Consider the following 72,089-nt stretch of genomic DNA (forward strand, 5'->3'; position numbering starts at 1 on the left):
GGGTAGTTAATGTAATTCACTCAAAAGTGAACGAAAACGACATACGAGGGGAGACCCAGAAGGTAAAACACCTACAACACGTAAACCAGGTCGGACATAAAAGACCTCGGCCTGAAGAATGCCAGGGACCGACAATAGCTTTTACTGAAGCCGACCTAGAGATGGTCCAGCATCCACATAATGATTCCTTGGTAGTATCCCTCCAAATTGGGGAGTGCCAAGTGAAACGCATCCTGATTGATCAAGGGAGCTCTTGCGACATCATGTATGTTAGATGTTATAAGGAGCTGAGCCTTCATCCTGATGACTTGGAGCAATCCAATGGCCCGATGGTCGGCTTCAATGGAACGCCGACATGGCCACTAGGCGCAACAAGCTTGGAAGTGCAAGCCGGCACTAAGAAGGTCAGGACAGAATTCATGGTGATTGACACGCCTTCACCATACAACATCATCTTGGGAAGGCCATGGTTGCATGCAATGGGGGCAGTTCTCTCAACATTGCATCAACTACTGCGATTCCCAACAGAGCATGGGATAAAGGAAGTTAGAGACGATCAGCTACAGGCGAAGAGTTGCTTCATGGTAGCAATGAAATCTATCTGCAGCGTGCGAGAGCCAGAGAAGGCAGAAATTGAAGATGAGGACTTGGAAGTCCTAGAAGACGTCGGCAAAGAACCAGCCGAGAAGAGCGAAGAGGCGCTAAAGAAAATCCTCGTCCAGGATAGGGATGAAGAACGCTTCTTTCTTCTCGGCTCGGGCTTAGCCGAAAAAGAGGAAAAAGAGTTGGAGACTTTTCTAAGAGCAAATATTGAGGTGTTCGCTTGGACGCCTTACGAAATGCCTGGCATTGACCCCGAGGTCACTTGCCACAAACTGAATGTTGACAGGTCGGCCAAACCTGTAATTCAGCGAGCCAGAAGACCAACGTTGATACACGTCGAAGCAGTAGAAGAAGAAGTAAACAAACTTCTGGAGGCCAGGGCCATTAGAGAAGTACACTACCCAACATGGCTATCAAATACAGTGGTGGTAAAGAAGAAGAACGGAAAATGGAGGGTCTGTGTAAACTTTACCAGCCTCAACAAAGCCTGTCCCAAAGACAGCTTTCCCCTACCCAAAATTGACCAGCTAGTAGATGCCACTTCAGGGCATGGAAGAATGAGTTTTCTAGACGCCTACAGGGGGTACCACCAGATCGCCATGTACCCTCCAGACGAAGAAAAAATGGCATTCATCACCCCAAAAGGCCTGTACTGTTACAGGGTAATGCCTTTCGGGTTGAAAAACGCAGGAGGCTGGTAACCAAAATGTTCAAACACTTGATTGGGCAAATGGTAGACGTCTACATCGATGACATGGTCATGAAGACCAAGGAGCCTAAGGGTCATCTTGCCGACCTAAAAGAAGTCTTTGATATACTCAAAACATACCGGTTCTGACTCAACACATCGAAGTGCGCATTTGGAGTTGGATCAGGAAAGTTTCTGGGGTACCTGGTAACAAGAAAGGGCATTGAGGCCAGCCTAGATCAAATCAAGGCCATCCTAGAATTGAAGAACCCGACATCGGCAAAGCAGGTGCAGATGCTAACTGGAAGGGCCGCAGCCCTAAACAGGTTCATCAGCAGAAGCTCAGACAAATGTAAACCCTTCTTCAACCTGGTGAAGAAGGCCACGGACTTCCTATGGACTGAGGAATGTGAGGTCGCTTTGGCCGACCTAAAAAAGTATCTGACCACGGCTCCAGTCCTCTCAACACCTGAACCTGGAGAAGAATTGTTTTTGTATTTGGCAGTTTCAGAACACGCAGTAAGTGCAGTGCTAATCCGAGAGGAAAAAGGAGAGCAAAAGGCTGTTTATTATGTAAGAAAAATCCTGGCCGATGCAGAAATAAGGTACCTACCACTAGAGAAATTAATGCTGGCCTTAATAATGGCTTCAAAGAAGCTGAACCATTATTTTCAAGCGCACAAGATTATAGTGCTAACAGAGCACCCATTGAAGTCCTTGTTGCAACAAGGAGACTTAACTGGAAGAATAGCAAGATGGGCAGTGGCCTTGGGCCAGTACGACCTAGAGTTCAGGCCGAGAACAACAATTAAAGGCCAAGTTTTGGCTGACTTCGTGGCCGAATTCACGCCGGAATCCATCGAACATCGAGCTCCGTTGAGCCAAGATGAACGATGTCTAATCAAACAAGGAGAAGCCCAGCCAAAAGCAAAAGAACAAAGAAAGGAAAACCTCAGACCATGCAGCATTTACATCGGCGATTCTTTCGCCTGTTTATCGATGGGAGCTCAAACCGGCAAGAAGCGGGGGCAGGAGTAGTGTTAATATCTCCTGATGGGGAGATAATGGAATAGTCTATTCGATTAGGGTTCAAGGCCTCAAACAATGAGGCAGAATACGAAGCACTAATTGCAGGACTAAAGCTAGTAGTGGCAGCAGAAGCAGATGAGGTAATAATTTTTTGTGATTCACAACTTATAGTAAATCAAACAACAGGAGAGTTTGCAACCCGAGATGAAAGGATGTCGGCATACGCAAAGGAAGTCATCAGGCTGGCAGCCTTGTTTCGTAACTACCGACTTCTGCAAGTTAGCCGAGATGATAACAGCCACGTCGACGCGTTGGCTAACTTGGTAAGTTCAATACAAACTGGAAAAACAAAGACAATCATGATTGATTATTTGTCAAGCCCGAGCATAGAACAGCCGATCACAGAACAAGAAACAATGCGTGTGGACTTGGGACCAAGCTGGATGGATGCAATTATCGCATTCCTAAAAGAGGGAAAGCTGCCAAAAGATCATAAGGAAGCACACAAGGTCAGATTGTAGTCGGCAAGATTTAATCTGACAGCAGACGGACATCTCTACAGAAGGTCCTTCACTGGACCCCTTTTAAGGTGCGTACACCCTTCGCAAGTTGAAGATTTTCTATATGAAATCCATGAAGTGATCTATGGAAGCCACGCTGGGGGCAGATCACTAGCTCACAGGGCCATTACCCAGGGGTATTGGTGGCCCTACATGCAAAAAGATACAGAAGCCTATGTGAACAAGTGTGAACAATGCCAAAGGTTCGCACCTTTGATACACCAGCCAACTGCTGACCTGAACCTTGTATCCAGTCCATGGCCATTTGCCCAATGGGGCATGGATCTCATTGGGCAGTTATCCCAAGCAACTGGGCAAAGAAAGTACTTGCTGGTAGCAACAGATTACTTCACGAAGTTGATAGAAATAGAACCTCTTGCCAAAATTCGAGATGTGGATGTCAAAAACTTCATATGGAGAAACATCATCACTAGATTTGGCATTCCAAGAGCAATAGTCGCCGACAACGGAACGCAGTTTGACAGCAAACTCATCAAGAACTTCTGTGCGAAATTCAAGATAAAGAATTACTTTTCAACACCAAGTTTTCCACAAAGCAATGGGCAAGCAGAAGCATCCAACAAAATAATTTTGGATGGGATAAAGAAGAGACTGCAGGCAGCAAAAGGGAAGTGAGTAGACGAGTTGCCCAATGTACTATAGGCATATCGGACTACGCCGAGAAGATCAACTGGGGAAACCCCCTTTGCCATGGCTTATGGCACAGAAGCAGTCATCCCACTGGAGATCGACATCCCAGGGATCAGAACCTAGGGAGTAGAGAGTGGGACTAATGACATACTTCTAGCCTGAGATCTGGATCTCTTAGAAGAAAGAAGGGAGAAAGCTGCAATTCAGCTCGCAGCATACCAGCAGCAGCTTGCTAGAGCTTACAATAAGAAGGTCAATCCAAGGGATTTTCAAGTCGGCGACCTAGTTCTAAGAAAAGTTGTCGGCAATAAGAAGGATCCCAGAGAGGGCAAGCTTGGCCCAAACTGGGAAGGACCCTACAGAATTACTTCGGTATTGGGCAATGGAGCATACCGGCTTGAAGATAATGAGGGCAAAGCATTACCAAGACCCTGGAACACTTGTAATTTAAAATTTTTCTATCATTAGATGTTCCTTGTTATTTTTTACCGACGTCATCAATAAAATTTTAGCAGAATTCTCCAAAAATTTGTGAATTGATAAAAGATGCATATTGTTGTTTCTGAATAATGAGAACCCAAGTGGAACTCAGGTTCACACTGGGGGCAGAGAGAAGACAAAAATGCTTAACGCTTGTTGAAATTTGTAGCAATTTACAAGTTGAAGTTAAGCCGAGATAATTGTTTATCTTCACTTGTTGAAATTTGTAGCAATTTATAAGTTAAAGTTAAACCGAAGTAATGCTTAACGCTTGTTGAAATTTGTAGCAATTTACAAGTTGAAGTTAAGCCGAGAAAATTGTTTATCTTCACTTGTTGAAATTTGTAGCAATTTACAAGTTGAAGTTAAACCGAAGTAATGCTTAACGTTTGTTGAAATTTGTAGCAATTTACAAGTTGAAGTTAAGCCGAGATAATTGTTTATCTTCACTTGTTGAAATTTATAGCAATTTACAAGTTGAAGTTAAACCGAAGTAATGCTTAACGCTTGTTGAAATTTGTAGCAATTTACAAGTTGAAGTTAAGCCGAGATAATTGTTTATCTTCACATGTTGAAATTTATAGCAATTTACAAGTTGAAGATTAAACCGACATATATTATTTAACACTTGTTGAAATTTGTAACAATTTACAAGTTGAAGTTGAAATTAAACCAGTATATGTTTATCCTTGTTAAAATTTATAAGCAATTGGCAGGACAAGAACTTGCCGAGGTAGATCATCGGTTAGTATAGCCGAGGTATGTCACCCCGAGAAGGTTACACAAAGAAGGAAGAGTATACATATGCAGAATATTCTAAGTATAGAATCATGCAAAGACAAAAAAAAAAAAGAAAAAAAAAAGAAAAAAGAAAAAAAAAAGACAAGAGTGCAAGCACTTAGAGAAGAAATGTTATATTCATCCATGAAGAAAAGGGCACATCGACCATACAAAAAGCATACATTGTTCCAAAAGATAAAGAAGCAACAAAATACAAGTAAGCAAAAGAAGAACATAAAGCTAAGACTCACCTCCATCAGTTGGTTGAATTTGAAGATCAGTTGCTTGTTGAGAAGACATCCCAACAGCCTTATCCGCCGCTATCTCGGCATCAATTTCTTGTAGAGTTTCTTTAACACTCTTGTACACAGAGGAGACATCGGCAAGTGCATTCTCGGGAACAGCTTCTATGGGAACCTCATTACCTTCCTCATCCTGAGTCAAGTCTAGGACTTGCTCATTCTGAGGAGGGGACTTGGCCCCATCAGCATCCTTGGGTTTTCTCAAACCATGAAAGACCCTAAATGAAACATGAAGAGGGGGTCAAAATAAGACTGTTTTCAGTTCTGAAAAGAGCCCAAAAACAGAAGCACAATAGGCTACCAAATCATGCAAAAATGGAGCCAAAATAGAGATATAATGGCAAGTGATAAATGGAGGCCTCAAACAGTAATGATCCCTTCAACAATGTTGAAGAAGGGCTCAAAATAAGCAACTTTTCAGTTCATGACAGAGCTCAAAACAATTTATACACAGGCCAAAAATGTTACACAAGAAAATGGCATATAAGAGGGATAATGAAGTAAGTGCACCAAGGAGGCCTCAAACGACAAAAGTCCCTTAATGAAACATGAAATAGAGCTAAAAAAAAACTACTTTCAGTTATGGCCGGAGCTCAGATATACAAGAAAGAGAGGCTAAGAAATGTTGCAAAAAATGAGCTAGAAAGAGGGAAATGGTAACTCACCCTTGTAGACCAATCTTTGGCAACTTCTTGGACCAAATTTGCTGCCTCCTAGCCTCTGAGAAGACCTCCAAGCTGCTGGAAATGGAAGTGGTGGTGTGGTGCTAGGTGATGGTGTGTAAAAATGGTTAAGAACTTAAGGGGTTTTGAGGTTTAGAGTAGAGAGAGAGAGAAATTTAATGTGAGAGGCTTATACAAAAATCTATATCTCCTTCAAAACACAGCTGGGGGGCTGTTATATAGACACAAGAGGGTGGAAAAGAGGGGGAAAAAATGGGGGGAAAACAATTCAAGTTTCCCCCCAAAAAGGTCAAAAAGTGGTATATAAAGGCAAGTGGTAAATGCTGGACCCAAATGGCCGAGAGCCCTTCAACAAAGTTGAAGAGGGGCTCAAAACAAGACACTTTGTAGTTTATGACCAAGTCCGAAACAGCTCACAAGTAAGCCTAAAATACCGTGCAAAAATAGGCCTAAAAGAGCGTTAAAGAAGCAAGTGCTAGGAGGAGATCTCAAACAGCAAAAGGTCCTTAATCAAACATGAAAAGGACCTTAAAATATGGCTATCTCAAGTTCGGGTCGGGGCCCAAAAATGCAGAATGAAGGTTCGGGAGCCAAAATACGCAGTTCGAGGCCCCGAAAGTGGGCTGTTAGGCACCGGAAGTGGTGTCCGACCATGAAGTTGGTCTCTCGGACCACAGTGTCCCTCAAAAGGGAGAAAATAAGATGCATGCCAAAAATCGGGGCAAACGGAGGTGGTTAAGCGGTCCCGAACCGAGGTACACGGCCAACGGCTCCGAAAAATCGGAAACCGGACTCCAAACGGGCAAAATGGCCTATGACCACAAAACGTAGCCTACGGCCACTGAGAGATGATCTGCGAGACCTCTCCCTCCCTTCAGGAAGAGAAACAGAGAAAACCGAGCCTAGTTCGTAAACCGAGGCAAGGTATGAAAGAGCCCGGAAGTCCGGAGGCAAGGCTCGCAGCCGAGACTCTGAAACTTCTGAGCAATCACAATATGCAATATCATCGAGTGCTCAACTGGTGACGTCTGAGTCTCAAGGTCGGTCAAAAATGGGGTGTCTACAGTTGCCCCTCTTTGACAGAACTCGAAAGTCATAAGTGACGGGAGTGAATATCAAAGCCCAGAGATGACCCATTTTTGGCAAGGCCGAAGACTTAGACAAACATACAAAACAAACAGAGATGTGCCCGCAGGCAGGGGGACAAGATGCAAAATGATATGCAGAAATATTTTGAAGATTGGACTTATACGCTATGCGAAGCCGTTTTGATAATTGGATTTATACGCTACGCGAAGCCGGTTTTGAAAGTTGGACTTATACGCTACGCGAAGCCGAACATCACTCATGATCATGCAAAGAGAGCTGTAATGAAGCAATTATGCGAAATAAATGCAACATTTTAAGCGAATGCTAGGTAAGCAAGTAAACTCGAGCCAAACTACACTTCATGCAGAAAGGATGTAAGAAAATTATAGAATTCTCACTGCGAATACAGTGTGCATGTGTGATAGATACACAGAGCGAACATGTGATTGATACACAAAAAGGTGAGCACAAAGTGTGATAGATGCACTAAGTGAACAAGTATGATAGATACACAAAGCGGGAGTGTATGATTGATACACAGAGCGAACGCGTGTGATTGATACACAAAGTAGGCATAGTGTGAGCGTGTGTGATTGATACACAAAGTGGCAAAGCGAGTGTGTGATAGATACACAAAAGGTAAACACGAAATGTGATAGATGCACTTAGTGAACAGAGTGTGATTGATACACTAAAAGCGAACACAAAGTGTGATAGATGCACTATGTGGACAGAGTGTGATTGATACACTAAAAGCGAACACAAAGTGTGATAGATGCACTATGTGAACAGAGTGTGATTGATACACTAAAAGCAAACACAAAGTGTGATAGATGCACTATGTGAATAGAGTGTGATTGATACACTAAAAGCGAACACAAAGTGTGATAGATGCACTATGTGAATAGAGTTTGATTGATACACTAAAAGCGAACACAAAGTGTGATAAATGCACTATGTGAACAGAGTGTGATTGATACACTAAAAGTGAGCACAAAGTGTGATAGATGCACTATGTGAACAGAGTGTGATTGATACACTAAAAGTGAGCACAAAGTGTGATAGATACACTTAGTGAACAGAGTATGATTGATATACTGAAAATGAGCACAAAGTGTGATAGATGCACTATGTGAACAGAGTGTGATTGATACACTAAAAGTGAGCACAAAGTGTGATAGATGCACTTAGTGAACAGAGTATGATTGATATACTGAAAATGAACACAAAGTGTGATAGATGCACAATGTGAGCAGAGTATGATTGATATACTAAATGTGAAGTGAAGTGTGATTGATACACAAAATGAGAATGTATGTGATAGATACACAAAATGAAAGAAGTGTGATTGATACACTAAATGAAGAGAGTGTGATTGACACACTAAATAAATGAAGTGCAATTGATACACTAAGCGAACGAAGAAAGTGTGATAGATACACTAAGGGTGAATGAGGTGTGATTGATACACTAACTGAATGAAGTGTGATTGATACACTAAATGAGTGAAGTGTAATTAATACACTAAATGAATGATCTTAAACAGAACTTCTTTGAATGAACCGTACACACAATATCGTGCATTAATGGGAAAGAAACTTGATAGGTACAATGCAATACAATGCATGATGTTTAAGGAACGCAATAAACAAGCGTAACGGCGCTTTAGAAAGCACCTCATGGGGTGAGTGGCGATGAACCGCTCTATTCTGACGGGGATCTCCCCTCGTGCTCTTCGAACACTTACCTTCAACTCACAGTACAAAGGCTCTGAAATACTGACAAGGATTCTTCACGTAGAACACTTTGGATGCTGCCTTTCTTCCTGATCATATTCACAACTTTCCCTATTCTCCAACGGGGTGACAGACTAGGTTGATTCGGTATCCAGAATTGAGGTGCATACACGCTATCTCAACCTATGGGGCTTCCATACAGATTTCAAGCCGAGGACACGCCTCTGGGTATTTAAACCAGACTTTAGTCCCGGAAATCCTGAACCTTTACGTTCTAGGCATCAGCCATTCGAACTCTAGTTTCCACCGTCGCAGTTGGTCTCCTAGGAACTCATTGCGAACATAGCCAAGATGCCTCTGGCAGGGAATGGTACTCAGGGAGAGCACTTTTGATCGCCATTTTGGCTTGGAGCAGACTTGATCTTGAGCTTGAGGTAGAGGCATACTCATACTTCGGAGCTCTGGCAAGACTTGAAGAGGTACACACGGAATGTAGTCCTGGAACTTACTGAAGTTGAAACAAACTCAGATACCCGACATTTTCCTCTTTTGCTTTTGCTTTGCAGTCCGGAACCATATATAGCTTCAGATAGGTCCTGGTTCTACTGTTCTCACATGACCTGGGTTGAACCCTGCAGTTTTCGAAAGAACAAATTCCCTTTTGTACAAATGTAGAGAACGACACGGCACTCGGAGCACAAAACGATTTTATTTTTGAAATTGAGAGATGAGTTTTCGACCAAGTATTGAGCCTACGACTGAACACAGCAAAACGACTCAACAAGGAAATAAAAGGCACACAACCTAGACACATCGAGTAACACTCGAAACGACTCAAAACAAGAATCGAGATAAAACAAAAAGACACGACACTCAGACGTGCACAGGGAGCCTGTTTCACCGGGTAGTGTTTCCCACCCTTTCTCATTTGTGGTTCTCACATCACTCGGCCCTCAAGCTCTGTTTTTCTGAAAAAGCCCTCTTCTCACTTTTCCTCTCATCGCACATCTCTCTATTCTTTAATCTCTCATTTTTTCATCCCTCCCCTGGGTGGTTGATGGATAAACAGCAAATTGTGGGCTCGTGCCCCTAGCATTCTGCTAGATTCTCTTTCTTCTACTCACAGCTAGTGAATTCCTCCCACGGAAAGGTTGCGCTACAACTGGGTGTGTAGCAAATCTACAGCTAACATCAGTTGATGATGCTTTGTGGGGAGTTTGGACGTGATAAGATCTGTCCAGATGATGGAGTGGAATATCTTGCCCCATTCTAGTTCGTGCTTCGCACTTTGCTTGATACCTCGTTGCTTGGAGGATGTGAGAGCTTTCTGCTCTTTGTTGTGCCTTTTTCTGGCGAATACGGTGCCCTTTCGGACAAGTAGAGTGCCTTTCTTGGCAAGTATTTTGACAAAGGGGAAAAGACAGAACACCTGACTCAACTGTGCCCCTAGTTCATCATTTTGACCATTTTTTGTTTTTGCTTTCTACTAAAACAGTTTTGACCAACATGAGAGTTAGATTAACGCGCTTGTTCGATTTTCTGATTTAAAATCATGCAAGTTGAGCTATGAGCACTGAGAGTTTTCCTTTTTTGGGTCCAAGAAATGGTCCAGTTTTGAAAAATGGAGTACTTTTCGAGAAGATTAGTCAACCTCAGTAAAAATTCTCAAAAATTATTTTTGCAAACGACCACTGCTCAACGAGCACGGAACCTACTCTCGAGATGCACAACCTCGGATTCGAAGGAAAATTGCCCCTTGCTTGAGGGGAACTGCATGGCAACGGAAAGTTGCCCCTTGTTTAAACGGCACCACGACACGTTGAATGGCAACGGAAAGTTGCCCCTTGTTTGAACGACGCCACGGCGCATCGAATGGCAACGGAAAGTTGCCCCTTGTCTGAATGGCCCCGCAGCGCATCGAATGGCAACGAAAAGTTGCCCCTTGTTTGGATGGCACCGCAACGCATTGTAGGCAGTCCTCAGAGCGACGAACACAACCAAATCCTCAAATACAGAGAAGACAAAGATGACTAGAACCATCGCATGGACACAATCGAATTGTTTTACGACTGGACTTCAGAATGAAGTTGCCTACGTATCCCAAAGATGGGAATCAAGCCTTACGTAGTTCGGGGTTAAGGTACACTCGGGTATTTAACCTCTCCTTTTTGCGCTCTAACTTTTGCCAAGGCGCCCGTCACGGGTTTTCGACCTTGCGAGCTTCTTTTCATTTTCTTTTTTTCTTGATTTTTTTTTGTATCTTTTTTTTTTGTATCTTTTCATTCTCTTTTTTTTTTTGATTTTGTTTCTTCTCATCTTTTTTTTTTGCATTTTTTTGTATTTTTCTCTTGCTCTAACTTTTGCCTGGGTCGCCCTTTCGGGTTTTCGACCCAGCGAGCCTCTCAAAGGGTAAAAGTATAACAAGTCCATGCCAAATGGTTTTAGGATCTCGAAGCCATCCGTATCCAAGAGAGTGGCTGTTGTATCGATTTGCAGAAGGATCCATCTTCGGCTCTTCGAGCACATCGGACATTTTCCCCCCTAGTTCGAGGGGTGTTTCTGTTCTAGCTTCGCAAGCTTCTTCTGATGAGGTCTGATCTTCTTGATCTGACTTTGGTGCCTCTTGTTCGAGGGCTGTTTCAAATCTGGCCACACAGGCCTCATATCGCAGTTGGCCGTTGAACACTCTGAATCCAAGGTCAAGGTTTGAAGGCAAGGGCTCAAGTCTCAAGGCTGAGAGCGATCCTAAGCTGCACAATCTCAAGAGCGACTCCACACAGGTCTTCGCAGGACCGCGCAAAACATTTTGTTTTTGAAAGTTTTTAAGAAAGCGACAAATTGCTCGCGCTGAAGATAGTGTGAAACCAGTCTGGATCAAGCCAGGGTCCTTCTCAGTACTCATCGTTAACAAGCATGATTTCATTCATTAAGGGCTTGGCACGCCTCTCTTTCTCTCAATTGATTAAGTTTTGCAAAACCTGAGGAATTCCTTCCTCTTCGTTTTTATCACAATGTTTCGAAAAACTTAGGTCATTACAATGACTTCAAAGGCACAGAAATGGCAGGCGAAGAACACTGTCATTTCATTCAAACTTCTGGCACAACTGGCACACGGTAGAAGCAAACACAAGAGTGTGATAATCACTGCTGTTCCATTCAAATCTGTTGGCATAACTGGCTCCAAGGCAGAAACAGACTCAAAAGAAAGTAAAAAGACAAACACAAAACAAAATGGTGACGCCCGAGGTAACACCCCCCGGAATCACCAGACTCCTGCACAACAAGACTGACTCGATACAACAAGACAGACTCAACAGGACTGACTCGACACAACGAAACAGACTCAGCAGAACTAGCTCGATACAACGAGACAGACTCGACAGGACTGACCCGATACAACAAGACAGACTCAACAGGACTGACTCGATACAACAAGACAGACTCAATACCCAAGTCAGAAAGCAGAATAAACAGCATTCACAAATACTCAAAATAGTGCGTACCATCCATCACATCTGGAGTAAACTGAGCACCGCTAGCAAGTGGTTCATCCCCCGATCACATAACAACACAGGTCCAGAGTACCCGGGGGATATTAGACCCTTCTGATGCTATGGTTCCAAGACTACTTAGCAAAAGGGAAAACAAACAGCACCTCAGCTCAACTTCACCAAAACAGATACGAGTGTAGCAAGATGACTGTGCCCTCTACTGAATTCTGCCCCCAAAAGTCCGCCTGTAAACTGATACCCTCAGGTAAAACTGATTCCCAAATACTGATGCCCGCAGGCCTGATGCCCAAACTACTAAACTGGTGCCCGCAGGCTTGATGCCCAAACTTGTAGACTGATACATGCATTCCTGTAGAGACGCACTCTAAAAGCACATAACAGATAAGTGAGAGCCAAAACACCCCTATGTTGGGGTAGGATTTCTCTGTCCTATTTTGTCAGGAGCTAGGGTTTTACTATGCACGCAGCGGTTTCAAACAACCTATATCGGGTAAGCAACCTGTCCTAGTTTGAAATGGTCACTATGGATTTCGATATGAACTAGGTCGAATGATCAAAAGGGTGCCCCGGTAAAACCGGGGTTTGTGTTCCCATACTGGCAGAGCCCACAACCGGTCAGCCTTATGGTCATGCCTTGACAAGACAAGCCTCCGGCAAACCGTTCAGGAATAGCAGATGGCAAACACGGTGTCCTAGGCGCACCAATGCAAATGCAATGCAAAGAAACACATAAGTGTAATCAAAACAAGATATCACGAGTTCGAGTCAAGTTCTCTAAATCTCCAGCAGAGTCGCCAGAAACTGTAGACGTCCCCGAACGCCCCGGGAGGAACGAGCTCCCGTTCCGTTCGATATTGGGCTCACTACAGCTTAGGACTCTCAAATTGTCACGGTTCTAAGTCTGAACCAAAGAGTCCAAATTCGGCAAATCGTTTTGAGAAAACAGATTTTTGAAAGAAGTGCCAAACATGGATTGCTTTGCCAGATACAGAGTCGCCACCTAAATATTTTATTTTGGGGGAAATTTAGGAAACCCTGACTCGTTGCCTAAGGCCACGTGTCCGTCATCACCAAATTTGCCTCGGCTTGGGAACTTGGGTACGATTGGGGAAGGTCACTTCGTGAGCACCCCCGCTCGCCCGATCAAAGATCGGCCTCTACTAACCATGATATCTATTTTTGAAAACTTTATGTGTTCTTATTCCGGTTATTAGCCTAGATTACTATGTGATGCGCACAGCATACAAGTATAGACTGGGTCGCCTGAATTGGAACAAAACATTTCATGTTTGTTTTTGAAAGATGGTTTGCTACTCGCAAGTAGGCTTAAAATGCAGATTTTGCCACCCTCGGGTGGGCTTAGAAAAGATGGTTTTGCCACTATCTAGTGGGCTTAAAACTCACAGTTGATGATTTGTTCCAATTCGAATAACCCAACCTTCACCCACAGGCATTCAGGCAGTTATATCACATAAGCATATAGCCTCATGGTAAGCATGCTATTCATGGCAGTCACTCACACGCATGCAAGGATGCTAAAGCATAAAACTCACCGAGTACTCTAAGCCAAAACAGAAGCTCATTAGAAATCCATGCATGATCTTAATTATACAGAGATGCCTAATGCAACACATGCAAAAATACAACTATAACAGGCTCGGCTATTCTAAACATGGCATATGAAATGCTACAGCTAACATATATTCAATTTGGAATTGAAAATACAATGCAGTTAGTATGATGCGCCGAGCCCGGTGCGTGCAAAACAGATGAATGAATGCAAACATGCTATCATACTGTATGCTAATTGAAACATGCCCTAATCTAACCATCATAAGCTGGTAAATAAAAGGGAGAAAGACGTGGGGTTGGAAGACATACACACTTATTACAGTTGTGCCCTCGCACGGAGGGTCCGAATAAATATACAGTCCCGAATAAAAGAATAGTACAGTCCAAATAATGTACAAATTCCTAATTAATTAACAAATTAACTAAGAAAGCTATAAAAACTGGCATGCAAGCCAGGGACTGCCTTGATTCCGCTCCGGGTGATGAATGATGCATGTTCGGGTTGCCTTTGTGCGGAAATCCATGACGATGCCCCAATTAGCCTCTGTTTGCACCTATTCTTGAAATGCGTGCCAAGCTCCGAAAAGTTGCTGATTCTTTATTTTGCTGCAACAGAGAGCAGGAAAGAGGCATGGCAATGTATTTTCACAAATGTATGCATGTCTCGATCCTCGTGCCACCAATTACGCATATCAATGCATGACGGCCGAGGAGTCGAATTGCACAACTCAATATGAGATGAATGCAAATGAAAACACAACAAGACCTAACTCCATCATGGATGATCCGGAGTGTCGGTGACTTAGAATTGAGACACGTTTCGTCACTCGGAGTACGAAACGTACCTCGTTTCCCGTGCTCGGGCTAACTCCTATCCCGAACACAATGCAATATGCATGACATGCATGAAATGCAACTAAGATACAACCTAGCATACACAATGCTATGAAATGGAATGACATACACAATGCAATAATGGGCTTACACCAACATGAGAGAGCCTCAGCCGCACTCACATAGGAGGCCATCAGATGAAAACAAGACAACTCAAAATGCGTGCACGCGTGCACGCAAACCGAGGACCGACCCTCAGGCACCGAAATGCCACTCTGATTAGACATGGCAAAGACATGGAATATGATATGCAAACATGCAAAAATCAGTAGCAAAATGAGGGGCAAAACAGCCCCGAAACAAGGCGAAATGACACCCGATGCATGGAATTTCTCCCGAAATGCAAAACTAAGTACATGAAATGGCTTACAGCTATACAAAGCATGCATAGTTGGTACATGGAATGAAAAGACAGAAGCAAGACAGCCCCAAAATAAGCATGTTTCCAGTTTTAAGCAGGGCCAAACAGCGAACGCCAATAGGGCAAAACTAGCATGCAAAAATGGCCCTAAATGTGAGATTATGAAGCAAGTCACAGATGCTGGCCCCAAACAGCTGAGGGTCCTTCAACAATGTTGAAGAGGGACCCAAAATATGACATTTTATAGTTCTGAAAAGAGCCCAAAAACAAACACAGGTATGGCTAAGCTCTCATGCAAGAAATGGGCCAAAAGATGGCCAAAGAAGCAAGTGGTGGTTGCTGGCCTTAAACACAAAGGGGCCCTTCAACAACATTGAAGAGGGGCCAAAAATAATGCATTTTACAGTTGATGGCCGGACCCAAAACAGTATGCAAATATGTTCAAAATGCTATGCAAAATGAGGCCAAAAAGAGAGATATAACACAAAGTATATAAAAGATGCCTCAAACCATGAAAGACCCTCAATGAAACATGAAGAGGGGGTTAAAATAAGACTATTTTCAGTTCTGAAAAGAGCCCAAAAACAGAAGCACAATAGGCTACCAAATCATGCAAAAATGGAGCCAAAATAGAGATATAATGGAAAGTGATAAATGGAGGCCTCAAACAGCAATGATCCCTTCAAAAATGTTGAAGAAGGGCTCAAAATAAGCAACTTTTCAGTTCATGACAGAGCTCAAAACAATTTATACACAGGCCAAAAATGTTACACAAGAAAATGGCATATAAGAGGGATAATGAAGTAAGTGCACCAAGGAGGCCTCAAACGACAAAAGTCCCTTAATGAAACATGAAATAGAGCTCAAAAAAACACTACTTTCAGTTATGGCCGGAGCTCAGATATACAAGAAAGAGAGGCTAAGAAATGTTGCAAAAAATGAGCTAGAAAGAGGGAAATGGTAACTCACCCTTGTAGACCAATCTTTGGCAACTTCTTGGACCAAATTTGCTGCCTCCTAACCTCTGAGAAGACCTCCAAGCTGCTGGAAATGGAAGTGGTGGTGTGGTGCTAGGTGATGGTGTGTAAAAATGGTTAAGAACTTAAGGGGTTTTGAGGTTTAGAGTAGAGAGAGAGAGAAATTTAATGTGAGAGGCTTATACAAAAATCTATATCTCCTTCAAAACACAGCTGGGGGGTTTGTTATATAGACACAAGAGGGTGGAAAAAATGGGGGGAAAACAATTCAAGTTTCCCCCCAAAAAGGTCAAAAAGTGGTATATAAAGGCAAGTGGTAAATGCTGGACCCAAATGGCCGAGAGCCCTTCAACAAAGTTGAAGAGGGGCTCAAAACAAGACACTTTATAGTTTATGACCAAGTCCGAAACAGCTCACAAGTAAGCCTAAAATACCGTGCAAAAATAGGCCTAAAAGAGCGTTAAAGAAGCAAGTGCTAGGAGGAGATCTCAAACAGCAAAATGTCCTTAATTAAACATGAAAAGGACCTCAAAATATGATTATCTCAAGTTCTGGTCGGGGCCCAAAAATGCAGAATGAAGGTTCGGGAGCCAAAATACGCAGTTCGGGGCCCGAAAGTGGGCTGTTAGGCACCGGAAGTGGTGTCCGACCACGAAGTTGGTCTCTCGGACCACATTGTCCCTCAAAAGGGAGAAAATAAGATGTATGCCAAAAATCGAGGCAAACGGAGGTGGTTAAGCGGTCCCGAACCGAGGCACACGGCCAACGGCTCTGAAAAACTGGAAACCGGACTCCAAACGGGCAAAATGGCCTATGACCACGAAACGTAGCCTACGGCCACTGAGAGATGATCTACGAGACCTCTCCCTCCCTTCGGGAAGAGAAACGGAGAAAACCGAGCCTGGTTCGCAAACCGAGGCAAGGTATGAAAGAGCCCGGAAGTCCGGAGGCAAGGCTCGCAGCCGAGACTCTGAAACTTCTGAGCAAGCACAATATGCAATATCACTGAGTGCTCAACTGGTGATGTCTGAGTCTCAAGGTCGGTCAAAAATGGGGTGTCTACAGCCTCTTCCCAGCAGAGGGTTGAGGTTTGTCACTCTCCGCCAACTTTGAGATAGGCAGGCTATCTTCGGACTCGACCTGAATTACCTTAGGCTTTGGTTGAGCCTTTTTTATCCTCTTCGGTTTCGATGGAGGAAGGGTTTGGGTTGGCTGCTCATCAACAGATGATGGAATGCTGGCCAGAAGATCTTTGGCAACAGGCTTAGGGCGACCCATCTCGGTAGTAAGGACAAGTCGTCGTCGACGTTTTCGCTCTGCAATTGGAACCAAGTATGGAGCCGAAGAAGATGGCTGATCTGCTGGATCAGATGTTGATCCTTGATCTGTTCGTGATGTGGAAACAGTCAATGGAGTTGTAGCAGAAGGTGGAGAAAGGCTTTTCTTCTTCCTTTTGGGAACGTCGGGCAAAGTCGACTTGTATGATGGAATAAAATTGAGAAGCACAGGCGCTTTTCTTTTGTGGATTGGCAAGTCCAGAAGTCTCTTCAAGTCCTTTCTGGGGATAAAGGATTGGCGAAAAATTTTCGGTGGCTGACGAACAGCTGTAAGAAGAACAAAACGTCAGAAACAGACAAAGTATTTAAAGACTTCGAAAGAAAACAGGCAAAGCCGAATACTAGGCTCTTACCCTTGCCCTCTAAAACTGATCGGGGAAGAGGGTAGAGATGGATGCCCTCGTCTGGAGCAAACTCCCAATTTTCCGAGGTAATGAGGTAGTCATCTCCAGCCCCCTTGTTGGAGTCTGGGAGGTCGGCTACAATTTTGAATTCTGTAGACCTCGTCTTAAGGTAATAAATGTAGCCTTTTTCTTTCAAATTAAGGGCACACATGGTATAGCAATACTGGATATCGGCTAGGGTGATCCTAGCGTTTTCCTGTTTAGCTAAGGCTATGGCACCAAAGATCACTCGATAGGAGTTGATTGCCAGTTGCACGGGGTTCAACTTATAGTAATGAAGAATCTCGCGAAAAAGAATGTTGAGTGGGAGCCGGAGTCCGCACTGAGTAAAAGCTACAATGGGAAAGGGCATAGAGTTTTCTGTAGGCATGATGGAGTCATCATCCCCAGCCAGCCTCAGATGGACATCGACAGGGATGGAGAACTCTTGCATAAAGTACTCAAGTTTGGTCGGGGTATCTACCCTATATCTCCACATACCCATGATATCGGCCTGAATTAGAAGGGTTGGAATTCTGAAAGAATGTATTTCTTGTTGATGGGACCTCGACAAAAACCTAGGTTTGGGCTGGTACAGAAATTTGTAAGGAATGTTTCAGTTTTGCCCTAAATCGTGGGTTCTACAAACGAATCCCAAACCTAAAGCTATGGAGATGAAGATCAACGGCACAGATCTGGAAAAGACACAAAAAACAGAAAACAAATACGAAGTTTCAGAATTAAGAACAGAGGTGGACTATCAAGAGCATGAAGAATACAAAGGGTTGAAGGCCAAGAACAGTGGCAAGGCGTGCAGGAAGAGCTATGAACAGTACATGTATTCAAGGCATAAGCAAAAAGCGAAATCAACGCATTCAGATGTATGATTCACAAATTGATTATTTGAGCAAGGCAGTAGTAAACAAGAAATTCCAAAAAAGATCAAGAACTAGAATAAGAAGAAAACAGTTGCTTACCAGAAAAGAGTGAAGCCGGTATGAAGATTGCCGAAGTTCGACGATGGTTGCAGGAATAACAGAGTAGCGAAAGCTTCACCCGAAAGACGAACAGAAGACAATTGTAGAGCTTGGAGCTTGGGCAATGGCGGATTCGAAAGAAAGAGTTTAGAGAGAGAAAAAGCAATAGAAATTAGATACAAAAGTGGCAAAATGAAGAAAGGGGGAAAGGTTTTGTCAAAAATGAAAACGGCGGCAAAAAATAATCAATACGCCTAGAAGAACGCATACGTCAGACAGCGCACGTGAGAAGGAGACGGCTTATGGGCGCGTCACAGGTACGAACCAGTAAGAAAGAAACGCGTGGTTAAAAACGGTTGAGTTATGGTATATGACAGCTCATACGCGTGGAAGGATTCTTGAAGTTCTTGTTCTTCAATATAGCCGAGGTAATAGAACCTAGGGGGCAGTTGTGGGGATATATTTTCTGAGTACCAACACGTGGCAAAGTGACGCCGACGTGTCAGCCGAGGTGCCACGTGTCCAGGTCCTGACGCCGAGGTGATCTCTGCAAGGTCGAGGTTATATCCGAAGATATCGGAATCTAAGATAAGAGGATAAAAGATAAGGGACAAGAGTCCTAGAATAAAGAGGAGATTTAGCCAAGATTAGGATAAAACTCTTAGAGAGTTTATCTTTATCTCTTGAAGAGTCCAAAGTAAGTACTAAATTGGAGTTCATAGAAGTGAGGCTTCTAGTGGGACTAGGATTAAGTAAACTATAAAAGATAGGCACCCCGTGGGTCTAAGGTATGCAATTTATGCTTTAAGTAGTGAGATTAGCACTTGATTATCTTTGAGAGATATACTGACTTGATCGTCGGAGTGCCCCTCGGGTGGAAGAGCCACCGTCGGAGCCCTTTCTTTCTGTTACAGGTTGACTGAAACCATCTATTCTGCTAGTGCTCTCTAACTGATTACTAAACGAACAGTGTGATCAGAAAATCACTCACACACTTATCACATAAAATTTCTATAATCATAGAACCGAACCGAATCGAATCAAACCGATTACATAAGTTTAATGATTTGATGTCGGCTCCTAATTTACTTTTAAACCAAATCAATCCTACCCATAAGCACTCCTAATTATGAACGCCTTCAAAATAGAAAGTCAATATGATTCCTGGCCTATCAACTGACAAATTAACAAACTATCCTTCTGCTATCCATGCAGTACCAACTCATGACTAGAGAGGATCCACATCCAATTTTTACTTGTTACAAATTATGTTTATTTTTCAATCTTTTTGTGTATATAATATATTTGTATACATAGTAATGCTTTGAAAACCGGATTGGTAAGTAAACAGAAAAATAGACTTGATGGACGGGTTACCGGTTCAATTATTGGGTCACGTTAATATCATATAATTAAAAAATATAATTATAAATTATAAAAAAATAAAAATATATATAAATACTCAAATAAAAATAAAAATTATTACATAGTATTTATTAATAATATTTAATAAAGTCATAATTGATAAGAAAAAATTACTTGTTTTAAAAAAATTAAGGTTGCGTTTGGTAGAGTTTTGTAAATATGATTTGAGAATATGAGTTGTATTTTGAGTTTGTGAGTTTTGGAATTATGATTTGTGTGTAGAAAATTTGTTTGGTTATGAGTTTTGAAAAGAATTTTAAATTGAGTGGGAAATTTTTGATGTGACATGTGATATTTAATACAAAAACTAACAACTCATAACTAACCACACAACTCAAAATTCTATACAAAACTCATAAAAAAAATTTTAAAAATTCAAAAAATATTTTTTATTTAATATATAAAACATAACATGTGTCAATTCCAAAAAAAAAAAAAAAATTACTGGCGGGGACATCCTGTGGGACATCCGAGGGGTTGACTGGGGGGTTAACCGGGTGACAAAGTTTTCAAAGCAAAGCTTGGAATTGATTTTTAAAAACCGTAAACAAACACACAACTCAAAAACACACCTGGAATCACATTTCCAGAGTACAACAAAAAAGAGCCTAATTTTTTTTAACATTCTCTCCAAACAAATTGATTAAACGCTAGATTTAATTTTGGAAAGAAATGAAATTTTCAACTCTCCCTCCAATCAATATGATTCAAATAATTTGATTGAATCTTACATAAAATTTTGTAAGTTTTCTTTGAAAAATCTTTTCCTATAAATACCAATAAACTTTCATAATCTCCTCAAATTTTCAATGAGACTCCTCCTTATGAGAGAAGACTCTAGAAGAGTTTTTAGTCAAAATTTTGAAATATATTTATATATATATATATAGAAGAAAAAAAGAAAGAAAAGAAAAGAAGAAAGATAAAAAAAAATTAGAAATTTTCCAACTGTCGAATCGTTTCAAAACCGGTACCGGGTCACCGGTTTGGCAATCTAGGTCGGTTTTCAACCCTAAACTAGGCCCGGGTCCCGATTCCACAAACCAGTCCGATCCGGGTTTTAAAACATTGCTACATAACCCAACCTATATATATGTACTAATTTTATATTAAGCCCTAGGGTCCTGTTTGTTTTGGGGTATGAGAGGGGGATTAGGATTAGGATAGCTGTGGGCCTCATTTAATGTGTTGTTTGTTTGCAGAGTTGAGGAAGGGATTGCTAAGCCGAAGGACTTAGGATAGGCCTTGCAAATGGGATTCGGATGGGCCTCCAGGACTTGGTATTAGAAAAATAGTCCAGCGGACTAAAAATTTTTTATTTTTATTTATTTTTTACATGTTGGGCATTTTTTTTTGAATATTAATGTTTAATTTTTTGTATTTTTTGTTAAGTAAAAATTATTATTTTATTTATTTTATTTTATTTTTTGAAAATTTTTTATTTTATTTTTATTTTTTTAAAATTTTTTACATGTTAAGCATTTTTTTTTAAAACATTAATGTTTAATGTTTTTGTATTTTTTCTATTTGTTTTATTATTTTATATTTATTTTATATAAAAATAATTTAACAATTTCTACACTAACAACTATCATCAAAACAAACATAATTTTACTTAATCCCCTCACTATCAATCCCCTCACTATTAATTCCCTCATTATCAATCACTTCCATTCGACCTAATGTCTTTCATGCAAGTCATAGGTCAAGATGCCAATTGATCAACAATACTGTACTATCCAACACCATTGATGGACCCCAAAACTATATGAATTTTCCTAGATTTCCAATATGGCCATTGCCTTTATAGTTTAGATCTCATTTTTTACTTTTTGTAGAACTATCTGTAGCATATGATTAAAAAGTAAAAACTTAAGATTTTTGTTTTTCTTTCTAAGAAAAACAACAACATATATATAGGAGGTCCCATTACAGACATAACAACAACAATAATAATAAAACTAGATGAAAAAATAGAAATATGGAGAGACCGATTAATCATTTTCCATCACTGCACTGCTGAGAAAATTAACTTGACCAACATGAAAAACAAAGTTCCGGTTCAGTATCATGTGTGTAATATCCATGATTTGAACAGACTGTCTAAAGATATGCACAAGAGGTGAAAATATTTGCACTAACATATCACATTACAAGTTTCCAACAAACTAATGCAAATTATCTCGACATAAAACTAACATTTTCCCAGTGCTAGCCTGCCTCTATCGCGCCTTCGATTTCTTCATTTGTCAGAAAGCCGTGCAGAAAGCTAAGGCCTGTTTGGGAGTCTTATTAAACTAGAGAAGCATACGTGACAAAGCAATAGGACCTCATAAGTTGCCTCATCAATTGCAGAGGAAATTTGAGAACCAATGTAATAAATATCTGCAGATAGTTTGACATGGTTAACAGAGATGAATAAAAAATTGCAAGTCTAACTTTAATGATTCAATAGTAGAATTAATTAGCGACAAAACATCCAATGGTTGGGATTGATATATCATGCTCGTGAAGTTGAAAAGGATTGTAATCAAATGGAAACAAGTTTGTCTTGATATGTTTCAGAATAGTTGCATATTCCATGGAGCAGCTAGTGTGTTGAGTTATAAAAGCATTATCACCAATCACAACATCTGCAAATAGTCTATTTATCAACAAAAAAAAAAAAAAACACATCTGCAAATAGTCTATCTTAGATTAGCAGAGGGTCTTTTTTTCCTTTTAAAGGGACAGTAATTGGGTGAAGAAAATTTACTTAAATGTAAGAAAATGCAATGATATTCACTTTGACTGTGGCATCCATCACATGAGTTTCTTTTTCTTTCTTTTTTTCTATTTTGATTACTAGTAGAATTGAGTTTCTAAACTTGGTTGTTTCTTTACTCGATGCATTTTATCAATTCTCCTCCAATCTAAGGGTTAGTCAAATGTTCACGCACTTAACAATGTTCATAAATGATTTCGTCAATTCATGTTCATGGAATTGCTTCAACACTGATCTAAAAAGGAAAGTGCAGAGTGATCTGATATCGTTCCAATTTTATCAGATGTCACTGAAGGGACCAGGGTGATCTGATATACACCCATGCTGAACCGCAGTAACATTTAAGATGTAGTTATTCAATCTAGGTGGGACCCTAATGCTGTGTTTGGTTGGGAGATTTGGGGAGGGATTTGGAAAGGGAAAGGAAAAAGGTGTGTGAAACTAGGTGAAATGTAGGTACATTTTATTCACATATCACCTAACTTTTTCATTTTCTTTTCCAAATTCTTTCTCAAATCTTCCAACCAAACACAGCGTAAGGTTTTGTGCATCTCTAAAGAATTGATTTCCAGAGAAATGATGTTCCTAGATCCATTGCTGTCAAATCACAAATCACATTGTGAATAGTAAGATTCACTCTATTTAAGGATTATTTGAGGTGTTCTAAATAAGTGTACTTTTTGACTTTTTATGAAATACGAGTTGGATATGGGTTGGGTTTGAAGTGATGTGATAGAGAGGTGATGTGACTTTAATGAGATGATGTGACTCAAATAGGATAGTAACTTTTTGACTTTTTAAATTTTTTTAAGAATGCCAAACTTGACCTTAGTATAATATATGACTAGCATATCACCCCGTGCGTTTACAATCTATACTATAAGGGTGTTTGGAAAGAAAAAAAATAGTCTAATTTAGGTTAAAATTTACAAAAAGACAAAATAGGCTAAAATACAAAATATCACATCAAATCCATAATCATTTCACTTTTTCTCTCACAAACATCACATCCAACCATAAAAAAATCCAATCATCTTCCCAAACACAAAAATTTTAGCATACCAAAATAGCCAAAAACTAAAATAGCCTACTAAAATAGCAACTTCCCAAACGAAGCCTATATATTAAGCAAAATGAGATTTTTAACCCCTAAGGCCTGTGAAAGCTTCAATATCCCAATCTGAATTTTCTAAATTTTTTATTTAAAAAAAAAAAAAAACTCAACATTTATTGATTTTGTCAAAATCCTCTGATCAGCGTTTATTAATTTTTTTTCAATCCACATGTCATTTTACATGCTTGCATTTATTGATTTGGTCAAAATCCCATGATCAGCATTTAAAGATTGTAAAATTATTTTTATAAAATATCTTTAAAAACATAATTTATATATTAAAAAAAATCTAGAACAAATATAAATATCTATAATTATCCCGTGCATAGCACAGGTGATAAGCTAGTTATCTACATATGTGAATTACGATTTTTAAATGCCTTCTTTTTTTCCTTTTTTATATTATATTAAAATTTAATCTTTTGATAATAATCATGTGTTAGACTTTTTAAGGAATTAAATATCTTTTATTATTATTATATTATATTAAAGTTTAATATTTTGATAATAATCATATATGTTGGACTTTTTAAGAATTTTTTTTTATACTTGTTCTTAATGCATTAAAGCGTTATTATGAAGGATAATAATCATATGTGTTGAGACTTTTCAAGGAATTCATGTATTGGATTTCAAAGAATTTTTTTTATGCTTGTTCTTAATGCATTAAAGTATTATTATGAGGATAAGACTTAAGGGTTGGGAGAAGTTAATAAATGCTAAGATTTTTTTTTTTTAAAAATCAAAAAATCAAAAAATTTAGATTGGGAGATTGGAACTCCCACAAGGTTTGAGGTTAAAAATTCCCTTTTGCTTAATATATAGTATATATTTTTTATATGTATATACAAGTAATTGATCTAAATTGTATACATGGCGAAGATATGATCCATCAACACACCCATCTATCTACAGATAATTTAAAAAAAAAAAAAAAATGTTATTAACTATAAAAGAGAACAATTATAACATCGTATTGGTGAGGAAGTTAATTAGGTTTTGAAAAGTGGAAAGTTAATATTAAGTTATAAAGTAACCCAACTCAAGAAAAACCCTGTCTCCACTACTAGATGTTGATTGGGCCAAAAATTAGCAAAATTGGATTCTTAATTGGCTAACTGTAGGACAAGTGTGGAAGACTTACAAGCAATGAGCCCAAACTAAAAGCGAGGCAGCAGCAGAGGGCTCCAGTTTAGTGCTAAAGTTAATTAAGTTATGCTGCTGAAAAAGTAGTATACATATATAGGCATTTATGTTTTTTGTACGATAACCAAATGTTAAATATTGGGCATGTATATATAGGATTTTGACAACTGTTATAGTTGTTGTCAACAGTAACCAAAAATAGTAATTAGGAGCTGGTTTGGTTTGATTTTAGGTTGAAGCGTCGAAAGAACAATAGATCAGAGTCACAAATTAGAGTTAAGGGTTTTGGTTTAATGATAAGCGAAAGGGTAAATCAAATGTGGTTATGGGTAAATCAAATTTTGAAAAAAGAAGAGCTTGTCTAGGAACCATGGGCCTCGTAATTAGGATTAGAATTGCATCACATAATTTACAAGGGAGCTTCAAAAACTAGACAAAATTCTCCAAGCATGTTCTCCATTGACTGAGAAACTTCACATAGCATTACATGGATTTCTAAAACTCATTGAATTTTGACTTCCTCTATGGAAAAATCAACATTTCAAAATTTTTACGCTTCTTTAATTTTACTTTTTCATATCTTCTTATGATTGCATCACTAGCATTCCTAGTGGATTAACTCGCAAACATTTTGACAATGGGAGTTCAAAGTAACATGTCTATGACGTGGGTAAGCTGGTCATGTTTGATACATATTCACCACCTTGGAAAAAAGCAGTAGGAATTAGCTTATTGTATGGGGATTTGTCCACCATATCATTAAGGAAAAGATTTCTCAAGCTGTGTTGACGCCGAGCTATATCCCAATCTAGGGTTGGTTTTGATACATTTTATGCAGTCTAGAAAAGAGTATGTGTAAGCAGAAAATTGATGCACAAAGCCTCCGCTTTGACTAGAGGCTCCGAAAGCTTCCCATCCAAGTGGGGGCTCTCAGTTAATGTGCCAACAAAAAATGCCTCTATAAACTGGATGTTTACATGCCTCCAGTTAATATAGCGGTTAACCTTAATTTCCACTAGATAAAGTTTCCAAAACAATTAGATGCTTTGCAATATAAAGCCACCAATTCAGATAGTGGCTCTACTGTTTTTCTTTAGCCTCCTCCATTATCTACAGACTCGTGCTTTGTATGGTTCCGTCTATTACATATGCAACTTCCATACATTGTGGAGGTTTTTCATTGCCTTACCAGAAACCCTTATTTTTAATTGGGCACATGGCTCACATCTACTTCTTCAAGAGTCTATCAGTCTTGCAGCATGTGGATTGAGAGTTTACAAATAAGCATCAAAATCACAACTTACCACATAATATTATCCCAGTGAAGGAAACCACCATGACCTCTAGCATTTGTGAACTTGTATATGGAACCAGAAACTGGATACAGAAAAGATTTTAAGACTAGTCAAATGGAAAATTATTCAAATCATGAAAGCTATAAATATTTATAAATAAATAAATAAATAGCACTATAAACATGAAAGCCCAGAGTGATGCTAAGGATACCTTCATAACTCTCAAGCACTGGATCTTCTGACAGCAACAGGGGCGTGTCTAGGTCAACGAATCTGTACACAGAATTACAAGATAGTTTTATTTTCTCAAACATTGAAACTATGGAGCAGAAAATGATCTAAATATATATATTGTCCGTAATCAATAGATGAGAATCTTGATAAAGTATTTTTCATTTATAGAAAAGATTGTGATGGTTACTTGAAACCCCCAAGGCCAGCAGCAAGATGACCAGCAAAACCCATGGCCAATCTAGTCTCAACCATGCCACCAATCATCAGATTCAATCCCGATGATCTTGCTACCTCAATAATTTCGAGAGCCCCAAGAACCCCAACTTTGGCAAGCTTAATGTTAATGACATCTGCAAGATTTTCTTTGACTATTTTCTTAGCATCAACTAAACTTCGGCAACTTTCATCAGCAGCAACGGCTAACCCATACTTCTCTTTTGCAATACGGTAAACATGACCAAGACCCTCCCAATCATCTCTGTGAACTGGTTGTTCAAAGAGAACTGGGTTCACCTCCATTTCTGCAACAAACTAATAGTTTAATGATCTCCACTCATCAGAAGAGTACAATTGTTTAAAATCCTGAAATGTGTAAAAAATCAAGACAAGCATATGGGGAGAGAGAGAGAGAGCAGTTTAACACTGCGTTTAGATTGTGGGATGAGAAAATAGAAGAAATGATTGTCTTTTCTCATTATCATATTTGGATAAGTAAGAAGCAAAGTATGTGACATAGGGATATGAGTGAGATTTCTTTTTCTTCCTATGTATTTTATGGGCAATCTCAGTATTATGAAAAATGCACAACCAATCAATTTGTTTCTCACCAAATCTCACCACTTTTGGTGAGAAATGGAAGTTAAGAGAGGTCTCTTTCTCCTAATTTCTTGCCATTTCTAACCTAACTGATAAACCAAACATGATAAAAGAGTTCTCATTCTCTTCACTTCTTATCATTTCTCACCAAATCATTTGATCCAAAAGGACTGTAAGATTTGTCATGAGCAAGCAAAAAGTTCTCCCCTCTATGTAGAATGTCATTTGTTTCTATTAATTAATGGATGCATAATGATTGTTTAAATATCCTAATGTATAAGTTACCATGCAATCTTTCAAGAACTTGAATAGCTTCGTTGGAGGTGTAACCCTCATTAGCATCCAGGATAAACAAGCAATCAGGGTAGACCATGCGTATGGCTTTCAGCACTTCTATGTCTCCATTTAGATTCTTTCCCACCTTAAGCTTCAAAGTCTTGAATCCTTGTTTCTGATACTTTGAAGCCAATTCAGCAGCTTCAGCTGGGGAAACAATTGGAATCTACAAATGAAAATAGCCAATATTAAAGGATTAGGTTTCACATTCCCGTTTGTTATTGGTTCTACGATTTTACATTTCCTATCATCAATGGGTATGGTTATTTCCAAACCCATTGGCACCAGATGTGGCTTATTGAGATAGAATTCATGTGGTCACTAAGGACTGGAACAATGAATTTATCTAATTAAATGGAACCACTTAGGAAGGAACTGAACTGTTATATCAGTGGTGACAGTATTTGAAACTCCACCAAATAGTCTCCACAAAGGTATGCCAATGCTGTTAGCAACTGCATCAATCAATGCCATCTCAATTCCCGCCCTAACCTTCAATTTCAGATAAAACTTAATCAGAATAAGCAAGCCTCTGAATCTTTGGTGTGTAGGAAAAATATATGCATGCAACAGATAAAATTCCAAATATGTTTCTTCACATTGAATTCACAGTTTCACATTCCATCATATGCATAACTGTAGATATAAAAATATACAGGTATCGATGCCTGTGTAACATAATTGCTCTTCACAACAATAGCAATAAATATCAGTGTGTAGTGCACCCAAAAAAGAGTCTTACAAATTTGTAAATTGTTTTTTTCTTATACAGTGACATGATATTTCTCCAAAAAATTATTTTAAGAGGAATGGCTCCATACCACTTATTAAAAAATTCCGATCTAAAATTAAGTTGTATCATATTTTATAAAATAAATTAGTAATTGGTTACATAATTGTTTAGATAATAAGTGTATATACTTATGTATTTCTTTTTTGTTTCAACTCTTATGCCTATCCATGTTCACAATTTATTAACCAATCAAAACATATTGCACAAATTAACCATAGAAATGACACGTACCTCAGCAACAAGTATCCTTAAAACATCAAGAAAGAACAGAAATTAACCAAAGGCATAGCTGAAAATGGAATTCTTTTATCATAAAAACAAGGGCTAGAAATCTCCTATTTTCTTTGCAAAATAGACGTACCTCAGCAATGAGCATCCTTAGAACATCAAGAAAGAGCAGAAATCTTTGACACACTTTTTTTTTTTTTTTTTGGAAACATTGGAGGCCGTTGCTTGGGTAGGGGAGAGTTTTAAGACTCAAACCTTTGACCTCATAGTGAGGCGCAAGGATTTTGGCCAACCAAGCTAGCCCTAGTTGGTTAAATCCTTAACATACTTGGAAAGTATTGAAGTTTACTTAATCTATTCAATTATTTGTCACTATAACCATTTAGAATGGGCAGGTTTCAACAGGATGGGTCCATGAAGGATCCAACCCCACTATCTGTACATATTCTCTTCCTTTTTATCCTTTTTGTTTTTCTTTTTTCCATTTTTTTACTTCCCTTTTGCATAAGTAATGTTCATAGGAAAAAAATGCAGTCTTATCTAAAATCACCCAATTCTAGACCCTTACTCATTTATAAACCCCTGGCTAGCATTCTACTTGGCAAAGCATGGTCCTTTAGATCATAATTGGGTTAGGCTACTGTCTATGCTTTACTTTGACTTAGGCAATCAACTTTCCCTAAGAAACCCTAATGTATAACGATTATACTTGCCAACCTCCAGGGAGCATTTGGCTAAAATAGCCAAAAATTCATTATAAGTTGTAACATTTCTGCACATATTTTCATAAAAAATTAAAAAACTAACTAAAATAACCAATTCCTAAAGAAGGCCTTATTCGACACTAAGCAAAAGCTTTGACCTCGAACCCATGTTCAAAAAGATGTTAGCAATTCTAACAAAATATAATTTTATCAGCTTATATCATCCAATGCCCATCAACTCAAAGAAACACCAACTTATAAAAACGAAACACCCAAAAGCACAAAGTGAACCAATAAACATTAAAGATTCTACATTTAAAGGTATTAACTATTTTAGATAAGGCCAAACGATCTTAACATATTATTTCTCAACTCATCTTCAATTAGTGTCTACTCTTCTATATTTACACTCCATTTGGATTGAGGGGTTGCTGAGAAAAGAAAAAAAAAAATAGAAATACAGAAAATGAGATTTTTCATTATTTCTTTGAACGATTAATAAGGTGAGTAATAGTGAAAAATACAAAAAAATAGTGAAAAAGCCAAATCACACCAAACTTAAATTTTTGTTTCTCGCAACAGATTTGGTGAGAAATCAAAATTCATCCATACAAAAAGGTAAAACCATAATCATTTTTTTATTTTTTTTCTCACCTCACTATCCAAATGGTTAGTAAAAACATAATGAACAAGAAAATCAAAAGCTCAAATGAATCTAAAAAATCAATTTATCATAATATAACTCACAGAAGCAAATTCATGACCAGGAAGAACCCCACCAATCTCCCCCAACACAGAACCCAAAGTCATCGCCGGACTCCGCCTCAAAAACCCACAAGCCTCCGCCGCCTTCGCCAACGCCGTCGGCTGATCCTCCGCTGTCACCGATGGCAGAATCGGAGCCTCACCCCACCCAACACACCCATTACTCAACTCAATCCGAATCGCCACATTCTCTACCTTCTCAACCCTCGATGACGCAATCGTAAAAGGAGCAATTAAGGGCACATTCAGTGGCCTCCCCTCAGCTCTCTGAACATCAACAGTGAAAGTTTCCATCAAATTCTTGAACCCAAAACTCGTTTGTGTCGCCGCCGCCGCCGTCGGCGTCTCACACGACATCACCGTCTTTGCGCCGCCGGATGGAATCTGGGAAGTGGGTAGTGAAATTGGGCATCTGGGTTTGAGGGGGAAGAGAGGGGAAAAGGAGGAGACTAGAGAGAACCCATTTGGACCCATTTGGATTGGAGAGAGAGTAGAGATGATCGATTGGGTTGTAGTTGTGATTTGGGTTTAGGAGGTTTGTGATTGGGTATCGAGAGAGTGATGTGATGAGCTACTAGTACTACCATTGTTGATTTGTTGTTGTTTCTTGTATTTTAATCAGAGCAATGAGCAGTTGGTGGGTGGCTTCGTTTATTTAATTGATTATTAAAATGTGAACTGTTTTTTGGGGTTTTGATTCATAGTTTAATTGATTGTAAGGCTGTTTTGTGCTTGTTTTGATTGGGGAAGGTTTCTTGGCAGTTTCCGCCTGAAAATGAAAATGCAAGAAAATTCATGGAAAAGAGGAGACACCACCAGTTTGCGGCTTTTTTCCAGTTTTATTATTTTTTATTTTTTTCATATTTTTTCAATAAAATCATATATAAATAAATAAAAGGAATTGCAATTCAAGGTTATTTTGAGAATTAGTTTTTTAGTATTTTTTTATTTTTACCAAAAAAAAAAAGTGCAAACAATTATATTTTATAATGGTGCACATTTTTTGTGTGTGTCAAGCTTGTAAAAAAAAAAAAATTCACTTAAAGTGTAATAATTTTAAAATTGTTTTACTTATTTTTATTATTATTATTGTCTTTTTTAAATTCAAAGTCGCAACTTGTCTTCCGTCAATAAAAATAAATAATGGGGATTTTTTTTTAAAGTCTTTGGTATTAAAATTTTATAGCATAAAGGACAATTAATATTTTTATAATGTCTAAGGTCTCTCAATATTAATTCAGATAAAATTCGATCTAGAGAATTTCTCTGAATAAATCACAGAGAAAATTTCAAATTTCTTTGGACACATCACAGAAATTTTTTATACATCACCAATATCAAATTTCTCTAGACGCATCACAGAGAAATTTTACACATCTCCAATACCAAATTTCTCTGGAAAAGAATCTGAGAAAGAGCACAGATTATGATATATTATCACCACAGAAGAAAAGTTGATGAAGAACCCAACCCATCAAGTAAATTGAGAGAAAGAGAGAGAGAGAGATCTTTCAAAATAACTTTCAAAAAGTATCCATAGAGCCTTTTTTAATTTTCCCTTCCAACCCAGAGAAAATTCTCTTTCAACCCAGAGAATTTCACAAAAATCTAGAGAAAATTCCCTTCAAATCCAGAGAAAGTCACAAAAATCCAAAGAAAATTTCCTTTCAATCTAGAGAAAATTCACAAAAATCCAGAGAAATTCACAAAAATCGAGAGAGAGAGAGAGAAATGATGATAATGGTTAAAAATAAAGATATACGAATGTATCTGGGTGAGGCCTTTTGTCAAATAGTTTAGATGCATTATTGAACTCCACTCGAAAACCTACAGGAAGCAGTATCAAAGATCAAACATTTTAAAACTTAACTAAGAGGATACATCTCTTTAAGAAATCACATCCCATATCCAGTTTTCACCGTGATTAGCTAAAGATTATTAATAAAAGATTACAGAGGGAATATATGTTGTAATACTTCAGTGAGAGGGAGGAGGGGAAGCAATAAATTTTGGTCAAAAAAATCTGACCTAAACAGGATTCAAGAGCATGTTCAAACATTGCCTAAGTGAACCTCCTCACTGAGCCCTACTCTTCTTGTTAATGAAAACTAACAAGGGTCTTGCATCTGGTGGAAAATCAATTAACTCGTACATTTGTTTCAATTCCACAGCCTGAGATTCATCCTTGATCAATTGATGAACTTCTTTTAAAACTAGGTTTAGAATCCAATTTTTTAACAGTATCACCTTTGTGTTGCTCGTCCACATCCACACAACCTTACCGTCGCAGGCGGCTCAGCCGTTGAATCCCACGCCCTACGCCCTGCGTTGCCGTCTTCAACGACGTCTCCGGCGGGGATGTCGAAGGCGCCCAAGTTTCTGATGAACTGGGCACGCCGAGAGAGTTTAGAGTGAGAGTGAGAGAGAGAAAAAAAAAATGAAGTTTGATTTCAATCAAATTTCTCCGTGATATATGGGTGTAGGAGTTGAGGGATCTTAAATATCATAAAATAATATTGTGGATCTCTTCCATTACTAAAAATGGGAGAGGGACCTCAGACTAATTTTTCCATAAATAAACTTCATCTGTTTATATTGGAGTGTTTTGAAAAATTGGTAAAAAGTTGACTTTTTAACTTTTTTGGTGACTTTTTTGACAAAAAGTTGGCTTCTTTTGGTTAAAAAAGCTAAAAAATCAAAAAGCTAACTTTTTTAACTTGTTGCCATAGGTTGTTTTATGCATAATTATTAATGAAATTTTCAAGTAAATTATATCCATAATTATTATGATTATTTTCTTGTTTTCAATTTGGTTCATGTAAGTTCAGTTGCATTAATTTTGCCTTCTAATTTTTCATGCTATCTCAATTTAAATCAATTGATAATATTTGTTAAAATTTTTAACAAAAATCAAGGATAAAATGGTCAATTCAAAATAAAATAGGTCATTTTAACAAAATTTGAAAGAAACTGTTTTTATATTTTAGTTTTTTGGCATTTATATTTTTCATATAGAATTGGCTTCTCTCAAGTTTAAATTCGAACGGATCTCATTTTGATGATTCGAATCGTTTATTTTGTATAGTCATTCATTATCATCGATGACAAAATTAGGTCAATTCAATAATTGTAATATTTTTATTTTGTCGTGTTTATCTCTAAAAAAGTTAAATGGTCTATTTTTGAAAATACTTGTCATTCATTTTTTTAGAGACAAATGTGATAAAAAAAAAATTACAAGTATCAGATTGATTTGATTTTTTTAATGAATGATATACGCAAAAATTTCTATAAAATGAATAATTTGAATTATTAAAACAAACTTGCCCTGAGCCCCAAAAACATCTCAAATTCTCTCCCATTCAAATTTAAAATTGAAAGAAAACCCAAGCTTTTCAAATAAGGTACATAGCTCCGATGCAATTATAACCTTATTTAATACCACCTAGATTGTGACGCCCCGAATCTACACTATTGGTTGCAGTCAAGGGAGAGTCACTAATGAGTCCTATGGTCAATAACCAAGTAAGATCCCAGATCGCCGGAGGAGTCAAATTAGCTCCCTTCTAAGTCCAGCTTTCTTAGGCAGCGCACTACCCTTTTGACAGATCTTACCAGGTATTGACACAAGGTCTCATAAGCAACGATAAGGTGTATACAAATATATAGTTCATAAGTACATAACAACCACGAATACTCTTAATTTCAAAAGCTTGTTCCATTACATTACATCCCAAAAGAAAATTTAATCTTCACATGAGCTTTACAAAATATCAAAAGAAATTTCTAACTTTCCTAAGATAGCCAAAAGTCTTCGAAGGTTTCAGGCTCGTCGTCTCCAGCTATAAACTCCTCTTTGGCACCTGGCATGATACGCCGTAAGCTTTGAATGCCCAATAAACACACACACACACCCTGCCCCTTTTTTCTAGTCCAATACGGAATCACAAATATAACATCAAGTAGTAAAGCATGATACTAAATAAATAAAGAGTTACAAGTTAGATGTTAGTAAACTAGAAATCCCCCAAAGAGATTTCATCATTCCAACCACAAGAATCGGATGTGGATTATTCGGTATGCCCCCTCTTTTGCTGCTTTGTTGCAGAACTAATCTCGGATGCCTACCAACGGTTATATACCGCATAGCGCCAACCGTAGGGCCTCAAAAGAGACGGTAATAATGGGCATTGCCCAAATCCCTCCTCACACCAAACCACCTAGGGTCCGAATACAACCGCTCCGTTCAAGGGTTCCGAAAACCACTTGCGTAAGACTTTAACTTCCAAATAGGGAACGCATCCCAACAATCCATACATCACACATTATCATCCTTTCATTACTCAAGTGCTCAAAAACCCAATACCATCCCAATTAAGTTTTCCGTTGAGTTAAATGTTTTAAATCAAGGTTAGACCAACTTAACAAGATAATAATATCCACATAAGCATGCATCATTAAGATGAGGAAGATAAAGAACATAACCATAACACATATAATATCATGCCAAGATATGATCATGAGCTAATAATCATTTTCATGAACTCAAGAGCATAAAACATCCATGCACAACAAAATTTCCAGATTCAATATCACATAAGGATTAGAATGAAAGGACTATTTTAGATTTTTCACCGGACTCGCCCTTCCTATGGTTCGAAGAGAATTTAATCTAGTTTCCAGAACATATTTCGGAAATGGGATAGCTTTTCTAGATTTTGAGTTATTTAGAAAACACTCCAGCGCTGTCCAGATTCGTCGACCGTTACGAAAATTTGATTTTCTTGCAAACCGCTCACTGTTTTTCAATGAAACAAATTTTAGTTGAAAGATAACTTCTTAAGGAAGATTTTGAAATAATATAGAGGTCCAGAATAATTTTCTAAATTTTTCTAGAAATTTTGAAAGTTGGCTGCGAAAACAGATTTTAAGGCACAATACCCAAAACTAGAAGATTTATGAGAAAAGGGATCCACTAAGGGAAAATTTTCATTTATTTTGTGATGAAAACATGCTAACTAACATATATTAAACTCAGAAAATTTTCTTGAAGGTGTGCCTTTGGAAAATTTGAGAGATTGGTATGAAAAATGTAGTTTTGTACCGAAATGAGGGAAACTACAAGAGAGGTAGAATCATGGCTCAACTCTTATCATTTTTAACACAAGTAACTCATCAATAACACATCTAAAAACATTGCTTAGAACCCTTAAGAACATGCATTTGAAAAAGGAAAATGAAAGAGAAGGTTGTGGTGTGGCTTACTTGCTAAGCTTTGAACAAGATGGCTCTCCTCTTCCTTCCTCTTCCTCTCAAGACTTCTGTCTTGCTCTTCTCTCTCTCCTCTAGGCTGAATGTGTGTGTGAGTGTGTTGTTTGTGTTTGCCATGCTAGGGAGTGGTGGTATTTATAGGCAAATTTTGTTGTAAAATGACATAAAAGCCCACTAGTTGGAATTGGATGGAAAAGTTGAGATTTACTTGGAGTCTAATGGAATAGAAGTGATTAGGGAGCTTAATCATGGGATTAGGCAATATCTAGTTGGTCCCTAGTTAAAATGAAACTAGTATTGAAAACAAAACCCTAGGTCTAGGGGTACTAGGTGTTAGGGTTCCTAGAATACCATGATTACAATTCTTGAAAATAGGTTCCTCACATCTCCCTAGGGTGGCCGGCCATTGGGAAGGGTGATGGGGCTTATTTTTTATTCAATTTAAGTACTAGGGACACATCTCCCAATGTATATATATAGATCTCAATTTGATTGATGGTATCTATAGTATAAAGTACATGTACTAGTTTTTGGGGAAATTCTTGAATTTAAATAAATAGTGAGGGCTTGGAATTAAATTCATCTATTGGAACCTTACTTATGTAGAATTAAATTAAATTAGGCTAGGGAACCTAATCCGGCTAGGATATTCCTGTTTTGATAAAAAAAAAATGCTATCCGACAAGATTCGAAACAATTCAAGGAACTGAGGGGCTTTAAGAAAATAATTCAAACATTAGGGTCTTTAAAGAGAATACATTTTACAGGGGTTTCACATAGACCATCTCCAATGGTTATTTAACCATGTCATCAAATTTAAATTTTATGAAAAATGGCATTTTTTTCTGCTCCAACGATTTCATCAAATAGATATCAAATTTAAGATTTCATTTTTCTTTTATCAAACTGAGTACGAATGTACCTTTCATCAAATCACTATTTATTGTTGTTGGATTTTTACTACCAAATGTTCCTTCAAATGTCCCTCTAGATATCCCCTCGGATGACCACCTTAAGGTAAAAATTTGTGAAAAATTTACACTGGCCGGTCGACCGGCCGAACATTTGCACGGTCAATCCCTCGGATGACCGCTTCAGGGCAAAAAATTTGTGAAAGATTTACACTGGCCAGTTGACTGACCGGACATTCGCCCGATCGACTAGTGTTCTAATGAAGTTTCACAAACCTCCGTTGGAACACTTGATGTTAAATTGACCTTTTATTTAAATTTGATAAAAAATTTGATGCATCGTTGGATTTGCTCTTAAAATCACTTATTGTAATCATAAATTTATTAGATTAATTATAGATTTTCTTATTATATTTTCATATGATGTCTATTTGATAGGCCCTAAGGCCACCTTTAATAATTTATTGGATTTTACTTACCTCCTTGATGTAAACATATAATTTTTTTTATGTTTATTAAAAATATTTATCTTATTCTATACAAAGTCTATTCGAAGATGCTCTAACTTTTTTTTCTTTTTTTGGGTTGAATAATATGCCCTAACTTTTCTTTCATAATTCAAGTGATTTTTACTTTAAAAAAGGATTTCCTTTTGTCACCTAGGGAAAATGCTGACTAGACTCAAACGAATATTAACAAAATTGGGTCACAAATTGACTTTAGATTAAACATTAACATGTGATTCCATAGCCCACATTGATAATATTACATATCAATGATTATATGATATAATTGTTAGTATTGAATTTTTATTCTAATTAACTATGTTTTTTTTTTTTTTGGCAAGAATACAAGTTACCAACTTATATGAGAATGCCATTAACATTAGATTCCGGGACTCAAACAATGCTAGGGAACCAAATAAATTATTAAATATTTTACATAATACCCACGTGTGGGACTCACATTACATGAGACCCACTTATATGTGAGTATTTGATAGAATATTTGATAATTCATTTAGGATCTCTAACATTTTTATTATTCCAAACTTTGCAAAAGTGTACAAGTAAACTCTATGAAATTTAAATTAGGGTAGAAAAGATTGAATTTTAGCAAAATTCAAAAGAAAAATAAATAAAATAAAATCAAAGAAAAAAGAAAATTGGATTATTAATTTTCAGAATGTTGCTCCTTTGGAACATTTTATTTATTTATTTATTACTTTGGCCAAAGATTGGCTTACTCTTCTAAAAATTTGCAGAAATTTGGTCAAAATTTTCAAATATTTATTTGGAAGTTTAGTAGATTTTTTAACTTCAGCCATTATGTCAAAATTTTGAATTGAGTTGATTTTCACCAAAGAAAATGCTTTATCTATAAAATCCTTCTAAACCACCAAAAAGAGTTCACTGTTGATAAAAATGTGTTAAATTAATATTTAAATTACATGATATGAAAATAAAAAAACACAACTTAAACGGGTTGAGGCACAAGAGTGTGGTATGGTAGTAGACAACTCAAGGGTGTTGCAAATGGCTTATTTGCAGGGAAAATTGAATTAGCATACCTCCTTTGCGTGGCAAATTTTATTTTCACACACAAAGTTCTCTCACTTAGACATTTAATGAAAAAAATATAATTATATTTTTATTTTAAAATAAAAATACCAAGATATCACTCTATCTTCACATCCAAAACCCTAATTTTCAAATCACTCAAAAATTTCTAACCCTAACCAGTTGCCGCACCACCACTAGCCTCCTCCTTGACTGCCTTAGTAGGGGTATGAACTCAAGATTGGGTTACAAGCAACAACTTCATCCGTATGGTAGCAGATCAAGCATTGCTGATGATAGCATGTCTCCATATAGATATAGAGAGGTGAGCCACTTTAATGTAGAAAACAAACAAGTGCAATCAATGGTTAGAAGTCATTTAAAAAGCTTATTTAGAGAGATGAAGTCAGGTATGTCAAGTTTGCAGTTTTTCTTTTCAACTACATGCAACAGTTCGGTCTTTCAGAATAAATTATATAATTAGGTTGTAATACAAGTGTGAACTCACTAGTTGTATAAGCAATAGAAAGTTTGGAAACAGTGTGTCGTGGTATTTTGGGACGAGCTACAGCGACAACTATAGTGGAGGTGGCTACAGTGACTAGTTAGGGTTAGAGACTAGGGTTAGTGGGGGAAGGATGAAGAAGAAAGTATTTTTGGTATAAAGAGTTGTGTACTGAGTAAAATATATATTTTTTAAAATTCATTAAATGTGTGAATTGAGATATGATATGTACAAAAATAAAAAGATATATGGAAATAGAATTTCCCCATCCGCGTTCGTAGATTTGACCCAATCTTACATCTTATCCTCAAGCCTAATAATACAGATAATTACAGACATTTTCATCTACTATCATTTAGTCAATGGAGGAACCTTAGATATTCCCATATGCTAAACTCATCACTAACTCATCACTATGTACTAATTTATTTACATCAATAAATCAATTTAATTTTAAAATACACCAACATTTGGCAATTTCTCTCTTTCTTTTTTATTGATTTAATTCAATGTATTTTCTTTTAAATCAAATTTATGGAGTTAGTGGTTGCACAAACACACATAGTTGTTGCAAAATTTTCTCTCACAAAGGTTTTTCTTTGGGCTAATGAGTGCTTTCATGGAACTTGTTTGGGATTATGGGGTATTGCATTTGTTCCTTTTTCATCTTTATCATTTCTTGGGCACAAAGTGAAGCATTCCTTGGCAAATTTTTTTATGGTCCAAAAAATGTGGTTTTGGGGTATCATATTGAAAAATCTCACCAGTTAGATCTGGATAACAAAAAAAATCTAACTATTAATTGATAACGAGTAAAACCGGATTTTAAAAAAAAAAATGAGGTGATTTTTTTCACACCCAAAAATAAATAAAATTAACTCTTATAACAAAATAAATCTTAAATTTTTAATTTTGTCAATTTAAATCTTACATTTTTTATTTGTTTTTTATCTAAATTATTCACCTACTTCCATTAAGTAAAATCAATGGGAAAAAAAATTAGTCATTAAACTCAATAATATATATATATATCTATACATATATATATTTTTAGACATTTTATGTAAACTCAAATTCTGTTAGTATAGCATTACTCTTAAGGTTTTTTTTTTGGTGAATTACTCTTAAGATTAGTTATAAGGAACCGCTATTCTCACTCCACTTTACTTCAAATACACTCTCTCCACTTTACTCCAAATACAATCTCTTATATGTATAATAATGGCAAAAAAAAGAATATATTTAGAGCAAAATAAAGTACAAATAGCGACTCTTCATTTATAATAATCAATAGACCTCTTCTAAAGAGTCTGTTAGAGATACTCTTACCATGCGGCCATTGTGAGCCTAACAACTAAGATTACAATGGCGATGACACAAATAACAAATTTTTTCCAATCAACCAAACATTTACCGAAACGAATGTGAATTGGAATAAAATAGTCATTCTTTGTTATCATTTCCGTTGATTTAAATGAACCAAACATGAGACGAATTCTTACCAAGCAAACAAAAGACAAGATTCTATGGGCAAGTGATAGTGACTAGTATCCCAATTTCTTGTTACACGTTTACAACTTAACTTCTTTCTTTCAACCAGATAAACTGATTTTTGAATCTTGCAGTAGAGGGAATACAAAGCAACCCTAAAAATGCTTGCTCAAGCCATTCCTTTCTTTCTACCATTGACTTTCTTAGCTACCAAGCTTAGAACCCCACATCTATGGCTTATATAACTCCCCCAACAAAACATATACATATTGAGGTTGTACATATAACCCTCTTTGCCAATAATTAGCAACACATATATAAACATATATATAATATCTTCTCATATAACCATGCCGATTCATTTATTGTTGGACTCTGATGACGATACGCTGCCGGTGGGAAAGCCCTTTGGCCGTGAAAGGCCTATATATGATATTCTTGGTAGAGGGAAAGGTAGTGTTTAAATTAACTCTAGCCTGTCTTTTTTTCTTTTCTTTTTTCTTTCTAAAAGTGGTCTGTTTTCTGACAAAATTCTTGAAAACAGTTCGCTGAACAAGTTTTCTATTTTTCTTTTACGTTTTCTTTTTGTAACTAAATGGAAGAACAAAGCCATAAAGAATGTACGATAAATGGAAAGTTAAATTTTCCAGAAAAATATTCAGAATGTAGTGCTGCCAGATGAAGTAATACATTAAACATGACCAGCATTTTCTTACCTCAAAAGACCAAAAAGAAAAACTTTCTCGTTTTCTAGACTCTTGTAATGAGTAACAAATGATGATTTTGCAGCTGCGGATGTGCTATTGTGGAGGGACAAAACGGTATCTGCTGCAATTCTTGCATCTGTTTCAATAATATGGTTTCTTTTCGAGGTTGTTGAGTACAATTTGGTGACCTTACTCTCTCACATTATCATCACTACAATGCTCGTAATCTTCATTTGGTCTATGGGCGCACACGTTTTCAAATGGTAAACAAATTTTATTATTATTGTTCTTGATAAAATTTATGATCATGAACACTTTCTCGCTTTATTTTAATAAATCAAAGTATTGTTCATTAGGACTCCTCCAAGAATCCCGGACATTATCTTACACGAGTCGTCATCTAGAGAAGTCGCTGCGATTTGGCATGCAAAATTCAACAAGTTCTTGACCAAGTTCTTTGATGTTGCATGTGGAAATGATTTCAGACAATTCATTTTGGTACCAAAATAAACTATCTATGTTTATGTCTTAATCCATCAGTTCAAAACTTTGTTGTTGTCCATGACTCTCAATATTGATTTTCAGGGAATCTGTTCTCTGTGCATACTTTCAGTGGCTGGAAACTACATCAGCACCATGAATCTTTTGTTTTTCAGTACGTATTAGGGGTAGACAAACGACCAGAAACCTTGTTAAGCGAACCAAACTGCCCTCTATATATTGGGTTGGTTTTGTTCTTCGATGGCCATGGTTTAATCTAAAAATTGGCAACCCGACCAGCTTAGTTTGGTTCTCGAATTAGCCTTAGGCTGACCCGAATCAACAAGAGAACTGATCATATAAATATTTAAATAATATTTTATAATTCCGTCCTATAATTATTTCATCCTTTTTTCAAATCATTTCAAGTTTTATCCTGGAATTCAGATTATGACAATTTCACCCTATAAACTATATTTTCTAAAATTTAATATGACACCGTGGTTCTAATTTGAACCAAACCCAAGTTTCTTTGGGTTTGGTTAGGTCAATTTCAAAGGATGGTTGATTTACTTTTGGATACAAAAAATTTAAACCGATACATCAATTTCATTATGGGTTTATCTCTCATCTGAACCACCCCGACTCATGTCAAACCTAATACATATGCATCATCTTATATTCTTATTATACTTTTTGTAATTATGAGCACTGACTAATTTGGTATTGTGAAATGTTCATCGAGGCTGTCTCTGCTTGGAAACACTACCATATCTGTATGAACGATATGAAGAACAAGTCGATCACCATTTGATCCAATTGAACAAACAGATGAGGAAGTCGTTCAAGAAGCTTGATTCAGAATTTCTCAGGAAAGTTCCAAGAGGACCAGTGAAAGAAAAGAAAGCCAAATAAAACCGGACTACACATACTTTGGATGAAGCTTCGTTGTTATTTTATCGAACATTCATAAATTTGAATTACAGAAAAGCCTTCACAAAATGAAGCTGCAATCTGTTGTACAAAATGAAAAAGTAGTTTGAATGTTTCAAAATCAAAATAAAAGAGGAGGGTCGTGCTTATGAAACAAAGAAAAAGTTTCCAAGTGTATGTCATGACGATCTGTAGGTAATTTTGGACAGCTACCAAAATTGGAAAATGCAGAAAACACCATCATCAAAATTTAAACTCCGAAATTGGGTTTCCGAGCATAACAAAAAGCAGCAGTATAGAACATGTGGACAAAAGGCAGCAGTATTAGTGTACCTCTTAGACAAAGCTCCATGATTGAATCTCCATTTGAATAAGTGAAATAAGCATCATCATCCCTTTCTTCTTGTGGCCCGACTGAACATTTCTTTGATATTTTGTGAATCTGTCTCCACTTTTGCCTTTTTAGTTTGCCTTCCTCCACTCCTGGTAGTTTTCTTATCGCTCTCACTCTTTTCCTGATGAATCAAATGAAAAGATAAATGTTAAGCAGAAATTGTAAATCTCAAACATGAAAATGAAGCAACTTCAGAGAGATCCACAATGGTGCACAAATTAATCACTATCAAAGATCAAACTATCATTCCACATAACTTCTTATTCATGCAACTGTCCGTGTTGTATTGCCAAGTTCTCTTCTACCACACACAAAATAAGAATTTATTGGTAAAAATAATTCACAGTCCACATGCGTCCAAGAGTTTCAGCAGATTGATTATACAGGTCCATATAAAAAGGTAACCGACATGAATAGAATAAATCCGTCATTTGAAACTACATAACACTTCCATAGGCACATTTTAAAGGAGGAAAAAAACGTAGCGAATTGATTTATGTTTACATAGTGGAGGGAATTGATTCAGGTTGTGTATACCTTTACAGGATCAAAAGACGCTGGGTTATTTTCCGTTGTAGTTGGGAGGATTTCAATATCTGGTGCTTTAGTTGCTGCTTCTAAATCTAACCTGCACATGCACTCGATACAGTATACTTCGTTAACAATGGCATTGGATCCATCTGCATTACATTCCAGACATGCACTCGATACAGTACACTTCGTTAACAATGGTATTGGATCCATCTGCATTACATTCCAAACTTGTACAAAGGAACATATACAATATTGGGTAAATTACGGTCCCCCTTTAAGTTTCAGCGTTTTTCCACTTCGGCAAGTTTTTTTATCCTACTTTGGTCAAGCAATTACCTTTTTTCCCAATTTGCTCCAATAAAATGGACAGACATTGGCTGTTGGAGCAAACAGAGAAAATTAGGCTCTGTTTGGTACAGCTCCGGAACTAACGTTCCAGAGCTTATTTTGCATATAATGTTTGTTTAGGAGTTTCAAATCATAATTTCACTCACTTTTGAAAACTCGGTCGAAGGCAGGAAAATTTAAACTAACCGGTTGTCCCACCGGTTGACCGGAACAGTGCAAATATATATATTTTTTATTTTTTATTTTTATTTTTGCATTTGACATATGTTAATTTTTATATATTCGAAAAAAATATTTTCCGAATTTTTAAAAAAAATTTATGTGCTTTAATAGAATTTTGAGTTGTATGTTTGGTTATGCGTTGTAAGTTTTTGTATCAAATATTATATGACACATCAAAAATTCCCCACTCAATTCAAAACTCTTTCACCAAACAAATTTTCCACACTCAAATCATAATTCCAAAACTCACAAACTCAAAATACAACTTTTACTCTCAAATCATATTTAGAAAGTTCTACCAAACGCAACCTTAGTTACTTAAAGGACCAAAGTGAAAAAAAAAAGAAATATAAAAATAAAATAAATAAAAAATAAAAAACTTTTAGGGCCAAAGTGAGAAAATATTGAAACTTAAGGGGTCAGTTTAAATTACCCTATAATATTTTAAAAGAAACATGTCATGATTACAAGTAACATGAAAATAACAATTACAAAAAAAACAGATCATACTTCAGATAGCTGCAGAGGAGCTTTAACCATGGCTCATCCTTCAAATAATCCCCCAACACTAACACTGCATCAGCTACTGCACCATCAAAAGATGTAAATTACTGATGTAAGCAAGAGTTTTTTCACCTGTGGTATGGAACTATTACTGTTTATCATGTCAAACTGGACAAATAGCAATCAACAGGTCTGTTAAAATGCAAGCTAACTGGACTATCAAGCTTCAATCAAGATGCCATAGATGGCCATGTATTCAATAATAAAAAAAAAAATACAATCACCATATAAGCATGAAAAATTGCATGGCATGTATGCCGCCATTTCAAGAGCATAAATGCATATCCATTCAACACCTTCTAAAATCATAATTTCCATAATCTTCATCAATCTCATCCTTCACACCATCTTACTCTATTTCCTGTTTCACCTCCCTGTGTTCACTACCCTTCCCGTTCTATGTACACATGAAATCATCTCTTTTTTATGACCGACACTATGAATTTATCTGCAACTACACAGTTTGGAAGCATACAAATTATTCACTCCACCAAGGTGGTGCCAACCTATATACAAAGCGGCTATAAATGTACACAGAGAACTTCTACTCCAAAATTTCAATGTAGTCTAAAAATTGGTTCCAGGATGGCTCTACCCTCACCAACTCTATAAAATAAACAAAAGACTTCAATTCTCAAATCTGGCACCTCATTGCCCTCAAAAGTTCTATTTTGTTCCCTCCAAATCAAGCTACAAAATCGCCAAAGGAACAAGCTGCCAGGCCTTCTTTTTATTTTTATCCACTTGAACTCCACCCAAGGCCACAGAAGCTCCTTGATCTTCCTCAGTAACACCTGGGCCCCTAACTATTTAAAGCAACACAAGCAACATTACGGAAGGCCATCTCCAGTGCCTTCTCACTGGCTCCAAAACTTCATTTTCTTCACAAACTGAATGTCGCTGGCAAAGGACTCCCAGCTGATAGCCCCAAGTCTTCTAAATTGATTTTGATGATAAAAAAGTCAAGTTATAGGGAATTATTTTTCATATATCATGAGTTATAAACTTGGTTATGAAGCTTAAAATTTTACTATTTTGTGCTTCTGTTTTAGTCTCTTGACATTTGATCTTATGAAGATGTTTATCCTATGCTTAAAGATCTTTTCTTACTATTGGATTTCTGTTGGATTGGATCAAGTTTCCAAAACCTTGGAATGCTTTCTGTCAAGTTTTTGTCCAGGTGGTGTTGACCGGAAATCGGGGTGGGCTCGATTTAGAGGGCTTTGGTGTTGACCTCTACCGGAACCTTCCAGCATCTTGTCACCCATTTTTCAGATCCCCAGCTTCCTGTACCAGATTCTCCGCATCCATACCAAGCCTGCTGCCAACCAAACACATCCCTAAGAATTCCAACACTGAATTTGTAGAATGACTACAAGACAAAAACAAAGGTCCCTCCAGTCATTTCTCCAAAGCCATCACATTTGCAAAAAGAGTGCCTCTGCAAAGCCCAAGCCGACCCACCTCCTGGGTCAAATTTTCTCAACACAAAACCCTCCCATCAATCTACATAGTCCGATGCAGGGATAAGAAGAACCTCCCTTCTCAACCCAGAGCTTGCCTTGACCTCCAAAAACCAACCCCCTCTGTTGGCCATTGTCCAGCATTCAACCCTCATCTGTCTGCCACTCTAGGAACCCAGAAAGGTCTACACCACTGAGCCCTTCGAAGCAAACAAGCAATTTCTCACCCAACCAAACAATCCCAGAACCTAGCAGAGTGAGAGATCTCTACAAATCACTTCCCCTTTGTTACTGTGACTCATTGTCAATCATCATCATCGCCTACGACATTTTCAAGAATCCTACTCATTTTTTTTGTTCCCAGAATAGACCTTTTTAGCCACAAAACCCTAGCCAATCAAGCCCCTTAAAGGATTCAACTTGTTCATCTCCTCATAATTTTTTTATTTTTATTTATTTTTTTATTATTTTTTTTGATAAATAAGTTCATCTCCTTAAATGTTCAATGATCAACATAGAAACTGCATGAAATGAAATCATATGAAGTTCATACTCTAAATGTATTCTGCCAATGATCATCTTTTTGTTCCCCATCAACACATATAAACATTCATATTGTTCACAACTTTCAAGACTACTGATTTGCCTTCCCAAAATTTTCAAATAACAACGTAAATTGATGAAGAAGAATAGATGAGTAATTGCATGGTTACCCTAAATGGCAAAGTAAATAATGACAGGGCAAAAATGATGGACTGTATATTGACTAATGTGTTCAAATGTTACACACCCTCACTTAGTAACAAGGTTAAAGTCAAATGCAAATATATCGGCCAATAATACACTAGAATGCGTTCGCCCCTTGGCACAACCATTACATAATGACCATAATTTAACCCTTCCTTGATATGTGAAGCTTTGCACTTCCAATTAATTGTTTTTAGTAAGTAATTGAGATCATTCCTATATTTTTCCAGTACGAGGCCAAGGCCTATGCATCATGTTTAGGATAGTCAATAGACATAACTCATACATGCTGAGTACAGAGGTCCATGATACAAGCACACAAGCTGTTCCCCTTCCAGCCTTACCAGCCCAACCAAGCGGGTCCTATGTACCACCAATTTTGTCAATACCAAGTTACCAACATTAATTAGCAGATCCATAACCTCATTAAGATAAACTAACATATGGAAACAAAAGAGTTTATAAATTAATTTCACTAAAAATCATACATGTATCCTTCTCAACTCGTGCAGCATAGTTTTTATCCAATGTGGGTAGAGTCCTCTTCAGTTGGTTTACCTACAAATAAATAAAAATCAAAACGAGAGACAACAACCACAATTTGGGTCGTACATGCAATTATGTATCACAATAGTACAGAGTTGTTTATGGTCACATTTCTAGCAGCAAAATAAGGATTACATACATTTTCCACCCTTTCACTTTACCTAATATCACATTGTTTCCCATTTTTCAATTGTGATAGTTAACCCCATACATCCTACACTTACAATCTCTGTTATTAGAATCGTACGATTCGCGATTCGAATCGTACAATTCGATTCGATTTAGTAGGTAATCGATTCGAACAGATTGTGCGAATCGCAAATAGCTGTGAATCGTAGGTGAATCGGTGAATCAATGAATCGAATCGATGAATCGTGAATCAATTCAATTCGCTAAAATCAATATTTGGCTTTCTTTTTTGAGTTTTTATTGTTAGAAAAGGGTTCATACAACCTTTTTAAGGTCTCTAGGATTACTATATGTCATCTTTTGACTTTCTCTTCCTCCCTATTTACTCTCAAATACTCAAACTTTAGCGGAAAAAAGAAGAAGAAGAACTTTCTCTCTCTATAATATTCTAGACTTACATATTCAATTTTATCTAAATACTTACATTTACAAAATGAATTTTTTGAAGGCATCAAGTGAGATTTTTGAAAAAGTCAAGAAGATTTTGGTTTTTTAACCTCATAAAAAGTCAAAAACATTGTTTTTGAGTTATTGTCAAGTTTTTCTTCGTTTGCTTTCTTCATTAAGAATGGTTGATAATAAATAGTATCTAAAAGGGAAAAAAGTGAAGTGGTAAACATTGGAATCAATGTTAACTTCTTAAATTTCTTACTTAGACCACATGATCATCATTTAAAACAATGTTTTTGGTGATTTGTGTCTAAATATTTCATATTTATTAGATATATTTAATATCTAAGTGTGTACATATATTTTCTATATAATTAAAAAAAAGTGACCGAATCTTTACGATTCACGATTCGATTCGATTCGCGATTCGGTACAATACCATTTCGATTCACGATTCGAATCCCGATTTGACAACTATGCTTACAATCAAGTTGCAATGTCACCGTTTCATGAGCCGTCCTTATATGAACTTACGAAATATGTCCATGTAGCACACAACAATCTCTACAAATGAAGGTGACCATTTTCCATCACCCCAGGCAGCAACTCACGGAAGGTTTGCATTGCAACTTGACTAGGAGTCCATAGATTGACTGCTACAATTGAAAAATGAAGAACTAATGTGGGATTTGAGGTACACTGCAGGGATGCAAACTGTTTTTAACACAAGATATTAAAGAGTCAGCAATGAAGCCAGCCTCTTCTGCATGCATTAGATTAATATATTCATGCTTAACAGTTACAGCCTCTAAGCTTAAATAGGTTGTTTATTTTCATTCTAGGTGCTTCTACATTATAATGATATCTAGTAAGAGTTGCTTCAACAGCATCATATTTACAATAATAATTATTAAAAAAATATTGAAAAGCATCATATACCAGAGGTGTAAAGAAATAAAGACTGACCTTATAGTTCAACCAAGCTAAAACCTTTGAATCATTAAGCCTAAAAAACTTTGTAGATCCAATTTCTGCACACCCACAGACAGACAAACAGACAGTAATAAAACATTTGTCAAGCATAAAATAGATATAACTTTCTTGGTCAAAGTTAGAAGTTTGAGCTAGCCCTCCACCATAACTATACTCTCTAGTACATTGAAAAACATAGAATATTATAAAACATCATAGATGTAAACGAAGTTGCTTCTCAGGTTTATGTGAACTGTAATAAGCAGTCTGAGCATTTTTTACCATGAGAAATACCCCACTGACAGCTCCATATATCCCTTCTGTGATTCCAAGAGAACAAATGGCATTCTTATAATTTTAATTTGTTAACCTTTAGCCTAGAATCTCCCAAAGTCCAAGTAGTCAAAAGTTTTAGTGTAAACCCCATAATTGCATCCCATTATTACAAATATTCAATACCAAGTCAAAGGCTCTCATGGAAGCACACTCAACTTGGCCAATGATCTTTCTGGTTTTACTAGAGGAAAAGTTCTAAAAAAATTTAATGATAGTCACTGGAGAAATAGTTGAATCACTCATTACCAAAATACAATGTCACCAAATACTCTATCTGTTGCCAAACACTCAACCAGGACATAGTATTTCTTCAGCAACATGATAGCATACATGTGAGTACAATCAGCATCAAAAAAGTATACGTAATGCATTACCTTTAATATCACAAACTACTTGCATAGATTTCTCCGCAATGGAAAATAAATATTGATATCCAGGATAGCCATTAATGAAAATTATCTCCTCTAGTTGCCTGAACTTCCCTGGATCATCTCCCTTCTGCATTCATTCCAAAGTTACATAAAAACCTCTATAGATCTTAAGAAAAACTATATATCTAAACATGAAAAATAAAAATGATGTGCAGAACTTCTGGTCAGTAAACCAAGTATAACACACCAACAACATGGCTGTACCTTCATCCGTGCTTCCTCAAAAATAGGTAATAGGATGAAGACAGGATCAACTGGAGTTGCAGTATATAGGCAGCCATCTGTTGAAATAATATATTTATTATCGAAAAAAAAAAAAAAAAAACTGAGTAAAGCAACATATTGGCAAAGAATTATGTTTACCTGTTAAAAGCTTACTCAAAGGAACATCTTGCAATAGATACTATGACAGTAGAAAATCAGGTGTCGTTTGGTAACACTTCTTTTAAGTACTTCCTATGTTTTTATGAGACATTTAGCTACTTTCAAGAGCTATTTGAGATTAGGTCCTAACTAAATTTTTTAACCCCATAAGTCCTACTAATACACGAATTCTGAAACTACCCTGCAAACAAACTTCCGAAAGACGAGAACCTGTTACTAGCTAAGTAGTGCATTTGAGTCTGGTATTGAGATATGGAGGCATTAATGTTGATATGATGGTTTACCTTCGCAGACATAGTCTCCGACAAACCAAGAGCCATAGGATTGCTTAAACCAGTGAATTTCTTGAAGAGCTTCATTGATCAAGAGGTAGCATGTTTTGTTTCCTGTCATGTAAGTGAAGAATGTTCAAAGCTTGTAAAACTGAAATTAATTAAGTACCAAAAATTTTTAGTATCACATTTTACTGAAACATATTGAATTTTTAAATTTAAAATTTTTAGAAAAATATGTTAGTTTAAAATGAAAATGAAAACTATCTTCAAACGAGCTTATTCAGTATTCAGTGATTGGTCAAATCTCTCTAATTTAAAATAAGACCCATTTTTAGTCAATTTTTGGTTTTGGGTGATGGGTGTTTAATGCTTATGTGTTATCAAACACACTTATTGCAAAAGCACTGAATGTGTTCAGTTTTAAGCACTGAATTGTGTAATCAAAGAGGGCTTGTGTTATCAACCAGGGCTTAGGTCATTATCAAACAATATCTACTTTTGAAAACATTTGGCTTAATACAACAAAATCTATTTTTGACATAATAACCACAAGATAGAGTAATGAGCATCTATTATAGACACAAAACAAGAAATACTCACACTCTTCCAAAGGAATATAAAAATAAAAAATAAAAAAAAAAACAATCTAAAAAGAGCTAATGTAATTACTTGAGGCAATAAATAGAACTACGAGTTATGATATACAATAATAATAAAAAATGGGCAAATTACAAAAAAAACCCAGTATTTTGCATCTTTTTCAATTTAAACTCAGGGTTTCAATTTTAACAATTAAAACCCTGGTATTACTTCCGTGTGACAATTAATGCCCTCCGTTCATCTCCATCTGATGAAACATCGGAGACCTCCATTTTCCCCTCTTCTCTCTCTCAGAGCTCCCTTTTCCCCTCTTCTTTTTCATTACTTGATCAACTCCATCACCACCACTGTAAACACCATCATCACCGCCACCTTTCAACACCAAACCCACCTCCTTCAGAACCAAGTTCTAACACCACCACTACCATCAAGCTCCACGACCACCATCACCACGAGCTCCATCGCCACCACCGAACCGCCACTACCACCATCGCCCAGCTCCGTCAAAAAAGAACACACTATGATTTACTCTCTCTGTTTTGTTGTTTTTCTCTTTGTTTCTACGATTTCTGGTGTTCTTTGTTCAAATAGTTTCTAGGTTCATCTGGGTTGTGGTGGATTGTTAGGGTTTGGTTGGGTTCAAGTAACCTATCTACGTCATGATTTAGGGCATTATAATATTATGACAAATCGTGGATTTAACAATTTGACTCAAATTCTAATTGGGAATTGCTTAATTGGGATCAACATTCCTTGGTGGAATTGGACTCATAATGCTCACCACATTGCTGGTAATAGTCTTGATTATGATCCTGATCTTCAACACCTCCCTATTTTCGCTGTGTCTACGAGTTTGTTCGAATCAATAACTTCGTGTTTTTATGGTAGAGAATTGACATTTGATCCCATTGCTAAGTTCTTTGTGAGTTATCAGCATTATACATTTTACCCTATGATGTGTATGGATTGAATTAACCTTTTTGCAGACCTTTTTGTCGTTGTTTTTGAACCGAATAGTACCCAATAGAGCTATGAACATATTGGGAATACTTGTGTTTTGGACATGGTTTCCTCTTCTTGTTGTTTACTTACCCATTGGACAAAGAGGGGGTTGTTTGTGCTTGTGAGTTTCGTTGTGACCTCAATTCAACATATTCAATTCTGTTTGAATCATTTCTCGACTAATGTTTATGTCAGGCCGCCTAAGGGGAACAATTGGTTTGAGAAACAGAGGAATGAGAGATGGGTAGATTGGTTCCATGGTGGTTTGCAGTTTCAGCTAGAACACCACTTGTTCCATCGTTTGCCCTGGTGCCATTTGAGGAGGATCTCTTTGCTCGTGAGAGACCTTTGCAAGAAGCACAATTTGCCTTATAGAAGATTGACTTTTTGTGAGGCCAATGTGATGACAATCAAGACTCTTAGGGATGCGGCGATGCAGGTTTGGAATTTGTTATAGGTGAAGAGGAAGAATAAGGAAGATGGAGGAGAAAGAAACAAAAGAGGTAAGTTTTTTGAATTTTCGAAGTTGATTTTCAGGCTACTTTCGGCATATTGAAACCACCCATTTCAAGGAGGAGTGAGAATGCGAGGTAGCGTAAGATGAAGTACGAAGCAAGGTGAAGAGATTGACAAAAGGACAGAGTAAAACCATTAAGAATCAAGAAAGTTATGGAGTCCGAAAGATGGGTCGAAGTAACTCAGAAAATCGGAAATTGGGTCTCTATTGTGCTCTGGAACAAGGAAGAAGATGATGTTGGGTTTTATCATGTGCTTCTCGAGCTAATCGACGAAATGGGGCTTTTATATAGGGTTGGGGCAAAACAATGCCGTTTTGGGATGAAAATGGCACAAAAAATGGACGTCTCTGTTACTTTATCAGACGGAGGGCGTTAATTGTGACATGGAAGTAACATCAGAGTTTTAATTGTTAAAATTGAAATTCTGAGACTTAGAAAATATGAAGAAGAAGAACTCCGAAAATATGAAGAAGAAGAACTCCGAAAATATGAGGAAGAAGGAATATATTTCTGTTATATTCAAAACTTCTTATCTTACAAGACCAAATGACACTCCTTATATAGGAGATATTACAAACATCATCATAACCCATTATATGCCACTTACATATTATATATTACCACTATCTACCACTATCATATTATATACATGCCACTATCTACCACCAACACCACTATCATATTCTATACATGCCACTATCTACAACCAACACCACTATCATATTCTATACATACCACTATCTACCACCAACACCACTATCATATTCTATGCATGAACACAATTTCCAGCACTCCCCCTCAAGCTGGTTTGAAGATATCTTCCATAGCCAGCTTGCTAGTCAGCTTATCAAATTGCTTCTTGTGTAGTCCCTTCGTTAGCACATCAGCTAATTGTTCACCTGTTGGAAGGTAGGTCATACAGATTATGCCAGCATTGATTTTCTCCTTGATGAAATGTTTATCCACTTCTATATGTTTTGTGCGATCATGTAGAACTGGATTATGAGCTATAGATATAGCTGCTTTGTTGTCACAATAGACCTTCATAGGTGTCGGGTGAGAAAGCTTTAATTCTTCAAGAATTCTTTTAATCCACATTACTTCACAGATTCCATGGGCAACAGCTCTGAACTCTGCTTCTGCACTACTTCTAGCTACCACATTCTGTTTTTTACTCCGCCATGTAACTAGGTTCCCACCTACAAAGGAGCAGTATCCGGATGTTGATCTCCTGTCTGTAACACTTCCTGCCCAGTCTGCATCTGTGTATACTTCAACTTGAAGATGTCCATGTTTCTTGAATAGTAAGCCTCTCCCTGGAGTTCCTTTCAAATATCTTAAGATCTTATAAACGGCCTCAAAGTGCTCTGCCCCTGGTGAGTGCATGAACTGACTTACCATGCTGACTGCAAAGGCAATATCAGGCCGTGTATGAGACAAGTAAATCAATTTCCCTACAAGTCGCTGATATTGTTCTCTCTCTTTGACTTCTTCAGCCTTAGCAGCTTGTAACTTCAAGTTAGGCTCGATCGGAGTCTCCGCCATCTTACAACCAAGCATACCTGTTTCTCCAAGGAGATCAAGAACATATTTTCTCTGATTAACGAATATACCTTCCTTGGATCTTGCAAATTCCATTCCGAGGAAATACTTGAGGGCTCCCAGATCCTTAATGTGAAATTCTTTTGCGAGTTTCTCTTTGAGGGATGCTAACTCTGCTTCATCATTACCAGTTAAAATGATGTCATCAACATAAACAATCAAAATTGCAATTTTACTGTTTTTTGAATGTTTATAAAATATTGTGTGATCTGCTTGACTCTGCGAGAAGCCACAACTGATAACTGCCTTCCCAAAGCGTTCAAACCACGCTCTTGGTGATTGTTTGAGTCCGTATAATGACTTGTTCAATCTGCATACTCTGTCACTTCCAAGTCTCTGCTCAAATCCCGGCGGTAGGCTCATGAACACCTCCTCTTCAAGATCACCATTGAGAAATGCATTTTTAATGTCAAGTTGATGTAGAGGCCAATCTGAATTTACTGCAAGAGATAACAGTACTCTGATGGAATTTATTTTAGCAACAGGAGCAAACGTCTCCTGATAGTCAATCCCATAAGTTTGAGTGAAGCCTTTAGCTACCAGTCTCGCCTTGTATCTCTCAACGCTTCCATCTGCGTTACATTTTATCGTAAACACCCATTTACACCCAACTGTTTTCTTGTCTTTGGGTAGATCAACTATCTCCCAAGTACCACTTCTCCTTAAAGCATTCATCTCCTCCATGACTGCTAATTTCCAATTCGGATCATCCAATGCTTCCTGTATATTCCTTGGAACAAACAAGTGTGAAATCCTAGATGTGAGAGCTCTATGGTTTTTAGACAGTCTTTGATAGGAGAGGTAATTTGCAATAGGATGTTTAATGCAATTTCGGACACCTTTCCTAATTGCTATAGGTACATCAAGGTCGGAAATAGAAGGAATAGGATTACCTAAAATTTCGATGCCAGAACTCGGGTGGACATTCGGGTCATTAGGATGGACGTTCGGGTCATTATTCCTCAGATGAAATCGCTTCCTAGTATAAACCTGAAGCTCAGGATTTAGATCATTTTGTAGTACTTCTCCCCCTAAACAAGAATCTTCTTGACTAGGCACCATAGAACTTGGTTCTCCTAAGTGATCATTATCAGATAGATGTGGTTTTTGTGTAGGATAAATGACATTGGGGAGCGGGATAGAAATATCCCAAAAACGGTCTTCTACTCCACTTGTCTCCCCCTGAAGAGAAGTGTTGGGAAAATAGGATTTTGTTTCCACAAATGACACATCCATACTCACATGAAATTTCTTATTTTGAGGATCGAAGCACTTATACCCCTTTTTGTTTGAGGAATAACCCAAAAAAACACATTTTATAGCACGGGGGTCAAGTTTTGAACGAAATTGACTGGGAACATGAACATAGGCAGTACATCCAAAAACTTTGGCGGGTAAATCAGAAAACAACCTCGTGTCAGGAAAAAAAGTTTTGAGACAATCAAAAGGTGTTTTGTATGTTAACACCTTTGTAGGCATCCTGTTTATCAAATAAGAGGCTGTTAAAATTGCTTCACCCCATAAATATTTAGGAACATGCATGTAAAACATTATAGCACGTGCTACTTCAAGTAGATGTTTATTTTTTCGTTCTGCAATGCCATTTTGTTGAGGGGTATCCCGACATGTAGATTGATGAAAAATCCCCTTTTTTTTCAAAAACTCACCCAACTGCTCATTGAAATATTCTGTTCCATTATCAGAATGTAAAATACCAATTTTGGTTTGAAATTGGTTTTCAATCATATTGTAAAAATTTGTGAATAAATTTTTCACGTCAGATTTTTTATTCATCAAATAAATCCAACATAAGCGGGTATGGTCATCAATAAATGTAACAAACCATCTTTTACCAGAAAGAGTAGTGATTTTAGAAGGGCCCCAAACATCACTATGAATCAAATAAAAAGGTTTTGAAGCCTGGTAAGGTTTTGGCAAATAAGTAGAGCGATGAAATTTTGCAAAAATGCAACTTTCACAATGAAAAGAAGAACAATCAATCCCTTTAAATAATTCTGGAAATAAATGTTTCAGATAAAGAAAACTAGGATGTCCTAGCCTATAGTGCCATAGCATTATTTTTTCTCGAACAGAGATTGAACTGGTACTATTAAAGCTCTGAGCTTTTTTATTACTAACAGGTACTTCATCAAAGTAGTAAAGACCTTCAAGCATCCTAGCACGCCCAATCATCATCCCCGAGTTCTGGTCCTGAAATTCACAATGGGATTCAAAAAATGTAACACGACAATTAGAATCCTTAGATAGTTTACTGACAGACAAAAGGTTACAGGCTAAGTTGGGGACGTGAAGAACAGCATTGAGATTAATTTTCTCAGTTAGTTTAATAAATCCTTTTCCTGCAATAGGTGAAAAACTACCATCGGCTATTCTGATTTTGTCATGACCAGAACAAGGGAAATAGGTACTAAATAAATGGGAAAAACTAGTCATGTGATCGGAGGCACCGGAATCTATGATCCACGGAGAAAAGTTTAGGCAAGAGAAGGCTTTAGGATTTCTACCTGTTTGTGCCAACAAAACACTAGGAGTACCGGTTGAGGAGTTGGATTTTATCAGCTTTAAGAGTTGATCAATCTGCTCTTTGTTGAAGGGACCTGAATCGGCTTCATTAGCGGCAGGAAAGCCACGATTCTTCTCTCCTTGTTTGCTGCTTTTCCAGTTGACAGGTTTGCCATGAATCTTCCAACACGTTTCGCGTGTATGGCGAGGCTTGTTGCAAAAATCACACCAGACCCGTGGCTTATCATCAAACCTGCGCTGGTAATTTGCAGCCTTGTTGGCCGCAGCATCGCTAATTAAAGCAGAAATTTCAATTGATTCACCATTACCTTTTTTCTTAAGCATGACGCTCCTTCGGCTCTCTTCCCTTCTGACTTCGGCAAATACTTCGCCAATGGATGGGAGAGGAGGTCTGCCAATAATTCTTCCTCGCACTTCATCGAACTCAATGTTGAGGCCGGCAAGAAACTTGTAAATACGGCTGTCTTCCACAGTTTTCTTGTGGTGGTTACAGTCGTCAACCGATTTCCATTCGTATGTGTTGAAGATGTCAAGATCCTGCCACAACCTTTTCAACGAATTGAAATATTTGGTGACGGAATCATCTCCTTGACGAATCTCTCCCAACTTCAAAGTTAATTCGAAAACTTGAGATTGATTTCCTAGGTCAGAATACATCTGACTAACATTATCCCACAATTCTTGTGCAGTAGTATAGCACATGTAATTAGAGCTTATATCCTCCTCCATGGAATTGACCAACCATGTCATAACCATGGAGTTTTCAGCGTCCCAATTGTCGAACAGCGGATCATTACCAGCAGGAGCCTTCTTGTCACCAGTGATGTAACCGATCTTTCCTTGCCCACGGATATACATCCGGACAGATTGTGACCAGCGGAGAAAATTATCACCATTTAGGCGGATGGTGGTGATTTGGACAGAGTGAGAGTTGGACGTTTTCACCGGAATGGCAGCGGCAGGGGTTGAAGTGGTTCCGGACGTGACTTCCGACATGGCTATGACGGTTTTAGGGCTGCTGTGTTTTTTGTTGCTCTGATACCAACTTAGAAAATATGAAGAAGAAGAACTCCGAAAATATGAAGAAGAAGAACTCCGAAAATATGAGGAAGAAGGAATATATTTCTGTTATATTCAAAACTTCTTATCTTACAAGACCAAATGACACTCCTTATATAGGAGATATTACAAACATCATCATAACCCATTATATGCCACTTACATATTATATATTACCACTATCTACCACTATCATATTATATACATGCCACTATCTACCACCAACACCACTATCATATTCTATACATGCCACTATCTACAACCAACACCACTATCATATTCTATACATACCACTATCTACCACCAACACCACTATCATATTCTATGCATGAACACAATTTCCAGCACTGAGATTTAAATTGAAAAACACGCGAAATCCTTAGGTTTTTTTTTTTGTAATTTGCCCTACAAAAAATAAAAACTAAATAAAATGGGCACAACATAAGAGACACAATAATAGATTAAAGTTAACTAACTAATTACATGAGAAATTAGATCATTAAAAGTAAAACAGTGTTCTTTGACATTACCAGATTTGGGATGGCGAAGTGACAGTAATTGTCCCACACAATTTCCAGTTGCACTAGGTTCTGTAATTTTAAGGGCAGGAAAGAATACATAATCATAATTAGTAACCAAAACTAATAGTAATATCTCATAGTTAATATCATGCCTCATCAATGTATAATAAGATCATTTCTAATAATTACCAACACCAATCACACCATGTGATTTTGATGTATGAAATCAAAGGTCAAGTAATAGACAAGATCAAATAGGTAAGGAGTTACCTGGTGCAATGAGAAGACGAGTTTCATCAACACCTTCCCACCAAGCCATATCGTTGGAGAAAACTTGGAACTTCAGAAAATTGATAGTGAAGTAGTATACACACAAAATAAAATGTTCAATGTTAAAACATAAAAGATGACGTGGACTTCACTAGTAACAAAGATGAAGCCAAGTGTATTATTTGGAAGAAGTCTTTCACATTACAAATTAATGAATTTGTATAATACTTTCAAGACATACAAGATACAGCTTAATATACGGTAAAGCATTCAACTCAAAACCAATTGGCAATGTGAAGGTGACAAGAAGATAAGAGACTTGAGCAGAGATTTGACACACCAGAGACCACCCAAGACCCAGCTCTATGACATGTTAAAGTATCCAACTCAAAACCAATTGGTTATAAATGGAGGAGCCTTTCGAGTATATTAACCAAGTCTGTGTAGCTCATCGAGACGATGTGGGACAATTCTAACAACATGTATTTTTTTTCCTTTCATTTTCTTCTTTGACATCTATTTTTTATTTTTTATTTTTGGCCTCTTTTTGTGAAAACATATGACAATAGAATAATGTATCGAGATCGTACTTGGTTGAGGACTAATTATCTAGTGTGCCAGCCCAGTAGAAGTGGGTTATGTACTTACACGGCCACAAAAAATAGGAATAAAATGAGAAAATCACAAAACACTATTGGATGGGCAAACAGTTCGTGATGTTTCCGGAAGAGTATATAATTTCTGCTTGGTTCAGGAATTTTATCAAACACTTGTCGTTGGAGTAGAGCAAGAGAAGGTTTTTAACATTTTCCGATAAGTACATGGATTTTCCAATAAAAGAACGTTTTGCAGATAGTCGTAGGAATCCATCAACTGTTCATAACACTAGGAAAAAAAAATTAAAAATTATTTAATCGCATGAATGAACTACAGAGTCACACCAGACCTGTACATTCAAACCCAAGAACTAAAAAATAGCATAGGACAAGGGGGAAATAGAGAACAAATGCTGACCTTTTAATGTGAAAGAAAGTGGAAGATGGGATGCAATGTGATCTGTAAAGAAAGACGATCGAAAAACCACTCTCTCTTTCTCTCCCTCTCCCTCTCTCCTCGCCTTTCTATTTCGAAACTCCCTCCCTCACCCCCTGTGAACATGAAATTGTAGGAATAGATAATGATTTTTTCTTTTTTTTTATACATCGAATTGCAAGTCTTCCGGATTAGCTCTCCAAATTGGGGGACAAAGCATTTAGGTTTGCGGAGAGAGTTACCTCCGTACCTTATCTTTTGTACTGACATCTTGTAGATTTATTTGTAATAAAAGTTAATCACATAAAAATGAGTTCGAAAATGATTGGTAGTTTGAAAAAAGTGACCTGTTTTTTGCTCGAATTTAAATTTGAAGACAGAGATAGAGAAGAAAAAGGGAAAGAAGAGAGGAGAAGAAAGAGGGAAAGAAGAGAGGGAGAAAGAGAGAGGAGGAGAGGAGATCGTCGCAGTACCACCGTCGTCGCCTCGTCGCCACCGATCGTCGCAGCACCAAAGATCGTCGCAGCACCACCACCGTCGCCTCCGGCCCCGCCTCCACCTCCTCCTCCCCCTGTAATTATGCCCCCTCCAGTCCTCCTCCTTCCTCCTTCCTCCTCCTCCTTCCTTCTCTTCTCCTTCTCTTTTTCTCCACCCTTCTTCTTCTTCTTCCTTTTGCAACAAAAACACAAGAAAAAAAAAAAAAGAAGACACCAAAACAACGTCGTTTTGGTATCGAGCTAAATTTGAACCAAACTCTTTTGAGCTACGTAGCGGGGTCGAAATGAGTTCTATCGGATATAAAAAAAAAAAAATTTACATTTTATGTTAATGTATTTGTCATGTAAACCATTTATTTTTTAAAATAAAATGTTATTTATCCATATATTTATAATTTTTTGATAAAATTAATATTTTGTATGAATAACATTTATTGTAATATTTAAAAAGTGGATGATTCGGATTATCGGTACGAGTTTAGAATTGGGCCCTATAAAGGAGTATGGAGAAATATGGAGAGATGAGGTATGAAAGGTGAGTTTATCCCTAGTTTGGTGAGTTTATTTTGGGATTGATTTAGATGATTTGAATTGCTTGGTGGGTTTATTTTGGGAATCGATTTAGATTATTTGAACCGTTCATATTTTATGATTTATTGAGTAAAATATTCATACAAAAAATTAAGATGATTAAATATTGACAACTATATGTTTGAATCATATTCATCTTGTTTAGTTCCAATTTTTGAATTCAATTTTTTTGAAATTTGATTTTTGGGTACGATGAATCTAAATTTAGATTTTCTTTACCCAATAAAGCTTTGTAACTTGAAAATTTGTGGCTCAAATGGCCCGAAGTTTCTCTAATCTCTATCTCTCTTTCTCTCTCTCAGACTAGACTCTCTCTCTCTCTCTCTCTCCTCCGCGCCACCGCTACTGCTGCGACGCCAAAGTCGTTGCCCACTTTGCGCAAATACCTCATTCGTCACCTTCTCTTATCCTTGCCATTCTCCTCCGTCATTCGTTGCTGCCACCGCCGTCGCCACCGCTATCGAAGGCCACTCAGATCTATAGATCCGTCGCCGTCCATCCACCACTCCATCGCCGTCTAGATCTACAGATTTTCCATTATCATGTACAACCAAATCTTCAATCACAAAGTTGAAAAAAAATTCAGATTCAACAATTTTTTTTTTTTGTTTTTTTTTTTTGGGATTGTTGGTTGTTGTTGATGATGATGTGTTGTTTTTGATGATGTAAATCCGGATCCTCCACCACCACCACCACCACCGAAGTCTCTATTTTTTATAGTAGATCTAAGGTCTCTCTCTCTATCTCTGCAACTGTTAATGGGATGAGAGAGAGAGAAGATGAAGAAGATGAAGGAAAAAGAAAAAAAAACTGTTAATGATTGTTGGTTGTTGTTGATGATATGTTGTTGGATTTTTTTTTCTTTAGATTCTACATTTTTTTTTTGTTGTGATTGTTGGTTGTTGATGATGATGAGGTGTTGTTGTTGTTTTTGATGTAAATTCAGATCCACCACCACTGCCGAAGTCTCTATTTTCTCTTCTTTTCTCTTTTTTTTTTTGGTTTGTTTTTTGTAATGAATCTGAGGTCTCTCTCTCTATCTCTGCAACTGTTAATGGGATGAGAGGGAAAGAAGACGGAGAAGATGAAGGGAAAAAAAAGAAGTGGCAAAATGATGTTGTTTTGGCACCTCGAGCCATTCGAACCACCATTTTCTCAAGCTACCTAGCAGGATTGTTCTTTACCCAAAGGTCCACACTCTAAAATACTATGTCCACAAGGACAAACTCCTACAAAATGACCAAAATATCCCTCTACCTCTCTCACACGCGTTTTATTTATGTGTTTTTTTTAAAGGGGCAAATTACCTACATCTCCCTTGAGATTTAACGAAATTACAAATTTTTCCAGAGATTTCAAAAATTACATCCCGCCCTATCGCAATTAACGTCGTTAACGGATATTATAAATTGACTAAAATGCCCTTTTGACAAATAAGGGTAAATTTCCTACACACCTTTGAGATTTAGCTAAATTACATATTTCCCCTGAGGTTTAGTTAAATTATTATTTTTAAATAAGTTATGAAATGCAAAATTAAAATGGAAAACACTTATCACACTACAAAAAATTAAGGTTTTAGAGACCAAAATTTAGGGACAAAATTATTTTTAAGGAACAAAATTATTTTTTGGGAACCAAATATTGTTGTTGCGAAAAGTGTCGTTATTATATTTTTTGTAACGAAAATTTAACATTAGTGATTAATTATTATCTTTTCGGTATCAAATTTTTTTGTCTAAAAAAATAAACCATCTTGAGACTAAATTATTTTATTCCTAGAAGTCTATTTATTATTGACATTTTCGAAATTTTATCGCTAAAAGCCTTATTTTTGACTTTTCAGGGCAATCTTTTAGCGATTATCCTCACGGCAATAGAAATTAGTCCCTAAATATGTTTTACAACAAAATTTTCACTTTTAGAGATAAAAGAAATTGATCTCTAAAACTCTTATATGTTGTAGTGTCAGATGATAAAAATATCATAAAATTAACAAATAATTAAATAAGTTAAAAACACAATTTGCTTGTCAAAAAATTCTTAGAATATGTTTGGCTTGATTTTTAAAAATTTAGTTTTAAATTTTTTAAAAAAAATTAAAAATTAATTTGGTTAAGAAATAAAAAATTATCATTATTATTATTTTTATATAATTTTATATTTTGAGTGGTTAGAAATAATTTTAACAAATTAAATATATTTTTTCATATTTATTTTTATTAAATTAGTTTTTTTTAATTCTAAATTTTTTTTCTAAATAACAAATCAAACATGGTTCCAAAAACTTATTATTATTATTTTTTTCCATCTAACATAATTCTTTTGTAAATTTTGTTGATTTATCAAAGGGATTTTAGCAGAGGCAATATCGTCCATCAATTTATATTTTGGTGATATCAGCTAACCATTCTTAATGTTTGGTTAACGGTAAGGGTTAAATTGTTACGCGAATATAAATCTCGGGGAGCGGGATGTAATTTTTGAAACTTCAGGGAGAATCTATAATTTAGCTAAATTTCAAGTGTAGGTAATTTGCCCCTTTAGAACTGTTTCATTTCTCTTTATTTATGATTCTCTCTCTCTCTCTCTCTCTCTCTCTCTCTCTCACACACACACACACACACTTTCAACTCCTCATATCTCTTTCATTCTCACTCTTCTCCTCAAATCTCGCTCTCTCTTTGTCACTACTCTCTCCTCAGATCTCTGATTGTAGATTATGATGATGATGATGAACGTAGAATGGCGGCGCAATTGGCAACGGTGGGCGGCAAAGTTGAAGGATCTTATTGTGGACGCGTCCCGAACGCCTCGGAAGGAATCCCGTTTCGTTCATTTTGGGCTTACCACAGTTCGGACTCAAATGTCACGGTTTTGAATCTAATCTCACAATGTGCGATGTGAGATCGATAAATCACCAAAAAGTCCAAATCCGGCAAATCGTTTTGGAAAATTGATTTTTATAAAGAAGTGCCAAACATGGACTGCTTTGCCAGATACAGAGTCGCCACCTAAATATTTTATTTTGAAGAAATTTAGGAAATCCTGACTTGTGCCTAAGGCCACATGTCTGTCATTACCAAAGTTGCCTTAGCTCGGGAACTTGGGTACGATTGGGGAAGGTCATTTAATGAGCACCCCCGCTCGCTCGATCAAAGATCGGCCTGTACTAAGCATGATATCTTGTTTTTGAAAACACATGTGCTCTTATTTCGGTTAATTAGCTAGAATTACTATGTGATGCACACAGCAAAACAAGTATAGACTAGATCGCTTAATTTGGAACCAAGCACCGCATATCTGTTTGTTTGGAAAATGGTTTGAAGTTTGCTACTCGTAAGTAGGCTAAAATGCGGATTTCAATGAATTGTCCCAATTCAAGTAATCCGACCTTCACCCACAGGCATTCAGGCAGTTAATCACGTAAGCAAATAGCCTCATGGCAAACATGTTTTCATGGCAACATTAACACACATGCAGTATGCTAAAGTGTAAACACTCACAGTGTACTCCGAGCCAAAACAAAGAACTAGTTAGAAATCAATGCATGATCCTAGTTCATGTTAAAATGGCTAATACAACACATGCAAAAATGCAATTAAGATAGGCTCGGCTATCCTAAGAATGTCATGTGAGATGCAACTTGGTACATGTATTCAAATTGGAATTGAAATACAATGCAGTTAGCATGATGCGCCGAGCTCGGTGCATGCAATACAGATGAATGGATGCAAACATGCAAGCATAAGGTATGCTAAATGAAATATGCCCTAAAACCAACCATCGTAAGCGGTTAAGTAAAAGGGAGAAAGAAATGGGGATTGGAAGACATACATCACACATACGCACGCTTATTACAACAATGCGCCCTTTCGAAGGAGGGACCGAATAAGGAGCTAACTAGCTAATCTAAGCTAATTAAACTAATTATTACACAACAAATTAATTAACTAATCCTAGTTAACTAATTATTACAGAACAAATTGAATAGCTAACACATTAACTATTAAAGGTACAAACCGAAGCAAAACCTAGCTATCTAAGCATGGCAGCTAAGGAAAGCAATAAATCAGGAGCCTTAGAGGTAGAGGAATGCATGCATGTCCGGTTGCCTCGTTCGAAAATCCAATGCGATGCCCCAATTTGCCTATGTTTTCATTTGTTTTCAAAAATTGCACCAAGCTCCAGAAAGATGAAAATCCACCTTGGGAATCCAGTGGGACGGTGGCCGACCACTTTTGGTCTCTCCAAACCCCTGCCGACCACTTTTTGTTGTTGAAAACCAAGAAAAGTGGTCGGCCAGCTACTTTTTCTGGCTGGTCGACCAGTTGTTGTTGCCAGACTCCAGTTTTCTACAACAGAGAGCAAGAAAGGGCATGGCAATGTATTTGTAAGATATGTATGCACAACCACCCTCCTTATCATGTCATGAACTCAAGGGGGTGTGGTTCTCGACCCTCGGGCCACCAATCGTGCATTTTCATGCATGATGGCCGAGAGGCAAAAATGCACAATTCAATATGAAAATGAATGCACAAGTAAACACATAAAGCCTAAAACTCTATCATGTATGATCAAGAGCGTCGGCAACCAGGAATTAAGGCACGTTTCATCACTTTAAGTATGAAACGTCCCTCGTTTCCCGTGTTTGGACTAACACCTATTCCAAACACAATGCAAGCAAGCATGGCATACACAATGTGAATAAACTACATGGCATACTCAATGCAATATACATGGCATGATTAACTTAACAAAGCTAATGGCATGCGAACAATGCTAATGTGTGCATGCACAATGCAATGCTACAAGGACAAATTAGCAATGTTAGGGACATGCACACACAATGCAAATATCAGTTAGCATGCACAATGCAATGATGTGAACTAAGCATGCACAATGCAAAGTACAAGACATACATTATGCGATGAACAATATGGCATACTCAATGCAATATACATGGCATGTTCAATGGACTTAAACTAAAAGGGGTAGACCTTAGTCGTGCCCAAATCAGTGGCCATTGGTGATGAAATGAAGGAACATAAAGCAAGGCATGCATGCACAATGCATTGGCCATCAAAGAGGCCAAAGAGCACAACTCTCAAGAGTGCTCGATGAGTGACAAAAGTGGAAGTGTAACAACACTAAGTGCACTGAAATAAAGCAAGAAATGATGCCAAATCATTCAAACAACATAAGTAAAGCATGCTAGGGTCCTAAGGCATGAAAGCTAGCAAAGAGCAACACAAAGGAAGCATGCAACACATGGCACAAATGCATGAACTAAGCATGGACAGAGCTCAAGTAGGTCAAAACAAGGACCTAAACATGCTGAGATGAGGGCCCAAAGGCCTAGGCATGCAAGCATGCAAGCTAAGGCCATAACAAGGCCATAATGCACAACACTTAAAGACATTCAAAGCATGAATGAAGTGGGAACAAAAGCATGCTATAAGCTCTGAAATATCATGTTAGATGATGCTAAATCATGTACACAATACAAATGAAGCATGCAATGATGCTCAAAGCTTGAGGCAAGCGAGGGCACTTGTACTACAAGTATGCAAAACATGAAGCATGTGATCAAGGAAACCCAAAACAGTCCTAGTACATGTTAGAATGAGTCTAAAACATGCATGGAAGTAGGTCAAAATATGCTAGCAAAAAGGGCATGAAGCATGATTCATACAAGGCAAATAAGGTAGGCTACACTACACCTATTAAGACCAAGCATGGAATGATTTAAGCAATAAAAATCAGAGTTTTATCATGGCATAATAACTCCAAATAAACACTGAAATAGTGGCTCGCAAGCAAAGGCATGAAGGCATATGCAATGGTTCATGTTAAGACATAAAGGGGGAAACCCTCCAACGTATTGAATGAGTGATAAATGCAAGTGCATGGCCATGAAACATGGATTGAAATCACATAACAAGTGATGCCAAATCATTCAAATAAGCCAAGTAGAGCATGCTAGTGGACTTGGTGTACAAAGCTAACAAGCTAGATTGAACTATAGCTATACAAAGCAAGTCATGCCTGGCCAAAACAACCAAAATCAGAGCTAAAGCATGTTAAAACATGGACAAAAGCTTCATGAAGTTAAGCCCAAAGCATGCTAGAATGACATGTCACAACATGATGCATGTTAGGCTATTTTATGGAAATGCACTACAAGTGCAAGGAGCATGCAAAAGCTAACCAAACCAAACCTAAACAGAGGTATGACATGGTAAAACAAGCCCAAGAACATGCTGAAATGGACGCAACATAGGCTAGAAATACATGCTACTTCATGAAGTATATAAAGCTAATGTGTGTGATTTACACTACAAGTGTATTAACCATGCATGGAGTGACCAAAACAAGTAAAAACAGTGGTATGCCTCAGCAAAATAACCACAAATACATGCTAAGAACAAGCTAATACAGGCTTAGTAAAGGTGCTCAAACATGAGGCATATTAAGGCATGTAAAGAAGACACAAGGAGAGGGGATGACCTTCTCCTTCTTACAAGGTGGTCCCGAAGCTCACAAAAAAGGCTAAAAAACAAGGCCAAACAAGGCCTAAGAGGGGGTAAACAACCCCAAACATAAAAGTGATCTTAAACAAACTTTTTAAGCATGCAAAAATAGAACTTTTATCAGTTATGAGCTAAGCTTAAAACAACATGCAAGATAGGCTAGAGGCTTAAGCAAGAAAGGGGGATTTAAGTCAAAAGCTCACCCTTGAAGACCCTCTTTATAACTGCAACTCCAACAGCTTTTTCAAGCTCAAGGCAACCCAAGAACACCAAAATTAGCCCCCAAGCACCTCAGTAGCAAAAGGATGGTGTTTGAGTGTGTGTTTGTGTGTTAAAGTAAGACAAATCTACACTTCGAGGCACAAAAATGAGGCAAACAAGGCAATATAGATACAACACTATATCTATCATCTTCCCTCAGATTTTCTGAACCTAGAGGAGGGAGGAGGAGCTTCCCTCTTATAGAAGAGGAAAGGAAATGCTTCTAGGAGAAGCTAAGCACCAAGGCAATCCCTCCATACACGTGTATGGAGGATGAGTCTAATGTCCTCCAGCTGTGCCAGTTGGAGGAAAATATCTCCAAAAAGGTGCCAAAAATCAGCCGACCACTTGAAGTGGTCGGTCTGCTAGTTTAAGTGGTCGGCCGACCACTTTAGGTGGTCAAATAGAGCAAAAACTGTTCGCCCATAGGTGTGAGAGGTCAATACACTAAATGTAAGGTGGTGGTGTGTTGGCCGACCAGAAAAGATGGTCTAAAGACCAAGAAAGCCAGTTATTTGACAGGAAAACTAGCTGGAAAACGGAAAAGTGGTCGGCCAGGAGAAATACTGGCCTCCCACCCTTTACCACCTTCCAAACAAGGAAAACAAGGTTTGTACCAAAAACAAACCAAAGCGAATGCAAGACGAGAAATCAGGAGGCAAAGCACACAGTCGAAAGCCCCAAAAACTAGTTGACGAGCACCAAAAGTGGTATGCAACCACAAAAGTGGTCTCCCGGACCACGGTGTTCCTTTAGGTAGAGGCAACAAGGCATGGTTCAAAAACCACGCCAAACGAAGATTAAGCGGTCCCGAGACAAGGCGCGCAGCCAAAGGCTCCAAAAACTGAAAACTAGTCTCTAAACGGGAAAAGTGGCCTACGACTACGAAAAGTAGTCTACGACCACAGAGAGATGGTCTATAAGACCACTCCCTCCCTCCGGGGAAGAGAAATAAAGTTCGGTCCACAAACCGAGCCGAAGCACAAAAGAGTCCAGAGGCCCGGAGGTAAGGCTCTCAGCCAAAACTCCGAAACCTCAGAACGAGCACAACACGCACCATCACCGAGCGCTCAATTGATGACGTTTGAGTCTTAAGGTCGGTCAAAAATGGGGTGTCTACAGTTGCCCCTCTTTGACAGAACTCGAAAGTCACAAGTGACGGGAGTGAATGTCAAAGCCCAGAGACAACCTATTTTTGACAAGGCCGAAGACTTAGACAAACATGCAAGATAATAAAGAGATGTGCCCGCAGGCAGGGGCAAAATGCAAGTGACATGCACAAAGCCAAACATAACTTATGATCATGCAAAGAAAGCTGCAACGAAGCAATTATGCAAAAATAAATGCAACAGTTTAAGCAAGCAAATACGAACCAAACTACATTACATGCAGAAAGGATGTAAGAGAATTATACAATTCTCACTACGTCTCACGCGGAGAATACAATACCGTCGGGTTCGTCTGGTCATGCCAGCTTTAAATGAACCGTACATACAATATCGTGCCTGCAAAAGAGAGAAACTCAACAAGTACAATATTATTAGAAACATGCATAGCAATGCAAGTGAAAAGTGCGTAGTAACGCAAGTCGAGGGATGCATGACAATGCAACCTACGTGTGACGCATACAATGCAGTATGGATGCAAAACAATGCAGCCAGAACGAGCGTGCCAACACAAGTAGTGAGTGTATAACAAAGCCACAAGTGGTGTGCATAACAATGTTGGTGAAACGTGCGTGACAACGCATGTGGAAAGTGTAAAGTAATGCAAAAGAAATGCGCAACTTCAAATATGTGTTTGAAAGGAAATGCCGAAAGAGAAAAGCGTAATTCAAACGTAACCCCTGATTTACCTCTCGGAGGGGTCACAACATACTCAAAAAGGATACACCTTGCTCTTGACAAGTAAACGATGAGCTACGCATCGAAGACTTGAATTGAAGTTCCCGCGGGGGCATGTTTGAGCCAAAAAGTGTACTTTTCTTGTAATTTCTCAAGAGCTGAGGACTCCAATCATTATCAAAACACATAGGGAGAACAAAGGGACCTTGGAAACCACCCCGGAGGGATGGCCGACCACCTAGGAAGTTGGCCAACCAGTTGTTGATCACCAAAGTGGTCGACCGACTAGAAAAACTGGCTGGCCGACCAGTTTATAGAAATTCGGGGCAGTTTGGTCTTTTAGCTTCGGTTCTTTAAGTGCACAACTCCAAATCAGTTTGTATCACACCTCCATGGACGAAATACATTCTTCTTGCTCCCTAGACCCTTTTCTCTCTCAGATCTGCACTTTATACACGTTTTCCAATGCCTCACGCGAAGTTGTTTCGCAAAAACTTTCAATTTTCTTCGATTTGCACCAATTAGAATTTGTTTTTGGAGCCTCTTTCTCCATTTTCACCACTTGAGGTATGTTTGTCTCAAAGTTTGGCACCTTTTCTCGGGCATTGACTTTTGTTGACTTTTTCTCTTCCCGAGAGTTGACTTTTGTTGACTTTTTGCGATTTTGGCTTATTTCGCTCGTTTTTGCATCTTTTGCAGATTTCTTCGGATGGCCAACGATATTCTGTATGGCGGAGGCTTTTTATATGCAGAGGACGAGCCCGACATCATACCGTTGCCTCCGAGGATACAGCCATTTGACCCAAAGGAGTACGACCCGTAGGAGCACGTTCTGCCTCTTAGCACCTTCAATCACTTTACGGACTTTGCGCGGCGGGCACTTGAAGACCTACTGCTGCGGGAGCCGGAGTCCCATCTATCTCATTACGCGCATGAGGTATGTACTACATTTGCACATTTTCTGCAATGTATTTTGCACTTCTTTGCATATTTACATACACAATCTATACTCAGCATTCCGCGAATTTGGCACACGGCTCATTTGGGCACATAGCATATTTGAGCACACAGCATATTTGGGCACACAACTCATAACACTGCTCAATCTGAACACACAGTCCATAACACAGTGTTCTGTTTTGTTGGCACAAAGCTCATAACACTGCTCAATCTGAACACACAGTCCATAACACAACATTCCGTTTGGTTGGCACACAGCTCATAACACTGCACAATCTGAACACGTAGTCCATAACACAACATTCTGTTTGATCGGCACACAGCTCATAACACTGCTCAATCTAAACACGTAGTCCATAACACAACATTCTGTTTGATTGGCACACAGCTCATAACACAGTACACTTTTGCATTTTGAACACACAGCTCAAACTTTTGAATTTCTGAACACGCAGCTCATACTTTTCATTGTGAACACGTAGCTCACATTTTTGAAATTTGAACAGCTCAAACTTTTTATGGTGAACACGAAGCTCACATTTTTCAAGTTTTGAACACGCAACTCAAACTTTTTGTGGTGAACACGCAGCTCACATCTTTTGAAGTTTTGAACATGCAGCTCAAACTTTTTATGGTGAACACGCAGCTCACATTTTTTGAAATTTTGAACACGCAGCTCAAACTTTTTATGGTGAACACGCAGCTCAAACATTTTTGAAATTTGAATAGCTCAAACTTTTTATGGTGAACACGAAGCTCACATTTTTCAAGTTTTGAACACGCAACTCAAACTTTTTGTGGTGAACACGCAGCTCACATTTTTTAAAATTTTGAACACGTAGCTCAAACTTTTTATGGTGAACACGCAGCTCACATCTTTTGAAATTTTGAACACGCAGCTCAAACTTTTTATGGTGAACACGCAGCTCACATCTTTTGAAATTTTGAACACGCAGCTCAAACTTTTTATGGTGAACACGCAGCTCACATCTTTTGAAATTTTGAACACGCAGCTCAAACTTTTTATGGTGAACACGCAGCTCACATTTTTTGAAATTTTGAACACGCAGCTCAAACTTTTTATGGTGAACATGCAGCTCACGCTTTTTGAAATTTTGAACACGCTGCTCAAACTTTTGATGGTGAACACGCAGCTCACCTTTTTTGAAATTTTGAACACACAGCGCAAACTTTTGATGGTGAACACGCAGCTCACATTTTTTGAAATTTTGAACACGCAGCGCAAACTTTTCATGGTGAACACGTAGCTCACATTTTTTGAAATTTTGAACACGCAACTCAAACTTTTTATGGTGAACACGCAGCTCACATTTTTTTTTTGAAATTTTGAACACGCAGCTCAAACTTTTTATGGTGAACACGCAGCTCACGTTTTTTGAAATTTTGAACACGTAGCTCAAACTTTTGATGGTGAACACGCAGCTCACCTTTTTTGAAATTTTGAACACGTAGTGCAAACTTTTGATGGTGAACACGCAACTCACATTTTTTGAAATTTTGAACACGCAGCTCAAACTTTTTATGGTGAACACGCAGCTCATATATTTTGAAATTTTGAACACGCAGCGCAAACTTTTTATGGTGAACACGCAGCTCACATTTTTTTTTTTGAAATTTTGAACACACAGCTCAAACTTTTGATGGTGAACACGCAGCTCACGTTTTTTGAAATTTTGAACACGCAGTTCAAACTTTTGATGGTGAACACGCAGCTTACATTTTTTGAAATTTTGAACACGCATCTCAAACTTTTTCATTTGCACACAGCCCATACACTTGAATCTGAAATCGCAGCTCATACATTTTCATTTGGACGCAGCCCATACACTTGAATTTGAAACCGTAGCTCATACATTTTCATTAGCACGTAGCCCATGCACTTGAATTTGAACACGCAGCTCACACATTTTCATTTGCACGCAGCTCATACATTTCAAGCTGAAACTGCAGCTCATACATTTTATTCTGAACACGCAGCTCATACATTTTACTTTGAACACGCAGCTCATACTCTTCATTCTGAAACTGAATATATCTGTTCATTCTGAATGTAGGTATCTTCTCGTTTCACACGGGGTTATGAGTCCATCCTCACAAGGGAGCGGTACATGGAGCTCCCAGACATTGTTCGACATATTGTGGACGAGGCAGGGTTCGGCCCATTCTGTGCGGGATTGTCACGTCATCCGGCGAACAGGACCCTCCTGGGCGCACTTGTAGAGAGATGGTGGGACACCACCAACTCCTTCCATTTTTTATCTACTGGGGACATTATAATGACCCCGTATGACTTCTCCATGTTGACGGGCCTTGACGTGGTAGGCCGACCGATCCCATACAATGCAAAT

General features: G+C 37.6%; 3 protein-coding genes and 1 pseudogene across 7 annotated transcripts; 2 read left to right on the forward strand and 2 right to left on the reverse strand.

Moving 5' to 3' along the window:
• Positions 1–22,027: 22,027 nt before the first annotated feature.
• On the reverse strand, positions 22,028–32,705 carry CYP77A5P (cytochrome P450, family 77, subfamily A, polypeptide 5). 4 transcript variants are annotated; one of them, XM_082909287.1, is made up of 8 exons: positions 32,263–32,702; positions 30,217–32,061; positions 28,126–28,236; positions 27,694–27,910; positions 26,780–27,113; positions 26,570–26,631; positions 26,368–26,440; positions 22,028–22,424 (listed from the first exon to the last, which is right to left on the reverse strand). In XM_082909287.1, coding segments are annotated over exons 2-8 (1,290 nt in total). In that variant the 5' UTR covers positions 30,709–32,061; positions 32,263–32,702; the 3' UTR covers positions 22,028–22,423. The 4 variants fall into 4 exon arrangements, with proteins under 4 accessions (XP_082765413.1, XP_028053914.1, XP_082765412.1 ...); XM_028198113.2 differs by having other exon boundaries at positions 30,217–32,705; XM_082909286.1 differs by lacking the exon at positions 22,028–22,424 and having other exon boundaries at positions 26,364–26,440; positions 32,263–32,697.
• Positions 32,706–40,223: 7,518 nt separating this feature from the next.
• Positions 40,224–42,255, forward strand: LOC114258206 (reticulon-like protein B9). The gene is made up of 5 exons (XM_028198112.2): positions 40,224–40,424; positions 40,761–40,941; positions 41,035–41,176; positions 41,264–41,333; positions 41,904–42,255. The coding sequence occupies exons 1-5, from the start codon at positions 40,322–40,324 to the stop codon at positions 42,071–42,073; spliced, it is 666 nt and encodes a 221-aa protein (XP_028053913.2). The 5' UTR covers positions 40,224–40,321; the 3' UTR covers positions 42,074–42,255.
• On the reverse strand, positions 42,091–59,299 carry LOC114258205 (ribonuclease H2 subunit B). 2 transcript variants are annotated; one of them, XR_003627855.2, is made up of 12 exons: positions 59,017–59,296; positions 58,003–58,072; positions 57,742–57,801; positions 49,896–49,997; positions 49,432–49,508; positions 49,171–49,294; positions 48,455–48,519; positions 46,852–46,921; positions 44,100–44,175; positions 43,023–43,113; positions 42,425–42,606; positions 42,091–42,300 (listed from the first exon to the last, which is right to left on the reverse strand). XR_003627855.2 is itself a non-coding variant. In XM_082909288.1 (11 exons), exons 2-11 carry the CDS (start codon positions 58,049–58,051, stop codon positions 42,481–42,483), a joined length of 840 nt encoding a protein of 279 aa, XP_082765414.1. In that variant the 5' UTR covers positions 58,052–58,072; positions 59,017–59,299; the 3' UTR covers positions 42,091–42,480. The 2 variants fall into 2 exon arrangements, 1 of the variants encoding a protein (XP_082765414.1); XM_082909288.1 differs by having other exon boundaries at positions 42,091–42,606; positions 59,017–59,299.
• On the forward strand, positions 51,040–51,945 carry LOC145813814 (delta(8)-fatty-acid desaturase 2 pseudogene; annotated as a pseudogene).
• Positions 59,300–72,089: the final 12,790 nt, after the last annotated feature.

Source organism: Camellia sinensis, chromosome 15, assembly GCF_055761805.1.
Source record: "Camellia sinensis isolate YWXY chromosome 15, ASM5576180v1, whole genome shotgun sequence".
In the NCBI taxonomy this organism is placed as follows: Eukaryota; Viridiplantae; Streptophyta; class Magnoliopsida; order Ericales; family Theaceae; genus Camellia; species Camellia sinensis.

Coding starts and splice junctions, on each gene's coding strand:
- CYP77A5P (XM_082909285.1), bottom strand. CDS start 30,708: ATGGGTCCAAATGGGTTCTCTCTAGTCTCCTCCTTTTCCCCTCTCTTC. Junction 27,911..28,125: donor CTGTCACCACTGATATAACA/GTTCAGTTCCTT, acceptor TTTCATTTGTAG/ATTCCAATTGTTTCCCCAGC. Junction 26,441..26,569: donor AGTGCTTGAGAGTTATGAAG/GTATCCTTAGCA, acceptor TTCTGTATCCAG/TTTCTGGTTCCATATACAAG.
- LOC114258206 (XM_028198112.2), top strand. CDS start 40,322: ATGCCGATTCATTTATTGTTGGACTCTGATGACGATACGCTGCCGGTG. Junction 40,942..41,034: donor GGCGCACACGTTTTCAAATG/GTAAACAAATTT, acceptor ATTGTTCATTAG/GACTCCTCCAAGAATCCCGG. Junction 41,177..41,263: donor ATTTCAGACAATTCATTTTG/GTACCAAAATAA, acceptor ATTGATTTTCAG/GGAATCTGTTCTCTGTGCAT.
- LOC114258205 (XM_082909288.1), bottom strand. CDS start 58,051: ATGGCTTGGTGGGAAGGTGTTGATGAAACTCGTCTTCTCATTGCACCA. Junction 49,509..49,895: donor CGGAGACTATGTCTGCGAAG/GTAAACCATCAT, acceptor TTATTTCAACAG/ATGGCTGCCTATATACTGCA. Junction 46,922..48,454: donor TAGCTTGGTTGAACTATAAG/GTCAGTCTTTAT, acceptor ATTTATTTGTAG/GTAAACCAACTGAAGAGGAC.